This window comes from Ammodytes marinus, assembly GCF_949987685.1.
Source record: "Ammodytes marinus genome assembly, chromosome: 5".
NCBI classification, from domain to species: Eukaryota; Metazoa; Chordata; class Actinopteri; order Uranoscopiformes; family Ammodytidae; genus Ammodytes; species Ammodytes marinus.
The window spans coordinates 32,315,967-32,369,400 of NC_137234.1; the positions used below are offsets into that span (position 1 = coordinate 32,315,967).

General features: G+C 39.6%; 1 protein-coding gene across 1 annotated transcript; it reads left to right on the forward strand.

Annotated features, from left to right (window-relative positions):
* Positions 1-5,639: 5,639 nt before the first annotated feature.
* On the forward strand, positions 5,640-46,625 carry nlrc5 (NLR family, CARD domain containing 5; the record flags this gene model as incomplete). Its single annotated transcript, XM_080027198.1, has 54 exons — positions 5,640-5,967; positions 7,899-7,982; positions 9,114-9,299; positions 9,967-10,121; positions 11,842-11,973; positions 12,459-12,767; positions 13,130-13,560; positions 13,985-14,138; positions 14,541-14,671; positions 23,945-24,176; positions 24,265-24,506; positions 24,935-25,018; positions 25,135-25,218; positions 25,317-25,400; positions 25,581-25,670; positions 25,949-25,999; positions 26,147-26,176; positions 26,414-26,497; positions 26,926-27,009; positions 27,108-27,197; positions 27,586-27,666; positions 29,070-29,153; positions 29,369-29,452; positions 29,883-29,972; positions 30,491-30,538; positions 30,625-30,654; positions 30,766-30,849; positions 30,938-31,021; positions 31,617-31,706; positions 31,835-31,894; positions 33,518-33,601; positions 33,713-33,796; positions 35,323-35,403; positions 35,521-35,586; positions 36,928-37,011; positions 37,812-37,895; positions 38,289-38,375; positions 38,548-38,607; positions 38,705-38,752; positions 39,231-39,314; positions 39,409-39,492; positions 39,586-39,669; positions 40,937-41,011; positions 41,185-41,268; positions 42,273-42,356; positions 43,205-43,303; positions 43,388-43,471; positions 45,012-45,095; positions 45,252-45,335; positions 45,430-45,513; positions 45,616-45,693; positions 45,904-45,987; positions 46,228-46,311; positions 46,457-46,625. 54 exons carry the CDS (start codon positions 5,640-5,642, stop codon positions 46,536-46,538), a joined length of 5,736 nt encoding a protein of 1,911 aa, XP_079883324.1. The 3' UTR covers positions 46,539-46,625.
* Positions 46,626-53,434: the final 6,809 nt, after the last annotated feature.

The following is a 53,434-nucleotide window of genomic DNA, read 5'->3' on the forward strand; positions in this document are numbered from 1 at the left end:
AAGACAATCTGGCAGGGAACTGAGGGAATGAACCGGTATATATACTGTGGGGCTAAAAACTAAATTGTGGCTGAAGTAGTGACACTGTCACTACTTCAGCCACAATTTAGTTTTTTGTCACTTGTCTGTTCCCATATTTACTCTCTTGTCATTTCAGACCCGGCCACTCCCCCCTGCTCTGCACTCCCTGCTGATTACTTCCACCTGGTCTAACCACACTCACCTGCTCCCCATCAGCCATTAGCCCCACAGTATATATACCGGTTCATTCCCTCAGTTCCCTGCCAGATTGTCTTTGTGTTACATTGCTCTCCAGCCATTCTGAATTCCTGCCTGTTTACCTGCCCGCCTATTCGTGTTTTGACCCAGCCTTTTTGGATTTCGGATTATCCCTTTGCCTGCCCCTCTTGGACTTGTTGCCTCGCTACCACCTGGTTTGATTCCTTATTAAACTTTGTTGCAATACCTGAACTGTTTGTTGTCGTGCTATTGGGTTCTGGCCTGCCATTTTGGTACAATCCTGACACATTGTGTATAACTTCAGAGGAAAATAGTCCAACAGTTTAAAAACAACATCCCCTCTACAATCCATTATTTAATCAAAAATACTTGGAGAATCGTAGAAATCTCTGCAAGTAAGGGGCAAGGTCCAACATTTTAATGTAATGCCCATGACCTACGGTGGCACTGCATTAAACAAGAACATGATTTTATAAAGGATATCACTACACAGGCCATGGAACACTGCAGAAAACCATTGCCGCTACAACTACAAATGCAAGATAAACTCCACCATGCAAAGTGAAAGCCATTTATCAACAACATCCACTATTTTTCCGCAGACCTCTCTGGGCCTGGGCTCATCTCAGATGGACTGATGCAAAGTGGAACAGTGTGATGTGGTCTGGCGAGTCTACATTTCTTGGCGTTTTTGTAAATCATGGACTTTTTGTCCCGTGGGCTCCAGAGGAAAATGACCATCCAGATTGTTACCCATGAAAAGTTGAAAAGCCAGCGTTTGTGAGGGTATGGTGGTGGGTTAGTGCCCATGGCATGGGTAACTTGCACATCTATGAAGGAACAATGAATGCTGAAAAGTACAAACAGGTTTTGGAGCAACAAGCTGCCATCCAGAGAACGTCTATTTCAGCGACGTCCCTTCTTATTTCAGCAAGACAATTCAGAGCCACATTCTGCAATTTTTTATACAGCTTGGCTTCATAGGAACAGAGTGAGGGTACTAGACTGGCCTGTCTGCAGTCCATACCTGTCTCCCATTGAAAACATTTATTACACAACATATCACAATGGAGACCCCGGAATGTTGAGCAACTGAAATGTTATTTCAAGTAAGAATGGGAAATAATTTTGCTTTCAAAATGTCAACAATTAATATCCTCAATTCCAAAACGCTTACTCATAGTTAATAAAAGAAAGGGTGATGTGAGCAATGGTAAACATGCCCCTGTCCCAACTCTTTTGGAGTGTGTTGCAGGCACCAAAGTTAAAATTTGATACACATTTACAAAAAACTATATAGTTTATCAGTTTAAACACATAGCTGCTTTTGTTCTGTTATTTATTGAATACACATCGAAAGGGATTAGGAAATGATGACATTCGGTTTTATTCACACTTTATATAACGTCCCAACTTTTTCGGAATTGGGGTTGTATTATAGTCACATATACAGGTGAAACTCGAAAAATTAGAATATCGTGCAAAAGTTCATTTATTTCAGTAACTTTATAGGTGAAAATAATATCTTATACAGACTCATTACATACAAAGTGAGATATGTGAAGCCTTTATTTTTTATAATTGTGATTATTATGGCTTACAGTTTATAAAAACCCCAAATTCAAAATCTCAGAAAATTAGAATATTACATAAAATCAATAAAAAAAGGATTTTAAATACAGAAATGTCGGCCCTCTAGAAAGTATAATCATGCATATGTACTAAGTACTTGGTTTGGGCCCCTTTTGCATGAATTATTGCCTAAATGCGGCGTGGCATGGATGCTATCAGCCTGTGGCACTGCTGAGGTGTTATGGAAGCCCAGGTTGCTTTGATGTGGCCTTCAGCTCGTCTGTATTGTTGGGTCTGGTGTGTATCATCTTCCTCTTGACAATAGTCCATAGTTTCTCTATGGAGTTCAGGTCAGGAGAGTTGTCTGGCCATTCATGCAGAGTAATACCATGGTCAGTCAACCAGTTACCAGTGGTTTATGGTATCGTGGGCAGGTGCCAAGTCTAGCAGGAAATGGAAATTGTCATCTCCATAAAGCTTGTCAACAGACAGAAGCATGAAGTGCTCTAAAATCTTCTGGTAGATGGCTGTGGTGACTTTGGACTTGATAACACAGTGGACCAACAGCAGCAGATGACATGATACCTCAAATCATCACTGATCCAAATTAAATGTTGCATTTCATTTGGAAATCAAGGTTCCACAGTCTAGAGGAAGAGTGGAGGGGCACAAAATCCAAGGGGCTTGAAGACCAGTGTCAAGTTTCAACAGTCAGTGATGATTTGAGGCACCATGTCATCTGATGGTGTTGGTCCACTGTGTTATCAAGTCCAAAGTCACCACAGCTGTCTACCAGGAGATTTTAGAGCACTTCATGCTTCTGTCTGTTGACAAGCTTTATGGAGATGCTGAATTACTTTTTCCAGCAAGACTTGACACCTGTCCACAGTGCCAAAACCACAAGTAACTGGTTGACTGACCATGGTATTACTGTGTTGATTGGCCAGACAACTCTCCTGACCTGAACCCAATAGAGAAACTATGGACTATTGTCAAGAGGAAGATGATACACACCAGACCCAACAATACAGACGAGCTGAAGGCCACTATCAAAGCAACCTGGGCTTCCATAACACCTCAGCAGTGCCACAGACTGATAGCATCCATGCCACACCGCATTTAGGCAATCATTTGTGCAAAAGGGGCCCAAACCAAGTACTTAGTACATATGCATGATTATACTTTCTAGAGGGCCGACATTTCTGTATTTAAAATCATTTTTTTATTGATTTTATGTAATATTCTAATTTTCTGAGATTTTAAATTTGGGGTTTTCATAAGCTGTAAGCCATAATAATCACAATTATAACAAATAAAGGCTTGAAATATCTCACTTTGAATGTAATGAGTCTATATAATATATTAGTTTCACCATTTAGGTTGAATTAGGCTACTGAAATAAATTAACTTTTGCACGATATTCTAATTTTTCGAGTTTCACCTATATCTTACATGTAGGGGGAGTCATAATGGAATATATGGTCAAGATGCTTTGCAATGTGCTCTGTGCGCTTGTTTCATGTGATCAGAGGACATCTGTCTCGTCCTGTTAGCTGGGCTCATCATGTGTGATCTGAACACACTTTTCTGAAGACAAGTTACCTCCCGCCCCAATCCCACATTGTTTCAATGAAAGACAGTTGATTAAACATATGTGCTGCCAATGCACCCGCGGTAGCTGTCTGTCTCCAGGAGTATCTGCACAAAAACGAAACCAAAACTCTCGCCCATACCCATACCCAACTCTCTCCTTCGGTTTCGTTTTAAAATAATAGACTTCATGGCTGCAGACGTGCAGTCTACGACAAAAGTTGTTGGTAAGTGCGTATTTTATATATTTTCAGTTTGAGAGCCTAATTGTTTTACGCATAGAAACTGCAGCGCTTAGTGCAGCCTCCAGTCGGCGTGTAGAACTAACAGACTCATCACAAAGCGATGCTCGTTACCTTAAATAACCTCAGTTGTTTTAGGACATGCTGGATGATATGAAGAGAAGAAGAGCACCCTATTTGCCAGTGTGCATTTTATTTTCCATTGAAGGCATAATAAACCTAAAACAAGTGAAGGCCACAAGACGTGCGCACGAGCCAATGACATGCAAAACCTGCTTTAAAACATTTTGCGCACAAGCCCTCACCGTTCTAGCATATGGGAGATAGGCTTACGTACAGTGGAGGAAATAAGTATTTGATCCCTCACTGATTTTGTAAGTTTGCTCACTTACAATTAAATTAACGGTCTATCATTTTAATGCTAGGTTTATTTTAACAGTGATAGACAGAATATCAAAAAGAAAATCCAGAAAAACATATAAAAAAAGATAGAAATTATTTTTAATTTCATTGAGTGAAATAAGTATTTGATCCCCTATCAAAACATTGCTTAGTACTTGGTGGAGAAACCCTTGTTGGCAAGTACAGAGGTCAGACGTGTCTTGTATATGACCAGGTTTGCACACATCTCAGGAGGATATTTGGACCACTCCTCTTTGCAGATCCTCTCCAGTATTCTTTAAGGTTTCGAGGCTGTAGCTTGAGCTTCAGTTCCCTCCACAGATCTATTGGATTAAGGTCCGGAGAATGGCTATGCCACTCCATGACCTTAATGTGCTTCTTCTTGAGCCACTCCTTTGTTGCCTTTGCTGTATTTTTAGGGTCATTGACGTGCTGGAAGACCCATCCGCGACCTCACACAGTATTTCATGGTACATGGCCCCATCCATAGTTCCCTCGATGCAGTGAAGTCCACCTGTCCCCTTAGAAGAGAAACACCCTCAAAGCATAATGCTTCAACGTCCGTGTTTATCTTTGGGGATGGTGTTCTTGGGGTTATAGTCAGAATTCCTCTTCCTCCAAGCATGGCGAGGCACTATGATACTAAATAACTTGATTTTGTTCTAATTTGACCACATCACCTTCTCCCAAGCATTCTCTGAGTCGTTCAGGTGTTCATTGGCAAACTTCAGACGGTTCTGTACATGTCCCTTCTTGAGCAGGGGGACCTTACAGGCACTATAGGATTTCAATCCATGTACTGTGTGTGAAATATAGGTTCCTTCAAGAAGTTGATGAAGCTGAATTTAGCTTCTGATTCCCAGCATTTGATATGAAAATTCTGGGGAAAGTAAAGGGAAGTTCAGCTAACGGATCTCAGTCTTATCCTCCTTTTTATTTGCACCTTTTAAGTCGATATATGACCACATATTTGTAATTATATTATCTCAGAGAGTCTTAAAATTATTTATAACACAGTATCAGATACTTAACTGGATCTTTGTGAAAATGCAAAAAATTGATTTCACTGTTTTTTTTTCTAGGTTTAGAGACTCTGGAATAATCTAGTCCAAATAAAGTGGATAAATAGGGGCTTAAAAGGAGCAATCACATGGAGTTTCAGTTGATCAAAACTGTATATTAAGTTTCCCCTAAGGTTTCCCCTTAACTGCCAAATCAGAACTTCAGCCAACTGCAGCGTGGTAAGATATTGGCATCTTTGAATGATAAGATAAATCTAGCTCCTGCACATGGAATTGACTTGTCCACTCCCCTGCATTCACAAAATGTAACTTTTTTGTGTGTGTAAGATGATGACTTGAGTGGTCATTAGCCCTCTGAGATGTGAGTGTGGAAAGGGGTTTGCGGTAACACCTTGAAAAAAGGGTATAGTGATTAACTGTTAGTTAATGCTTAGTTAATGGTATAAACTGTGTAAGGTATGATTTCTGTTGCAGATGCTTCAAGTTCATCAGCTGAAGTTGTGAGTCTTTGTGCAGACTTTTACATGTGAGCTTGTGTTCATGATTGCCTACCAGCCGATGGAGTCTGACCATGGATGAGGAGGTTGACCCTGACGAAGAGAACGTGAACTCCATCTTGGCTCAGGAATCCTCAGAACTGTTCCACATCCTGAGAAATCAGTCGCCCACTGTCATAATGAAGCTATGCCAAATGGTTCCCAGTGGTGCTGGGTGGAACCACAACCGTCTGGCCACTTGTGCAGCAACGGGAACCGAACACATCCAAGACTTGTTGGAGTATTTCAAGGAGGCCAATGCTGCAGATTGCCGCTGCTTCCTTGAAAGGGTGTGTCTTTTGTGTGAGAACATCCCGATGCGCCTGGAGTCGAGGCTCCTGTCAGTGGCTGGATATGCAAACAGTGAGTACACAACGATGTTATAAATTCTCACAAGTGATGCTGGTCCTTGGCTTGAAAGCTCATATTGAGGGTTTTGCAGTTTGTTTTGTGACAGCATCCTTATCCCCAACAGTCCAAACTCACTCACAGTAGTCAGGTGCTGTAAAACACAGCAAAAATTGTCATTTCAACAAGTTATTAGTGTTTAGTTTCATACACACATAATGTTGTTTTTATTGCATACACTGATGACTTTTCATCATCTGTGCTACTTGCTTGTTTTGGCGATATGCTTGTATTTCTCCATTGTGCATAGGCTTGCTGTAATTATAAATGTAATGTAATCTATTTATTTTTTAACCAATGTATTTTAGGGTATTAATAACTGGCCGGGGACTACAGCTGGATATTAACCATGTAGCCACTTTTGCTGTACAGTTAATTAAAGGGGACTGTCCACAAAATGATAAACTATCAAACTAATACTAAACTTAAGGGTAATTTAAAAAAAATTGGACAAGGTCTAAACTGTGGCTGTATATGACTTTACGAGTTTTAGTCTGTGTGTGCCTGTGATAACTTATGGAAAGCACCGTCTGTTGCAGCACTAACTGTGGTGTGTTTCTGCAGGAGTTTTCTGTATGAAGTCATTTGGGCTGCCCTAATCAAGGCACCACAATAGAATCAAAAAGAGCCCAGTCAGAATATTCAATGTGACCAATTTGAACACAACAAATAAGCGTTTTTAGTTTACTTTTGCAGCATCTTTTTAGCTTATTTTAGTTAAATAAGGTATTTGGGTGCTGTTTCTCTAAGCAGAATTTTACTGTTTAATGTCTTTCAGAGTTAGTGTGCTCTGTTTTAACATTGCCTTCGACACAGTACTAAACTGTAAATGGTGGAGTGCTTTATTACACACAGCATATGCTGGTTTTACTACTGTCAGAGTCAGTTCGTGGTTCATATTCTCACTGTCAATGTCAATATGATAAATGAAATGATCATTTCTATTAAATGCTAGTGGATGTACTTAGTTGGTTTGTCAGTAAAAAGTCTCAATTTGTTTTTCATTTTGAAGAACTAAAATATATTTGTTCATGTTTAACTTTTGTTGAATCACTGTCAATTATAACCATTCAATGTTTTTGACGACCATAATGTTTTTATTTTTAATTAACTTGTTTGTAAATGTAGATGCTCTAAATATTCTTCAGTTCACTGCACTGAATTATAATTAAGGCGCATAGCCTTCTAGTAAAACAGATCAATTTGTTCAGTAGAGGACATACAGCTGCAGAACCAGTGTCTTTGAGAAACATAAGTTTATGACACTGTGTGTGTGTGTGTGTGTGTGTGTGTGTGTGTGTGTGTGTGTGTGTGTGTGTGTGTGTGTGTGTGTGTGTGTGTGTGTGTGTGTGTGTGAGTGTGAGTGAGAGGGTGTATGAGAGTGTATGTGCAAATGTTAAGAGGACATATAAAATGACTTTGTACCTGGCCGCACTGGCATGCATGAGTTATAATATGTTGAATTAATACAACATTATTATTATTATTATTATTATTATTATTATTATTATTATTATTATTATTATTATTATTATTATTATTATTATTATTATTATTATAATTTGTCTTAGCAGATATAACATGATTGACAGACTGAAGTGGAAAAGTGAAAATGAAAGTCAGCTGACGGGAGAGGCATCAGTTTGTACAGAAACGATCAGATGTACTCAGTAAATCTTGTGACTTTGGTCTTTTGTTTCACTTTGGGAATCCCCAGAATCTCCAAATGATTTAGAAAGTAAAAGCTAAGGCCGAATAGTAACCAAGCAGCATTTGTGAAATTCCTGCAGTGCACTTGATAGCAGTAGACTTGTTTTCTGACATTTTCCAGTATTCTTTATGTAGGCCTACTGTATATTTAGTTTGTGTTTTTTTCTGCATGGTAGATGCTTGTGCCAGTTCCAGTGTAAAGGTTGAAAAGACGCCGCTACCCCCATCAATGCAGCAGCTCAACAAACGCCCACGGATTGGTAGAACAAACACACACACATACATTACCTACACAAACGCACATGCGCATGCACTTTAACTTTGTAATACTGAAGCTAGATTCGCCTGCACAATCTAACCACGTGGCAAATGGCCATTCACTGGTTAAAGTCTATGGCTGTAATTTGATACAGTGTGGCAAAGTCAGCCTTGCTGCCAATTTTTCCAACTGACCACAAAAAAGTCTCCAACAGCTGCCAAAAAAAAACATTTTCCCCAAAGAAAGCATACCTTATTAATGTAGCTGTAAAACTGATAACATGACTTGTCATAAATCTTACATGGCAATAGTTTTTTTTAAATTTATTTTTAACTTTTAAAAACTTTAACATAAAACAATGTAAAAAAAATGTATAAAGCCAAGAAGAACAGTTGTTTCAGAGTTTGACAGAACATTGTAAAGTCTAGGGCCTAGGCGGTGGGGCTGGCAGCCTCTACATCTCACATTTCGTACATTACATGAAAGTGGGGTAAAAACATTTTTGGTGAATGCTCTCGGTGAGGAACTATCATTAAAATGACAGTATTCCATCTGAAAACTCTACTGTCCTGTTCTCATACAATAAGTTCTTATTGCCACAGTGAGAGTAAGATGTAGCCATAACATTCCTTACTGAGTTTGAACACTGTGTAAAGTAACAGATAGTAAAAGCCAAAAGAGGTTTTCATTTCACAGTGGTCATACATCAGTGAGTGATGTATTAACTGTGGGATTAAAGTAGCCATCTTTGATATGTTTCTACGAGTGTAACATTACCGGGTGTAACACCGCGCTCATGTTTAAGGCTCAACCCAAACAAGTGTACTAAATTGAATGTACTATGTGTTAGATGCAAATTAAATAATCATGTTTCTTTTGCTGGAACTTTTGTTTAAAATTAATTCAAATTTAAATTCAGTATTTTAAAATAATTTTCAGTGTGTGTGTGTGTGTGTGTTAATTAGACATGGATATGTAGTTGACTAAGTGCAAAAAGACCACATGGCCTTGTTGGAAGAGGCATGCTAAAAACTTGTGCGTTGAATCTTTGCATCTGACCAAGACAAATTATGTTATGCCACAGATACAGCCTCCTGTATGCAGTTTTTTCTATTATGTATTTCACCCACAGATCACTGGGAGCACTACATAGATGCAGTGAGGAGTTTACTGGAGAAGAGGTGGGAGCGACTCAGTGAGAGCCTGGTAAGGGAGGTCCTACTGGAGAATGTTTGGGTCAGTCTAAGAACCGCGAACCGAGGCCGGGACAGACCTGATCAAACCCCTGGACCATCAGACAGAGGAAGCAGAACACCAGGTTAGTAAGACTTCCTCTTCTTAGTACACCAAATTCAGAAAAAAGAAAGACTGATAAATAATAATTGATAGGTTTTATATAGCGCTTTATTGCCTAGGCACTCAAAGACGCTTTACATTTCCTGGTTCAATTGGTTCACAGTCATACCGGTGGTGGTAAACTACGAGAGTAGCCACAGCTGCCCTGGGGCAGACTGACGGAAGCGTGGCTGCCATTCAGCGCCAACGGCCCCTCCGACCACCACCTCAAACATACAGCAATCATACACATTCACACAGGTGATAATACACTAAACCTGGAAACAATGCATCTATGATCCAGCTTGGACATTACATAAAAGCAATTCTGGGTAATGCTTGTTGTTGTCCAAATCACTTTTTGTCAAAATCAGTGAAAATCTCCCTTTGATCCGTTCCCTGTCCATACTGTGTGCGCTGTGAAAAATGAAATCCAGTGTTGATACACAGGTTCTGTTAAAAGGCATGTTGCTAGATCGGTGGGTCCCCTTTTTTTACATACCCTTTGCTTACATACCTAGGCTGTATATTAGGACCACATATTATTTCTGCACACACACAGTACAGACAGGTTCTTGACAACTAAACAAGCATTCTCCAAAATCGCTGACCTCACCTTTAATGTGTGCTGTACACTTTTTTACTGTCAGAGCTTGATGGGGATTATGTGGCTATGGACTCCAGAGTGACATTAGAGATCTTCCTCCAAGGATGTGCAGGAAAGGTGACAGTTCTCCTTGGCCCGGCTGGATCAGGGAAAACTCTGCTGATGACTTGTTTAGGACAGCAGTGGGCTCATGGACTGGTACGTTGTTTACATTTTCTCATCATTCAATAGTTTGCATTATAGTTGTTGGTGAGGACCAGGTAGGACTGTATTGCTTGTTTTTGATAGGGTTTGTGTTGTGCTTTATTAACAAAAGTGGATGCTGTGTGCTAGTGTGTGGGATTGGTGTTAGGGCTCATTAAATATGTGTTTATGCTTGTTATAAAATAAGAAAAGGCGAGAAGAAACTGTGAAACAATAGAGGGATATTCTAACCTACTCAAAATAATGACTCTATGAAGATGATACATTTAAAAAATAATAATAATCTGGGTCTGTACAGCCAAGACCTTTTCAGGCCTCTGTAGCCTGCTTATCATTTTCCACTTGAGGGGTAGAGACTCAAGGCTACATTAGCTGTTGCTGGCATAACACGTCTGAATTCCCGACCAAACTGTCTGCTGTCTAGCAGGCCTGCCCAGACAAATGACTGGGCCCCTGAAAAGGTCCAGTCATTGGGCCCCCTTTACTCATACTGAACTTGTATCAATGATGCGCTTATTCCTAAATAAACACATACCTGTACACAGGGCCGGTTCTAGCCAGTTAGGTTAGGGTGGGCTACTGAAAGAATAGTGGGCAGAGATACAGACGATGCGAGAGCGCGTGTAGCGCGCGAGCGGACATTTTTTGCCCTTGCAAGATCTCTGTACCTGCTTTTTGGCACATTTACTGTAATGTAAGCTTTTAGACCCACCAATGCTGTAGGGGGGGTCTACCATGATAGCACTGCTACCAGAAGCTTTCCGCATCAGTATAACAACCATCTGCCACCTTCGTTTAAAGGCTAAATATGTAATTTTCTTAGAAAATAATAGATAAAATATACAGAATCATTTGCAGAACACCCTCACAAAGACACCTCAAAACTTGATGAAATATCACAGTATCTCCGAATTGAAAATCCACTTCTGCTGGCAGAAATACTGATATATTAAGGAATTTTCCGGGGGTCTAAAGCCCTTGAAAGTTCCCTCTTTTTTTCCTTTCTTTTCTGGTACCCTGATTTGTGTCCAGGTCCTGGCATCACTGAGCTTGCTAGGTTAGCTTGCTCACCATCAATACATAGCTAACGCTTGTTTGGTTGACCTGCTGCATGCAACAGTTTTGAGGGGGGAAAAACGATCCATGATACTTTTAGTTTTTCAATATAAAATGTGATATATTTTACCCAAGTAACAATGAATAAAATGTTTTCTTTTATTATAGAAAGTTCTCTTGCGAATATAGCGTTCATAATAAAGGTTGGCTAAGTTAGTTCATCTGCATTTTTATTTTTATTTTTTTTTCTCTCTGGTGGCTGGGCCCTAGAAAGCTTTCCCACTTTCTACCCCTTATGGGCGGCCCTGCTGTCTAGTGGCGTCATGGGTAACAGAGCGTTATTGATTGATTTTCCGATTAGCGGATGCCAGTATTGTTTATCCAGTGTGTGTGTGCGTGCGCACACACACTCACACACACACACACACACACACACACACACACACACACACACACACACACACACACACACACACACACACACACACACGCGCTAGCCGTGGGCAGAGATGAGGAGTGAGATTTTTTCTCACATACCTGAAAACAGACTGATGTGCAAAATTGGTTCCCATTCAACATGTTACTTTTGTGCTTGATGCATTCTCATATTTTGTCTCTTTTTTTTCTCTCCCTCACTCTCTGCGGGTTCATCATCTAGGGCCCTATCCCTTCATCTGTACTGTTTGTTCTGCTAGAGTTTCGACAGCTTAACTTGCTGTCCCGCCCTCTCTCCCTGTCTGAGCTGCTGTGCCAACACTACCTCCCTCCGATCTCGAGCCAAGACCAAAAGGTACGAGAAAAATATAGAAGAAGCATTTTTCAAACAGCAGAATACTTCAGCCTGTTCATGTTGACTGGCAGGTCACCAGGGGATTTGTTTAACTTTAAATCAAAATGAAATATACATCTTATAAACCATTAAGAACCATAGAGTCAGTTGAGTAGGGTCGAACATTTGAAGTATAACCAAGAAAAAAAATTAAAGTACTTCATTCTTTTTTTTTTATATACAGTACATACATTCATAACCATCGAGCAAATAATAGGTTGTGATTAAACACGTTATGGTGACATCAATAATAATGGTTTTTCTTGGGAGTTCCTGGAAATATTTATGAAAAAGGCATTGTTCAGTATTACTTAAATGTGTTTAGGTAATTGTAACGGACAAATGTTTGCCACCAGTGAATATCTTTGAGCTCAATAGGTGAACCTTACACATTGCCTTTGTTATTCTAACATTCATCAAATACCTGTATTCTGGGTTCTGAGCAGGAAGCCATTGTGGAGTACCTCCTTTCCAATCCAGAGCAAAGCTGTTGGGTGCTGGATGGCTATGATGAGTTCCACAGCAAACTCACCAGACATAAGGTGCTTCAAGGGCTTTTGGATCCAGAAAAGCCTCTACCTGTTGCGGACCTGGTCTCAGGGTTGTTGAATCGCCAGCTTCTTCCTGGCTGTACTGTGGTGGTCACCTGCCGTGTACGCAGCATCATCGATTTGGAAGGCGTGTCAGATAAGGTGGGACAGCTGCTGGGGTGGGACTGCCATGAGATCAAGGAGTATGTGCACAACTTCTTTGGAGTAAAAGGTGAAAACATGTATGCATATTTACATTGTGATATGTGTGTATATATACACTCATATACTGTATAGACTGCAATTTCTTTGGGTGCAGGTGATAGGCTAATTTGACTGCATGACATGCCATGTTTTATAGTGGATAATTGTAAAGCTATTTTGGAAACAATTGATTTGGGTTGAACTCTATGCTCAATGCTATCTCCTCATGTGCTTTTTGAAATTGACCTTGCATTCCCACAAAAGGGTTTTTAATTACTCCAGCTGACCTCTCCTCAGCTGTGCGCTTTACTCAAAATGAGTGTAAACATCTATGTGCATCTACCTAAAATATATATGGACTTAAAACAAATTTACATCTCAACCGCAAAGGTCACACAGCAAACAGAGCTCTTGGGGTGCAGGCAGCGGATCTCCTTCTCTCCACTCGACACCTCCTTGCCATGTCATCCCTCCCTGCCCTCTGCAACATCTGCTGCATCTGTCTGGAGCATCTACTGCTGAAAGGGAGGGACTGGGAAGGCACTCAGATACCCCAGGAAAGAGGAAGTGAGACAGGGAAGAATGCGAGAGAAATTGAAGAATGCCATTCACAAAGGGGAGATTTTGGAGGAAGAGGTACTGACGACATAATGATGGATGTAACAAATGTTAGAGCACATCTAGCTTCCACACTGCCCCAGATACCGTCAACCCTTACCCAGGTCTACCTCACTGTTATTGAGGCATTTCTGAGCCGTGTTCCCGATTCAAGAGGAGGAAATGACAAGCCAACGACCCCAAAACCCCCACAGAGGTGAAGGCTGAGTACAATTCACACCACTGACATGAGATAACACGCACAAGATAACGTCTTGAATACATTTGATTGACGAGGAAATTCAAAGGAAAGCTAGATTCCTCAATGGTGAAGCCATTTCAGTACACCACACACAGGGAGAAGTGAAGTGACCCACGAAAAGCCTTAGAGAGATACAATCTTTAAAAAAGCTGAAAGAGATTGTATAAAATAGGGCACAGCTAGATATGAACACTATAGCACAAACAGGAAAATGTTACCAAGTAGTTTTCTTGTTTAAAAAAAACTCTGGCAAAATGTCTTGATTTGCAGTTTCCAATTCGGTTTTCACCATCATATAATGTTTCAATGCAGCAAGTTTGATCTTTGTTGAAATATGATCAAATGCAAAATAATAATAATTTCTTGTCTCTCTGTGCAGTGCTGAGTCCATGCTGAGTATGTTTGCTTCTGAGTTGTGTGCGCTGAGTCAGCTGGCTTGGGAAGGCTTAGAGAGCAACAAGATCCTCTTCACGGCACAGGACATTCCTCAGGATGTTTTGGAGTTTTCAATCAGGACAGGGCTCTTCTCCCAGGTCAGCCATGGTTGTACAGTATGTGTGAATGGCCTGTTGGTGTTTAGGTATCTTCTGAAACTTGAGGGCCATATTATTTGCTCAAGGAGGTACTATGGCAATATAATGATACTTGGGTGATGGTATCACTTTATTTTGTAAGTGGTTCGAAGTAATCTGATAGCAAAACACACATGTCTTCACTCTACCAGGCTCATTGAATAAGCTTACCAACTTTTTTCTGTCATTTCCTTCTGAGCAATTTTTACATAACTTCACCGTGACTGCTACAAATCAACACTCTCTCATTATTTCACAATTGCTCTCTGTTTACAATGAGCAAAGGCTCTGTGAGGCTGGAGAATGTTGGTCTCGTTGTTTGTGACATAATAGATGATACGCTAGTTTATATTTTTCTTTCAGGTGGAGCTCAGACGAGAGGATGGCGTGCTTATCAAGTGCTACAGCTTCGTTCATCTGACGGTACAGGAGTTTTTGGCTGCACTGAGAATCATGACCAGTCCGGATGTTAGCGACATGCAGCTCAAGAAGAGGTAAGGAACCAAATTCAGAGGAGCCAAAAGGAACCGGAAAGGAACATGGTTATACTCCTCTGTTCTGTTGGTCCTGTGCTTGATATTTTATTTTACATTATACAACAGTATTACGCTATTATTGTACATTTCCTCTAATCATTATGTCTGTGCCAGTCATGGGTAGATAGATAGAGAGATAGATAGATAGATAGATAGATAGATAGATAGATAGATAGATAGATAGATAGATAGATAGATAGATAGATAGATAGATAGATAGATAGATAGATAGATAGATAGATAGATAGATAGATAGATAGATAGAAAAAAGTTAATTAAAGATTAATTAGAAAATGTGCATGGTCGCAGAAGGGAGTCATTGTGTGGTTATTGCTGTTATAATGACCTTCCGTGCTGTTCCTTATTACAGTGGAGCTATAGGAGTAGGCTGTGTAGGGGGGGGGGTGTAGTGCTGTTCATTCATGTATATTTACATTGTGTCGAGTGGACACATGAGTTGACAATGGCGGCAGGCGCAGGTAGCAGTTCGGCAGGTGCTGCTGGATCTCCTCTCCTTAAACAATGTGGGAGACCGCTAAATGATCTAAATGCGATTGTTGCGAAACATGAACGGCGTTTGGAAAACATCAAAACCACGGAATTATTGCGCTACGTAAACTGGACCGTTTACCTGTTAATTCTCCTGATCATACCAATGTGGGGAAACTGGTCTGCCGCTTGCTGGCGTTCTACACCACGCGTTAACTCACCGGAGAATGTCGCTGCACCTCTCGATTCCTGGAGTCAGTTCATTATCTACTCCAGTGTCCTGGATGGCGGAAAAGCGTCTGCCCGGTGTGGTAGGCAGCATGAACGGCATGGCCGCAGAGCGATCCCCGTGTCAACAAACCGGGGAAATTCCATCTTTCTCTGCACTATCCTCCTGCTATGTGGCGATGTTCACTTAAATCCCGGGCCCATGGACCCTATGCAAATCCAGGCTATCGACTCTGGCGAAACAGCTGTTTTGGGTCTATCAACAGCCTCCCACGGATTTTCCACACCGGAGAAACTCCACCACGCATTTCCCGCAGGAATACAAGGTACATTTGCGTCTGCAAACTCGGAGACTACACTTCACAACATTGGCCACATTCTTCTAAATGCTGGTCCCACTAGTGTGACAAATGTGCCACGGACTATCAATAATAACTCTGTGACGAACAAACAACTGAAAACCAAACTGTTTCAAACTGTCAATCACGCTAGCGTATTGTGGAACCCGAATACAAAACCGAAAGGGATATTCGGCGGACATTTAAACATACGCAGCGTTGTTTCAAAGACGGAACAACTTGAACATTTACTTACAGACTCGAACCTTGATTATCTGTGTCTTACAGAAACTTGGTTAACGCCTACAACTCCTTTAGCTGTTTTTAATGTCCCGGGCTATAAAGTATACAGACGAGACAGAGGAAAAGGCAAAGGGGGCGGGGTTCTTATTTATGTCAAAGACAGCATTCAGAGCAAACAAATAGACATAGATGAAAACAGCCAGGAGTGCGTCGGTGTTACAATTACGCTCTCTCCTCAAATGTAATTTATTGTTTTTGCAGTCTACCGGCCACCTACTGCTACAAATGATTTCTTTGATTTTTTATCTGGCATTTTAAAAAAACATGATGGAAAAGAAATTCTTCTAATGGGAGACTTCAATTTGAACTGGTTGGACAAAGTACGGAGAAAGAAACTTAAGGACATTACCAACACATTTCAGATGACACAAATGATAAATAAACCTACAAGAATAACAAAATCTTCACAAACACTACTGGATCTGATTTTTACAAATAAAGCAGAAAGAATAACAAAAACTTACAACTTAATCACTGGTCTCTCAGATCATAATCTGACACTATCTGCTCGAAAGCTGACAAGGACAAGATATAGAAATAAAAATGAAATGGAAAAGAATTCTAAAATCCCTTTCATCCCTAAGAAAGATCTAATGATAATTGAAAATGAGATAAAGCAAACTAATTGGAACAACACTGTTGCAGATAAATCCTGTGAACAGGCATGTGATGATCTAATGTCAGCTTTCGGACAGATAATTGGGAAGTATACCAAGACAAAGACCCAGAAGCCTAATGCTAAATGGTGTTTACCTTGGTTTAATAGTACTCTGTGGGACTTAATGAAAAAAAGAGATGCCTCTCTGAAAAAAGCTTTAAAATCTGGACTAGATACTGATCGGTTAACCTACAAAGGTCTGAGAAATAAAGTCATAATGCAACTTAGAAAGGCTAAAGCACATTTTTTTCTTCAAATCATTATAGAAGCAAAAGGGAACAGTAAATTGTTGTGGGAAAGCATTGATAAACTTCTTGGGAAGGGAAAACCCAAGAGTGGTAGCATACAGTTGAAAGTTAATGGTATTATGGTAAATGACAATTCTGCTGTGGCAACTCATTTTAACAATTATTTTTTAGATTCTGTTGTAGACTTGGGACAACATTTTATAAAAAACCATCTCCCTCAAGTCCCACCTAATGATCTATCTGCTTTTACTCTGACACAGACAAATGACACAAAGGTTGATAAATGTATCACTACCCTATCGAACAGTAAAGCCAAGGACATATATGGACTTGACACAGCGCTAATAAAAAAATATAAAGAAACAATAACTTCTCCTCTAACTCAACTAATAAATAAGTGTATAGATGAGAGCACTTTCCCCAGTGCCTTAAAACTGGCTATAATAACCCCTGTGTACAAATCTGGAGGAAAAGAGGAGGTAAGCAATTACAGACCAATAAGCATACTCCCTGCCATTTCAAAAGTAATTGAAAAGGTTGTAGCAGAACAATTAATTGCACACCTTGATTCCAAGGCTCTGTTACACCCCATGCAATTTGGCTTCAGGAAAAAACATTCTACTGAAACTGCCTGCTGCTACTTCCTTGAAGTATTGAAAGTCAATCTTGATAGGGGAGGAGTAGTAGGAGCAGTCTTCCTTGATCTACGAAAGGCATTCGACACAGTAAACCATACTATATTACTCAATAAATTGGCCAACTATAACGTTTCTATCTCTACACAGAACTGGATTAAATCATACCTAGCTAGCCGACAACAATGTGTTCGAATAAATAACAAATTATCACCTCTGAAAAACTGCACCATGGGAGTGCCACAAGGCTCGATTTTAGGACCGCTGCTCTTCAGTATATACATAAATGACCTTCCATCCGTTTGTAATGATGTTGAGCTTATGATGTATGCTGATGATACTGTGTTGTACACCCATGGGAAAAACACCTCAGAAGTTGCTTCTAAATTGACTAAGGAAATGGAAAATGTTGCTAAATGGCTTACTGACTCAAATCTTACACTTAATGTTGGGAAGACTGTTACAATGTACTTTTCAAATAGGTGCAAATGTAAAGATTGTCCTGACATTTATGTTAATGGACAAAAAATAAAAAATGTGGAAGAATTTAAGTACTTAGGTGTCACTCTTGATCCAACACTAAATTTCAAAAAGCATATAAAAAGGTTGAGTAACACAATCAAATTTAATCTGGCAAACTATCGATTCATAAGAAACTCTCTTACAGTTGAGGCATCAAACACCTATCTGAATGCTATGATTCTTTCCCATTTTTCTTACTGTATGACAAGTTGGTCTCAAGCAGGTAAAACAACCTTGAGACCACTTGAATCTTTATATAAAAATGCTCTTAAAATTCATGATAAAAAAACTCGTCAATATCACCACTGCAAAATCTTGGATAAACACAATCTGCTTAATTTTGAAAATCGCATTGTGTATGCTAATGTGCGCTTAATTTTCAAAATCCTACACAATGCTGCACCCCCTCCTTTAAGGAACTTTGTGACACTGGGCTCAGAAATGTCAGCACGAGCAACCAGGTCAACAATTAGGGGAGAATGCAGAATCCCACAACGCAGAACTACATTTGGAAAGTCGTCCTTCTCCGCTGTAGGCATTAAACAATGGAACAGACTCCCAACAGATCTTATAACCAATGGTGATTTCCGGGCTTTCTCCCGTCTGACAAAGGTTTGGTTGCTCACGCAGCAGACCTGCACACACCTATAGAATGTTGTAGTGCTAATAGGATAGGGGTATTTTTTTTTTTTTTTATTAATTAAGTAATGTAGTGCTTTTCATAAACTTTTTTTATTTTTATTTTGTATCCTATGTATTTATATCATTGTACCTTGTTATCCTTTTAATGTTTAATCCCATGTCTAGATATTATTGTGTCTTGTTTAGTTTAGCAGTATTTATTGTTACCTGCCCAGGGACTACAGGTGGAAAATAGCAGTTTGCTAAAACCTGGTACAATGCATCTCTCCTCTTGTTCCAAACAAGGTTAATGTTTCTTTTGTACATTGTCCCTGTTCAAATAAAGTCATAATAATAATAATTTACAGTGCAGAATTTATTGCTTTTTCTAAATGTAAACACCTAGCTTTGCACTCATTTGAATAAAACTCCATCTGTTTGCACCTGTGCGCCCACAGTTGTGCTCTACTTCCTGTACTGGGCACCAAGGGTTAGGGTTAGGGTTAAGGTACGTACACAAAGAAAGCGAAGCCCGCCATGGTTGTCGCGCGTCACGCTTCTGTGGCACGAAGATTTCCTCCAGCAATTTTATTTCAATTAATCAACAATAGCTGAGATCAGACCTGGCACAACTGTGCACTGTGTGCCTGGCGGCACATGGCCAAGCTGTGCCAAAAGACAGATGTAGCTGGCACAACTTCCAACAACACACACAAATAAACATCAACTGAAATTACAAAACAGATATGCATCGGTGCACTGTGTAACCCGCGGCTGTCCCGGCACAAATAGCATTAAAACAGCATGGAGAAGATCCCCGCTCGTAAATACACACACATTTACAGCAAGTCAGCAACATACTGGCTGGTGTCATAAATAGGGTCGGGTATCGGTTGGGTTTTTTCCGATACCGGTTACTACTCTTAAACGTTACTTGAAACGGTACTTTAAAGACCAGAAATGCACACACTTTGTCAAATAAGAATTCACTTTTATATACAGTGCCAAATTGAACACAATTAACTTCTTTTTTTTAAAGATATTTTTTCGGCAATTTTATGCTTTATTGATAGGGCAGAGAGACAGAGGTGAAATGGGGCAGAGAGGGGAGTAACATCGGGAATCGAACCCAGGTCTGCTGCTGGGCCCGGCCCAATGGGCCTCGGCCAGCAGCGGACCCGGGTTTCGATTCCGGCCCGCGGTCGTTCTCTGCATGTCGCTCCCCTTTCTGCCCCATTTCGGCATTTCATCAATAAAGCGTAAAAATGCCCCAAAAAATATCTTTAAAAAATAAATAAAATTAAATGCAGTATTGGATTTACAGTACTTTGATGGAATAAGTACACTCAATGAGAACCACAGACTGGCAACAGTCAAGGAAGAGCCTGTGCCTTTTGGAGTATTAACAGTGCTCATTTGCATTTAACTTGAAAGAAAATTCAACTTACATAAAAAATACAAAGAAGTCTTCTGTAAAGATAAGACCACAACTATTAACGTTGTCAAATTAACAATTTTTGTGCAGAAAAATTATCATGTTTGCCCTCTCAGGAAGGATAGGCTACTAGATATTTAATGTACATAAGCAGTCATGTAGTCTCACACGAGTTAGAAGAAAACATAAACGGAGTAGTTTATAAACACTCCTTCAACTCAGAGCCGGCCCAAGCCTTCATGGGGCCCTAAGCGAAATATGATTAGGGGGCCCCTCTCCAATGTTAGCGCTGCTGAAACTATAGACCTTTGTTAAATATCATTCACACACCCAGTGTTTTCCGCTAGTGCGTCCACTGTGCAGCTGTGCGAAAGTATTAGACAGCCGAGATTCAGACCCTCCTAGGGGTGTCCGGGGGTATGTCCCCCCGGGAGATTTTTTTAACCTTTTTAAAGTGAAATGCATGAATCTGGTGCACTTTGAGAGGAAAATTAAGAGGCTAAATCTGAGAAATGTTGTGTTAACAAATAATTTGGAGACACTGGGTCAGATGAATTAGAACCTATTGAAGAAGGACACATGGATTTTCCATAAAAATATAAATATAAAATAAAATATTATGGAGGGTCCTCTGGGTTGGGCTTGGAGCTCTTTTTCTTTTACGGGACATATTTCTCTGTAATATAATGAATGTATTTAAATGCAGTGAGAGGAACGAAGCAGAAGAACTCTGTTGTCCAGCTACTGTATCTTTTTTTCCACAGACGAGGCTGAAATAGGCTATAGACAGGGCAGCCCCATTTCCAATTGTTTTTAAATAAACTCAATACACGTTATCTGATATTATCTGATCATGTCACGTTCATCGATGTGAACGTGACATGATCAGATAATATCGGATTACCTCCCAGATGAACTGATTACATTTTTAGGCTATTAATTATCTAGACTAAAACATTTTATTCCTTTTTTTGTATGATAACTTACATTTGCATAATATGATGATATCAAACACACAAACTTAAAAAGTTAGTTCGCTTATGGCTTGGGCCGGCTCTGCTCCAACTAATTGTAGTTTTGCTGCTCAGTGTCTAAGCCGCACTATTGCATTGATCAGTGGAGACCATAGTTCGAGACGGATTGTTAACATGCGCCCAATTGCACCAAAAGGGCTATTAACTACAATGGGTCTGATGGCCAGCACTGTGTGTGTGTGTGTGTGTGTGTGTGGTGTGTGTGTGTGTGTGTGTGTGTGTGTGTGTGTGTGTGTGGTGTGGAGCATGGACCTATTAAGAAAGTGTAGTGACCATAGTGACTAACTATGATTGACGGATGTTAACTCCTATCATATGAGCTTTGACTGTCATTTGGCCAATCAGAAACCGTATTTGTCATTGAGGGGCGGTGACATCAGTAAGTCAGAGCGACTGCAGGGAAGTTTACAGTCATCGGAGCGTTCTTGTAGCCGCAGCCGCAGTACTATTATTTTACCGTGTTAATGTGCCTACTTGGTTTATGTGAATCACTTTTTAAATAAATTAACAGAGTTTGCCTACCGTTGTTTTACTGCCGTTTGCATTGCTTTATGCGCACGCTGATTAACGGCCGCGGTTGGCGGATTGTCACTGCAAATTAACGTGTCACCTCAAGTTAATAATGTGCTTTTGTCTATTGCTGTTTTCACGGTTTTTGAATGGTGCGTGGTGTTCTGGCCTACACACCTGAGGTGAATGTAGTGATTTTAGCAGACCAGCGCCGAAACAACACACTCACCTGTTTCCTCCACTATTGTCCCATTTTGCACCATTATGTTCCTGCGCACGACTGATGTGTGTATGTGTGTGTGTGTGTGTGTGCGTGTGTGAACACGAGATTAACTATGGTGACAGTATTCTTATGTGTTTGATTGATGGTTGTGTAGCAAAGATAAGGCAAATCCTGTTTGCCACAATATAAATAGTTAGTTTATTGTAAGGGAATTTAGTGTGATTGATTTGAGGCTCTATGTTATTATCTGTCTTATTTAAAGCTGGTTTTGCCAGCATTTTTAACCGTTTTTCTAAGCTGTTTTTAATGTTTTTCTTGGTAAATAGGCTACCTACACACTTTGTATTGTAAAAGTCAAGAAGGTTGGCTGACTAACTTGTTTTGCTCATTTTACTATTCATCTGATAAAGTTTTCTTTGTCCTTAATTCTCTTCACCAGAATACACCAAATTGCTTCTCTTAAAGCTCACATATTATGCACTTTGCTGTCAATTTTATATGGTCTAAGTAGTCCCTAATACTTATTTTTTTAAATGTTTGCTGAAAAACCTGTTCAGATCAGTTATTGTAGCAAGCCTCTATACCCTGATGTTCCTCTGGTCTCCGGATGACCTATATTGGTGTCTGCAGCCTGCGATCTGGCTGGCCCCTCCCACCTCTCTGCCGGGCCCTCCCACCGTCTCTGCCGTGCTATCGTGATACTAGAGAGACACTGCGTGACTGCGAACACAGTGTTTACCCGGAGCGAAGCCATACTTTGAACAGTTTGACATGACCTGACATGATTAAAACCAGTGAAAACAGTAGCTTCAAAGTTTGATTTCTACAGGAATAACTTCCCACCCTTTGTGGTGTTAAAAACGAGGCATTATTAAACTGCAGTGGGAAAGCTAAGTTAGTGTAATAGAAGCAAACGTTGGGTGCTACATCCGAAGCTACATGTGCGCTAACGGCTAAAAATAACACTCAGACTATTTAAAACCAGTGAAAACAGTAGCCTCACAGTTTGATTTCTACAGGAATAACTTCCCACCCTTTGTGGTGTTAAAAACGAGGCATTATTAAACTGCAATGGGAAAGCTAAGTTAGTGTAATAGAAGCAAACGTTGGGTGCTACTCCCGAAGCTACATGCTACACTAGGTAAATAACAGGCAAACAACCATTGAGGAGATTCCTTTTAGTTTCACCGATGGAATGACTACACAAGTAGTTCCCTAAGCCTTGTCTCGTTATAAACGCGGCATTATTAAGACTGCTGTGATTAAGATAAATTAGTGGATTATGAGCAGAATGCTTCTGTGTTGGTTTATGCAACACTCTGCATGGTTTGCTGCACTACGGGCATCTTGTCGCTTAGCGGGGAAAACAACATGGCTGTCGCTCGGAAAATTTTCCAGAGGATCTCGGGGCCGTGGACCAATAAGAAATGGGGGGGAGGGGAGTTATCATAGAACACGGCACGGTGGAAGTTTCTGGTTACTAATGAGGGGGGAAGCATGGACATATAAAGAAAATATGGGGATGTGGCTGTGCCGACTGACGTTATAGTCGGCGAGAATTCTGACTGGAGTATATTGGGGGGAGAGGTGGGGGTTTCAGAAAGGGGGAGAGTGAGAAAAGGAGAGATTGTTATTTTTTAAAATATTTTGGCAGTCTCTAGGCACACCGTGGACCCATGGATATGTTAGAACACATTTAAAAAGTGCATTTAGCATAATATGTGACCTTTAAATGATCAAATCACAAAAAAATGCCCCCAGAATCCCCTGCCGGGGTTTGTTTTCGGACTGCTCACCTTTTTCATGGCTTATGAGTTTGCATGCCTGCTTGAAGCCTGAAGATCCTTACTATTAATTAGCTGGTGAGGATAGGAACTCCCCTCTACACAGCAATATAATATATACTGTAGTATAGTATGTGTGCTCCTTAATTTGGATCCCATATAATACTGACTTTGCTTTATCCTCTTCCTTACTGCTCTCTCAGATTCAGTCTGAAAACCCGCTGGACGACCAAGTCAGACCAAAGGACAGTCTTTACTGATTCCCTACACCTCTTTGTATGCGGTCTGGCTTCTCCCAACTGCACTCAAGCCTTAGTTCAATTAGCCAGGACCTGTGGGGGAACAGGAGGCCAGAGTTGGGTCCAAAAACGTCAAGCCCTTGTTCTGAAACTGCTAGAAAAGCTGTGTAACAACAACACTCTGACTGGACCAAAGGTAGATTCTGACCCAAAGTCAATGCTGATAAATGGATGTATTTGACTAATATTCTCTGTTTCTTTAATTTTTCGCTACATTTCCCCAGATACTGGAGCTTTGCAACTGTGTCCAAGAGAGCCAAGACCACAAACTGGCCAAGCAGGTTGTGGGTACGAGACCCACCCTGGAGCTGCGCAACATTCGGCTCTTGCCTAATGATATTGATGCTCTGGCCTTTGTGGCCAACTCAGTGGGAGATAAAGGCATTGGTTTGGATTTTGGAGCATGCTCAATGGAGTTGGAGTGTTTAGACGTTCTGCCCAGTTGTCGGTACATTCACTTTCTCTGGTAGGTCTACACAAATACTCGCACATTAAAACAAAACACAGCATCAACAGACACAACATTTAAAAAAATAAAAGGGTAAAATAGAAATTCTGTGCCATTTCCTTTTGTGAAAGGCATTGCCTCTCAACTCCCAGTTCAACATTAAACGTGGAGTTGTCAAAATCATTCAAATAGTGAATATCCCGTCATGATCAGCGCTACCTGTCCGTGCAGTATGTGCCCTGAAAAAAAAGTCTGGTGCGTATGCTCTGTAAACGAGTATGTTAACAAAGGGTATGTAAACAAAGCAGGCCCACCGTAGCTAGCAACATGCCCATTCACAGGGCAGGCAGCGGATATTCACTAATTTCCAGAATTGCATGGCAACCTTTAAGGCCTGTTTCATTGTGAATGACACATGTTGTTTTCCACTATCTGTGTGCCTTCAGTTTTCGCAGCCGCAAGTACGGTGACAAGTTTGCTGAGAAGTTGTCCTCCATTCTGCCACAATTCACAATCCTGAAAAAGCTTGAGTAAGATTTCCAATACTTGCATTTCAATCTGTTTTAATTCAAACCGAGAACTTGTAGAGTGCTCCATATCACATCAGTGATTGCCTGATTTTGTCTTGTCTGTTTAAAAAAAAAAGATTTTGCGGTGCCAGTCTGACTGCCACAGGAGCCGCAATTTTGGTCTCAGCTCTACAGAAATGTCCAGACATCACTGAAATCAAGTATATTTGCTTCAACATTATTTTACTCTCATGTTTCAGACTAAAAAGAGCTGCTATTTTCAGATGAAATTTGACACTGTGCTTTTGTTATGTTGCAGTCTGAACGACAACAATCTGAAAGATGAGGGGATCGAACACATAGCTGATGCTTTTGACAAACTTCCAAAACTGGTTTTGATAATGTAATTACATTCTGCTACTGAGATATTTCTAAAACCACAAAACATTCTCTTTAACTTCAATAACTCAAAGCTTTGTGGATTTTAAGCTGGTGTGTGTGTGTGTGTGTGTGTGTGTGTGTGTGTGTGTGTGTGTGTGTGTGTGTGTGTGTGTGTGTGTGTGTGTGTGTGTGTGTGTTGCAGGCTGGGTCGAAACAACACCTCTTTGAAAGCATTGGACTACCTCATCAGGAAAATGTCTTCATGTTTGAACATCAAGCACCTTCACTCAGAGTACGACTGCACATATAACAGGCACACATACACATTACCAGCATGTTGTTTTTGCATGATTTAACACAAAGGCCATCCACACAGTAAGTTTCGTTGTTCAACACTTCAACACGGCAGGCTATTGACTGCCCGCCTCATGCTATCAGTTTGGTAAGGTCTGCATTTATGAAGCCAACGTCACGTGACTTACTCAATAGACCTTAAAGATATTAAATGAATCTAAACTTGGGCAAGTAAACATTGTTATATACATCATAGATTTACGTTTCTTTTTGCAGTGGAATGAAGGATGTGACGGTAACCTTCTCCAAAGAATCTGATATAAGCAGGTGAGTTTAGTGGTCAGATCAAAATATTGAGTTAAGACTAGTCAATCAATCACCATATTGTATGTCTGTGAATAACAATTTCGTCAAATTGATACTGCATATACCGAAATGCTGTCTTATTTATGTTTCCCCTCCTCCCCTCTGAAGCCATAAAACTAATCCTGAACCAACTGTCAGGTAAGAAGTTAGACAATAGCTCACTTATCAACTGTTGACCACTTTCATAATGTTTACTATCAGAGACAGTTTCCTTAAAGAACTTTGCTCCTCCTTTGAAGTAAACGTTTTTTTTTTTTAACAAACAAACAATCCTTCAGATAAGGCCTTCTGTTTCTATCATACAGAAATACTGCTGGACTAATAAAGTCAGTTTTGTACATGTGCCAACTGATTTGAATCTGTTTTGTTCTGCAGCTTGCTGAACCAGAAATGGAGCAGGTCTGAGATGCAAATAGTTGCAGAGTCATTGGCACGTTGCCCTGCCTTGTCTGTTCTGGAGTAAGTAAGCCCAACTTCTCCTCTTCAAATGAAGGAAACCCCGCACAATAATACAAGTACCGTAGTGGTCAATAAATACATTCACTGAAAAGTTTATTTAAGTACACATTTAAGGTACTTTTACCTTACTTTTAATAGTATTAACCAGTTATGTCACCTTACACATTTGCATTTGTCTGCCAGCTATAGTTAGTATGTACTTTTAAGCTTGCAATTTTTATTCTTACTGTCCATTGAAACTCATGTTTCTCCAAATTTGGTGACTTTCAAAGTGTGTTTCACTTGTAACATATTGTTTCACTTGTAATACATATAATATATTAACAATCTAATGCTAGTGGTGTGTGTGTGTGTGTGTGTGTGTGTGTGTGTGTGTGTGTGTGTGTGTGTGTGTGTGTGTGTGTGTGTGTGTGTGTGTGTGTGTGTAGTCTGTCTGGAGGCCAGTGGGATACGAAAACTCTGCGGTCGCTCACTCGTTTTTTGCCAAAGTTCAGCGTCACCGAAAAGATAGTGTAAGACTCTCAAAGCACATGGTATTAGTCACATAAAGCTACATGTGCTCTGTTTTTACTATGCTACCTTTGCTGTAAAATGAGCCATTTCTTCATAGTGTGAATGACAGCTGCTCTTCAGTAGCGGGTTTGGTGATTCTGACTGCACTGCTGTCTGATTGTCCTGCTGTGATGGAGCTTCACATCAGGTATAAACACCACATAACATACTGTAAACCTTTAAACATACCGTACTAAAAATTGTATAGTTGGGGTTCACTGGGTAGATTGCAAACCATTTAGGACAAGTCCTGGTCACAGCTGGCGGGGTTCAACTTCGGACCAGGCCTTTTGCTGCATATCTTCCCCCTCTCTCTCCCCATTTACACCAACAAAAAAATCTATGTTAAAAACAATGCATAGATATCCTCACACACTGCAATTTTCCATTATCCTACTGCATTCTGCTTTTGTTGGGAGAAATCAAAAAATACTCACGCAATCGTTAGTAATAATTATCCATGTAGAATGTTATTTTCATTCCTAAAAAGTGTTGTCACCTATGTTATGTGACTATATCTTATCTTGACATTTCAGACTACAGAGTCCTGTCCAGGTGTCTATAGTGTCCTCTGGCGGGAGAGAAAAACCTCCAAATGAGAAATCTAAAAGACTATGGTATGTAGTAAGTTATTTTCTTAGTATCACCATCACACTTGATAAAGGAACAGCATTATTTTTTAAATCCTGTTGCAACTGGATATTTGGGCTGAGATTTAAAGAAGAAAGAGAGAGACAGAGACAGAGGGATCATTCAAAAGTGTAAACCAATGCAGTATCAGAAAGAGAGAAAGCTCTTGTTTCTGATTGTTCAGGTTTGTTTGCAATTGATATCAAGTTGAGATACGTCATTGATATATGGAATATTAACGCAATGTGAAGACATTGAAATATTCTGCTCGGTTGCTCATATTGTGGGTCCACAGTAGAGCCCCTTTCACACTGCCCAAAAACCTGTTTAATCCCGCTAACATCCGGAAATTGTCTGTGTTGGAAAAATGTATTAATACCTGCTCCACCATAAATCAGACAGACCCCCGTTAGTTAAAGGCCTACTTCACCGGTTTGAATATGAAGGTGTATTGAATTCTGAGATCCTATGTAGTATAAATGTGCAAAAAAAATTGAAATTGGTTCATCCTAGCCTGAGAAAAGGCAGAAAGAGTGTTTTTTTAACCCTATATTAATCTTACTGTGACATCACAGTAAGATAAATATAGGGTTAAAAAAAAAACCTTACTTTGTAAATATTACTGTGATTTCTCCTACTGTGACATCACAGTAATATTTACAAAGTAATTTTTTTTTAACCCTATATTTATCTTACTGTGATGTCACAGTAAGATTAATATAGGGTTAAAAAAAACACTCTTTCTGCCTTTTCTCAGGCTAGGATGAACCGATTTTTTTTTTTTTTGCACATTTATACTACATGGGATCTCAGAATTCAATACACCTTCATATTCCCACCGGTGAAGTAGGCCTTTAACTTTCATTTTCACTTCAGGTCATGTTGCAGTGAGACACAGCTCACAGAGCCGGTGAGACAGCTGCATAGAAAAAAGTGAGAGCGTTTCTGTTGGTGAGACGCACATGTTAAAAAACGTCTGAGACAATTGCAGTCTAGACAGTGGGTGTGATAAAGTCAGCTTGATAAAGTCAGTGATGATCACTATTAAGTTAAAAAAGCGAAACTATAAAATAAAGCGCTCTCTCGCTTTCTGTCTGTCTGTTTCTCTGTCTTGACTTCACTGCACTGCTGGCAATCAGACCCGGGTCTACCGGCAGTGTGAAAGGTGGCAATCGTCTATTTTTTGTAATTTAAAAACCTGCGTCGACCCGTTAAGTTTGGGTAATCAGTATAGGTATGGGGAGAAAAAGCAAAACAAGGATGAGTTAAAAATACTACATTTTCCTCATTGAAAAATTCAGAAGAATCTTTTATCTTGTTATTTTAAATGACCAAATATGGGTTAGAGTTGAGATGATGATGATGATGATGAGGTCGTTGCCTCTCTCAGTCTCAGCTGCTGTGGTCTGTTACCTGCTGATCTGGACAGAGTGTTGAGGAGCTTGGGAACCTCATCTGATGTCACTTTCCTAGAGTAAGACACACACAAACATAAACACAAACCAAGCATTCACCGGTCAGTAGTTCTATACAGTGATGTAAATGTACACTATGTTGAAATTAATTTCAAGTTTATAGTCACTCTTAATGATATTGAATTGTATTTTTTCTAATTGAATGCACCATCAACCCGCTTATTTTATTTTGGAAGCTTCAAATGTGGAACCCTTTTTTTATTTCTTCTGCCAGTCTGTCCAGTAACTCCTTGGGCAACAAAGGTCTGAGCAAGCTGTTGCATGTCCTGCCTGGTTTCAGCAGCATCCAGGAGATCAAGTGAGACTCACACACAAGATGATGACAAAAAGATAAAAACATACTGTACATAAATTCAAAACAATAAGATAAACAAATCTGAAACTTAACTAGTGATCCTATTTACAAACCCCCAATATATGGTTGTGCATTTGATAAGAATGAGTGACCCTGGCAGCAGACATTGATGCCATGGCTACTTTATAAAGATACAAGGAAGTGTTTTAAAGGAAATATGAGACTCTGTTTTGAGTAAAACAGAGCTGGTCTAACATTGGTCGTCTACCCAAAGCAGGACTTATCTTTCCCATCAGACAGGTTCCTCACAAAGTATGTCAACACTGGCAGCTACTAGGTTTAGCCCCAGGGCGTTATTCGGTATAACTGGCTTGTTCAAAACTAAATGATCTCCTAACCTTGCTTATTGTTGTTCTATGTGTGTGTTTTTCAGTGCCAGTAACAATGGCGTCAACATGGAGGGACTAGGGATGCTGGCTGGTGCTTTGTGCACCCATCATAACTTAACACAAATTCACATCAGGTTCTCTTTGTTTTGCATTTCAGGCTTTTCATTATAGAAGCAACAGAGCACATGTTTCCGCCAGCATGGCTATCTGCCAGCAGGACCTGCATATCAACATTAAAAAAATATATATAAAAAATGCCACATGCCACCAAATATATGCCACTGAGTTTATTGCAGAAACTAATTAGTGCCAATTTCTTCTTCACTCGTCATACATAAACCATAAACCAGACCTGGGGTATAAACATGTCCTAAATAAAACAGTCCCATCTGGACTTTCCACGAGGACTACATTACAAGGAATGTCACATTTGTATTGTAAACAAATCTGGATTTTCAAAAGGCTACAACAATTTGAATCTCTATGTGCGCAAATATAAATGTAGTTGAACTACCGGAAAGCTTTTTCAAAATGAAGTTTAACTTCTAGTTTAATAACATGGATTTGACTACTCTACAACACTATTGTTTACTATAAACACATGCTTAACTGTGCAGGTTGTTAATCTGATCATGTCCTGCTTGTTTTACAGTGATGGAGGCAGAGATCGGGTGACCCTGAAGTTTTTCCCTCACCAAAGGTAGAAAAGTGCCTGTGAACCTTCACCAACCACACTGTCGCATTTTCATTTGTCGGTAAATGAGCTAATTCTCTTTTTTTGTTTAGTGATGGCAAACAGCAGCTGAAGGTGTTCAGGTACAAGCTGATAAATATGTTTTTTTACCTCAGTTCTCTTTAACATGGGCTACACACATTTAACCACAAGTCATTACTTCAAACTCATAATGATCCTCTTTTATGCTGTAGGATAAACAACACCCTCCTGCTGCCGTCTGAAATAAGCACACTTTGCAGAAGACTAGCCAAGTGTCGCTCCCCTTTGGAGTTAGAGTAAGTTTATCTATTATATTTACACACATTAATAGGTAATGATTATGACCAAACAGATGAACAGTAAGATACTGTTATGCTGTGTCAGTTTGTCTCACAGCCCACTGCAGGAAGAGACCATCGATAGCCTGCTTAAGGTTCTGCCAAAGATGACGTCACTGCAGAGACTCAAGTAAGATGTTCACACAGGCATTAGTGAAATAGTGTGGATGGGTTTGTGTGTGACACTGAGAAGGTTTTTACAGTTGTACCTAATTAATTAACTTTTTTTATTTGAAACATAATAATCTCTGTTTGGGAGTATAAACAGATACATTGATGGAGAAGTTAAGTGCATAAATGGTTAAAATATGGGTACTGTACATGAATATTTGAAATTGTCATGGCATGTATTTAACTTTTAGTTGTTTCCTAGGGAAAGTATATAAATGACAGCAGCATCCAGAAATGAGGACAGTTTCCCTTCACAAAATCAATGACACCAGTATCAAATGGCAAACATGTTTTTTTTAGATAATATAAAATAAAATAAAAATACACCTTTAGTTTTGGGATGGCCCAGTTTGAACTAGTGCCTCCTGGGTGTTAATCCTGAGGCACCAAGCAGAAGCAGTCTGTCATGCTTAGCAGACAATCATTTGCTCCTTACGTATATGTAGAACCCCGAGCCATGACTCATCATTAATTTATTTATTTTTCAAGAAAACAATTAGATTTTATTCCAGTCTCATTTAATATGAATCAACCCCTATCCTCCTCTTCCTCAGTGTCAGCCATAGCATCACTTCCACCACGGGAGCCCTGAAGTTGGTCAGTTGTTTGACTGTCAGTCAGCGAGCCAAATCAGCTGAGCTCAGGTACATGTGTTCGTGTTGCAGTAATTAAGTTAAACATGTCCTTGCAATAATGTAGGTTTTTCTGTCATTCATTAATATTGGTCCCTGCTAATGCTTTTGCTTTGTTTGCTGATTAAACTCTTCTTCAGGATGCAGGCTGAATCCTTCATCCATTTTGACAGTGTCAAAGCAGAACAAGCCAGCTGCAGGTCTGTGATCAGACAATTTACATTTTTTAGGTGCAATGTCTACTGTGCGTTGACTATGGTGTTTTATATATTTCAGACTGCTTCGTTTTTCACCGTGTCACTTGGTCACTGTTTATCAAATCTGGATCCTTATAGTTTCTCTTTGGGGCTGCACTAACACTATTTACTGTGCCCAAGCCACCTTGATGCCTAAATTCTAGTTCGACCAGTGTGAGCGCTTCATCCTAATGTGAGTGCTCCTTAAGTCAGGCTGCCAGTGTCTGTGGTTTAGTGTTGACTTGGCATGTAGGTTTCAGGGGGTTTAATTGGCCTCATCTTACATGCTTTAACTGATAGTTTGTGAGGTTCAAAAGGCTTTAACAGTATGTAGCCTACCCTTTAATTAGGTCACCCTTTGAAGTTACCCTTATTCTCACAGGGAAGTGTCTGAAAGGAAACAAATCATGACAGAAGTAGCGGTTTATGATCACTCACAGAAGAGTGGGACATTGCCAGGAGAGTAGGCTGGAAGTGACTGATAATCTTATCATCACTGCTCAGTTGGAAGCTCACAAGTTGCTTTGAGAGCTGTTTACTCTATTTGTGGTATGCACAGTTTTCAGTTATCTGCATAAGATACAAAAGGCAAGGCAAGTTCATTTATATAGCACATTTAAAGCTCCCATATTATACACTTTTCGGTACTATTATACACCATATTATATGGTCCCTAATACGTTTTTCTTTAATTGTTTGCTGAAAAAAACTTTCAGATAATTTATTGTACTATGCTGATGTTCAGCTAATCTCACAATGGCCTATTTTTTAAAAAGAGCTGCAGCTCCCCTCGTAAATATACAATCTTTGAGCTGCCCCCGCCCCCTGTCCGGAAGCGAAGCCAGATACGCCTCGCCCTCTGTCTGTCAGGGCCGTGGACCAATAAGAAATAGGGGTGTGGGCTGCACAGTGGAAGCTTCTGGCTTTCCAGTTTGTGAGGTCAGAAAAGGGGAAAATTCTGACTGGAGTATATTGGGGGGGAGGGGTGGGGGTTTCAGAAAGGGGGAGAGTGAGAACAGGAGAGATTGTTATTTTTTTAAATATTTTGGCAGTCTCTAGGCACACCGTGGACCCATGGATATGTTAGAACACATTTAAAAAGTGCATTTAGCATAATATGTGACCTTTAATACAGACGTACACAGGGGCAATTCAAAGTGCTTCACATCAAATGTCTAAAAGAGAAAGGAAAAGACAATAATTAAAAAACATGGATGTACATGAAGAATAAAATGAGCATACAAGTCACAACGCATAGAGAAAGAAAATATATAAAATCACTTTGTAACCAAAATGTTGTAAAGTTGTGGAGCCATAAACTAAAGTCTCTCTTAAAGCTTTATCAATTCAATTGCTTAATTCAATTAAAAGGTGAAAATTAAGGTCTTCAGTTTAGTTTTAAAGGTTCAGTTTTAGTTTTGCATATCTTCAGGAAGTGTATTCAATGTTAGGGAAGCATTATAAATAACTTTTCTAGCTTAAAAAACAACATATTAACTAACTGGCTATGTGAATTGACTTCCCAACTTTACGACCAAATGTAGTCTGCCTGTTTCTCCCACTGATTGATTGACTGTGTGCTCACAGGTTAACTCATTTCAGCCTCCGCAGTCACAACTTGGAAATACTACTCCAGATCCTACAGCGGGGTCCCCAACTGTCAGACCTAGAGTATGCATTACACACAATCCTCACTCTTACTTTAGCACACACACATGCACACCGCATGCCTACAAATTACTGTTGGTATGGATGCTGAATAATACTTTCCCTTGAATGCAGTTTATCAAATAACCAACTGAGAGATGAAGGAGTGAAGCGCTTTTTGGATTATCTGCCTGAGCTCAAAATCACCAGCTATGTCAAGTAAGAAAAACGCTTTTTTTTATTGAATGTTCAAGTTAAAAAAGAAAAGATTGGAAAATTCTGACATGTTTTTAAGAAAATAGTAGGTTGTTAACTTTAAAGAGGTGTTTGAGAGTGAACACTGAAGCAGCAGGTCATGGGTCAACGATCTGCATGTGTTTCTGGACATGGAGTTAACCTATTTTATTATTGTACCTTTTTTGTTTATGAAAACACAAAATGCATTTGTATGTATCCATGCATACAACTTTTTTTTTTCTAAATTCTACACATAATTTTAAAAAAAAGTTTGTTTGAGATTTTTGCAATTGTATTAAAAAATAAAAAACGAAAATATAATATGTACATAAGTATACACAGCCTTTGCTCAATACTTTGTTGTGGCACCTTTGGCAGCAATTCCAGCCTCAAGTCTTTTCTCTCAAGGAATATGAAACCACAAGCTTGGTACACCTGTCTTTACAGAACCTCTCAAGATCAGGTTGGATGGGGAGCATTGGTGCGCAGCCTTTTTGAGATCCCTCTAGAGATGTCCAATGGGACCACACTAGGAGTTGACCTGAAGCCATTCCTTCAATATGCTTAGGGTCGTTGTGCTGTTGAAAGATGAACCGTCGCCACAGTCTGAGGTCATGAGCGCCCCGGAGAAGGTTTTTTCTTCCAGGATTTCTCTGTACATTGCTGCATTCATCTTTCCCTCAATCCTGACTAGTCTCCCAGTTCCTGCTGCTGAAAGACATCCCCACAGCATGATGCTGCCACCAGCATGCTTCACTGTAGGGATGGTATTGGCCAGGTGATGAGCGGTGCCTGGTATCCTCAAAACATAATGCTTGACAGTCACACCAAAGAGTTCGATCTTTGTCTCATCAAACCAGAGCATTTTGTTTCTCATGGTCTGAGAGTCTTTCAGGTGCCTTTTGGCAAACTCCAGGCTGGCTGTGGCTTCCGTCTGGCCTCTCTACCATACAGGCCTGATTGGTGGAATGCTGCAGTGATGCTCATCCTTCTGGAAGGTTCTCCTCTCTCCACAGAGGGAACCTAGAGTTATGTCAGAGTGACCATCGGGTTATTGGCCTCCTCCCTAACTAAAGCCCTTCTCCCCCGATCACTCAGTTTAGAGGGACGGCCAGCTCTAGGAAGAGTCCTGGTGGTTCCAAACTTCTTCCATTTACGGATGATGGAGGCCACTTCGCTCATTGGGACCTTTAAGCAGACATTTGTCTCTACCCTTTCCTGGATCTGTGCCTCGAGACAATCCTGTCTGGGAGATCAATACAGACAATTCCTTCGACTTCATGCTTGTTTTGTGGTGTGACATGCACTGTGAACTGTGGGACCTACAAGTGATTTTTTTTAATTTTATTAATTTTTTTAAATTTAGCAAAAATCTCAAACAAACTTTTTTTAAGTTGTCATTACAGTTATTCCAGGCTGTAACATAACGAAATGTGGAAAAAGTAAAGCGCAGTGAACACTTTCCGTATGCACTGTACAGTGACACTTTTACGCGTCTCCATCCTCAGTTTGAGCAACAACTGCCTGACACAGCAGGGGCTGCTGGACGTGGCCAGCACACTGTGTGACGTCTCCAGTGTAGAAATCACGTGAGTCTGTGCATTGTGGAAGTGAGTGAAAAAAAGTCAAAGAAAGAAAGAAATAGTTGGATTACTTCCTGTCTTTCTCTTTGTCCATGGACTCAATTTCCTGCTGTTGGCTGGTAGTCTGGGAGCAGGAGAGCGGTGTCTCATCTGGTTCACGCAAGATGAAGGTTGTGGAAAAACTCTCAGGTAGGGCAACAATTACAAATTACAAAATGATATGTAAAAAGCATGCTGTTGTTTCGAGGCTTTCCGTTTTTGATGACTTAATCAAAGGTCAGACAATCACCTTAGAAATATGGAGCTAGGAAATATTTGACTTTTTACTCTTTACTACATTAATCTGAATTTAAAGGCACACTATGCAACATTCTAATGAAAAAATAAATGATATAGGGCCGGTTTCGCAGACATGGATTAAGCATAGTTCTGGACTAAATTGTACCTTCAATGGACAATCTCCATTCAAAATTCCATTTAGTCCAGGACTAGGCTTAATCCATGTCTGTGAAACTGGCCCATAGTCACACAAAAATAATCCCTCTCAATGATAAATTCTGCCCCACTACAATGAGTGGCGGTGTGTTTAACCCACCCCCTGGCTGTATTTTACATACATTTGTTGGTTGTGTTTTGTAAACAGACCTAGGTCTATCTATATTTCGCACTTTCGCAGTCAACCTTTAAGTTACTAGTTAATTTAACAATTAACACATGAAGAGTTTATAAAATATTGTATTCTACCCAACAGTGTGTAGACTTACAAGCATAGATGAAACAATAGTTGATGAATCGATAAGTTGATTGACAAATAACATTTTTACATTAATGCATGAGTATTAATAATTGAAGATTCAATAGTATATCAGTCATATCTACATTGAGGAATTTTACTTCACCTTCAATACATTTTCCTGATTATATGTACATACGTTTACTTAGGTAATGTTTTCAATGCAGGAATTTCACTTGTAGCAGAGTATTTTTACAGGTTGGTATTTAATATTTTACTTAAGGGCTGACTGTGCAACATTTGGGGGCTGTGCAGATAAACACACCACACATTCTAATGGGGCATAAGTATTAGCCTTTGAACATTTAAATTAAATTATCTTTATACTTCCTCCACAACTGATGAGGGTTTCCAGATGTAGGACATCATTTACATAACAATTTTTCTGTGATGGTATAAGAAATCCCTACACTGTTCCAACCTTAGTATATTTCAGCATAAGATTGATTAGAGGTATCAGGTTTCTCAAATTGAGCTGCCCTCAAATCACCTATCCTGCCCTTACAGCAGAAAGATTCAAAGAAACTAGCTAAACATTTCACTATAGGTCAGTGCAAGACCAGTGTTTGTTTTACCGACTGAGACAGGCTCCCTTTTTGTGGTCTGATAAGGTAGTTTAAAGGTTGCAGTGCACATTAGGTGCAGTTAGGTGCTATCTAACCTAACTGAAACATCCTCATGTGTTGGCTTATTCTTCTTTTTTTTCTCTCCCTTCTCATCTTTTCTGCCTCTGCCAGTGTCAGAGACAGTAGTTTGGAACGTGGCCATCTGATCAGATTAGCAGAGATTGTGTCTGTCTGTCCTAATCTGACCAAACTGGAGTAAGTACACCTCCATCTATCTTCAGACCATTCTACTGTATACTGTAGCTCTCATCATATCAAACATTTCTCTACAACTTTAGCTCTTGAAGAATATAGGAAAACATGTTATTATTATTTTTTTTTTAATTATAATGTTTTAAGCTTTTAGAACAAACAGAGAAAAACAAAGACACATGACAACAATCTCATATACAGGTTGACATATTTAATGGAAAAGAAAAAAGAAAAGAAAATAATTTTTTTTTTAAATAAAATCACTTTTTACATGGACATATTACTGCAAAAGACAATGCACACATCCCTCCTTAACTAGTGTTCCATAAAAAAAAAGGAAATTTACTGACATAGTATAGCTCTGTGAGCTGGTAAAGCGGCATCTGCTGGTTGAATTTGCTTATGACACCCTCTCAAAGACTAGTGGAATTAATTTTTATTTGGATCAGAGTTCATATGGAAAAAAAGCTATATTTCTTACTTGTTTCCAGTGTTCCTAAATAATTACTCTTATAAGCAGAGTTAGCAATTGACTTAAGGTAGTGTTTATTTTGCTAAAGGGGAGATGAAAGGGTTTTTATGCATTGATGATTCCTCTCTTTTCACATTTAATGTAAGCCGATAAGATAATGGAGCTGATAGAAATTGATCAGAAGGGCATCTACAGACAAAACTTACTGACTTGTTCTCTCAAGTGTCTCAGCTTGTCCAGTGTGTGTGTGTGTGTGTGTGTGTATATATATATATTATATATATATATTTGTTTTTCCTTCAATAATGATTCATTTGTGGTTGGTCCATAGGTTAAAGAACAATTTTCTGCAGTTGGATTGGATTGAAGACTTTGTCAAACTGTTGGACATCAGTCAAAGACGGCTCAGTGTCAGGTGAGGAGGATTACTGCAGCCTGTGCTGTTTGCTCCTGAAGGGAAGTTTCAAACCAGTTCTTGTCTTAACAGAAGTGGCACTTGAACAAGTTACAAGATTCAGAAGTACAAATACCAAACTTTAAAAATACTCTGGCACAGGTGAAAGTCCTGCATATACGTAACCTTAGTCGAAGTATGTAAGTAGCTATAAAATCAGGAAAATGTACCTAAAGTATTACAAGTAAAAGTGACTGTAAGTAGTCCTGGCTTAAATCCTCTGTGTTTCTGTTAAAAAATAAAATTATATAGAATTATAACTATTAGTAGCAATGATAATTGCAACTAGTGTTGAACAGCTAAATAATAATATTGTTGATCACTGAACTGTATCACACGTTCTCTCCTCGTCAGTATTGAGGAGAGTTGGATCAGATCCCAGGAAGCTGTTGGTTTGGTGTGTCGCTGTCTGGACCTCCGCAACAACATACACACTATCAGGTGAGATATGCAAACGCATGCAAGTAAACAAACATTCAAACACACACACACACATGGGAAGACTATGCACTCTTTTTAATGAAACACATTTCGAAATTCACTGTAGAATGTCACATATTAAACCATATGTCTGTTGTTATGTATGACAGTGCTGTACAAACTTACTTTGCAGGGTTCACCAAACGACCCTTCACCTGTGTCTGACGAAGGCCACAGAAGTGACTTCAGCCAGGTAAAACAGTGAAGTTTGACATTCATCTGCTGAAGGGGGAAATTCTCAGTTTAACGTGCAAGGCTTTTTTTTTGCTCATCTTTTTCTGTGTTTTCAGTGACGACTGTGCAGATCCAACTTGCTCCGTGGCCACAGAGAAAATATGGTACGTTTTTCCTTACCGAAAGCAATGCAAAATACATGATAGGTGATGCACTACTTAATCACAGTCACACTTGTGCACTGGCATAATATCAACATCATTCTAACTTAAATATAAACATAACATTGGCCATGTATCACAACAGAACTACTCTGCTATGCTCTACTCTGCTCTGCTCTGCTCTACTGTACTCTGCTCTGCTCTGCTCTGCTCTACTCTACTCTACTCTGCTCTGCTCTACTCTACTCTACTCTACTCTACTCTGCTCTGCTCTACTCTACTCTACTCTACTCTACTCTACTCTACTCTGCTCTGCTCTACTCTACTCTACTCTACTCTACTCTGCCCTGCCCTGCCCTGCCCTGCTCTGCTCTGCTCTGCTCTGCCCTGCCCTGCCCTGCCCTGCCCTGCCCTGCCCTGCTCTGCTCTGCTCTGCTCTACTCTACTCTACTCTACTCTACTCTACTCTACTCTACTCCAGCCTTGTGGACTGTGCAGTGGAGGGGTACCAGTTGGCATCTTTGAGGAGGACCATCCAGAAGTGTCCTTTTCTGACAGAGATGGAGTGAGTCATTTTGTGTATGAGTAAAAAATGAGAAAAAAAGAGGGAGAAACAAGGAAAGAGATGAATAAATCACGTTTGTTCTTGTTGTTCACAGTTTTTCCCACAACAACCTGGGTGTAGAGGGAGCTGAGTTTCTCTGTTCTGTTCTGCCTACGCTGCCAAAACTCTCTTCTCTCAGGTGAAAAGCTTTTCGCACATTTCGCAATTTACTAATATCTGTTTTACCGTTTTAGCATGACAAGCATTTACCTTTTTTTAATGTATTTTACAGTGTTGGTTCCAAAGAGGCTTGTGTGACTGTGGTGGAGAAGCTCTCACAGGCCTTGCTGCAGGCTGCAGACATTCAGCACCTAAAGTGAGCAACAACAACACAGTACACAAGTACACACAACACACACATGCACGCATGCATGCACGCACGCACACACACACACACACACACACACACACACACACACACACACACACACACACACACACACACACATACACACAAACACACATCTTATTACTTGTCTGGAGCCTGTTCCTTTTTTACCCTTTATTCCCAGTTTAATTTAACTAGGGGGCGCCTTTAGCTCAGTTGGTAAGGCGTCCCCCTCCCGGGCCGGGCCCAGCAGCAGACCCGGGTTCGATTCCCACCCGCGGTCGTTCTCTGCATGTCACTCCCCTCTCTGCCCCATTTCACCTCTGTCTCTCTGCGCTATCAAATAAAGCATAAAAATGCCCAAAAAATATATATATACGTAACTAGGAAAGTGTTAATGTGTGTTAATATATATATATATATATATACAGTACAGGCCAAAAGTTTGGACACGCTCAATGCGTTTCCTTTATTTTTATGACTAGTTACAATGTAGATTCTCACTGAAGGCATCAAAACTTTGAATGAACACATGTGGAATTCTTTGCTAAACCATTTCAGGTGACTCCCTAATGAAGTTAATTGAGAGAGCACAAAGGGTTTGTAGGCGCTGTCAAAAAAGCAAAGGGTGCCTACTTTGAGGAATCTAAAATATAAGACCTATTTAAGAGTCATTTCACACTTTTTTGTTAAGTATATAATTCCATATGTCCCTTCAAAGTGTTGATGCCTTCAGTGAGAATCTACAACGTAAATATTCGTGAAAATAAAGAAAACGCATTGAATGAAAAGGTGTGTCCAAACTTTTGGCCTGTACTGTATATATGTGTGTATATATATATATATATATATATATATATATATATATATATATATATATATATAATGTGCTCAGCCATATTTGCAAATAGACAAGTCTGCACACAGAGCAATAATCCTGGGGACATACAAAGAGATCTTTAATTTCTCTCTACATTCTTTTGATATGAATACAATTGACAATTTTTTTATTTGCAAAACCGATGAACTACCGTAAAGGAACAAATGCTGTTGTCTCAATGTATTCATTTCGGAGAGTCGACTCACTGTCAACTCTCCAAATTATTGCTTAAATCATTTTAATATTTGCAGATTCTTAAACTAAAAAAACTAAACAACAGCACTTTAACTTACATTTGATATAGCGGGCACAAATGTAACATTTTTGCAATGCGTCAATGAATTGAGGTGAAATGTTATTTTTTCTCTCCCTCAGTTTGTCAGGACATGTGATTAGTGACACAGCAGCTCAGATCATGGCCAGAGTGTTTCCACGTCTACGATCGCTCAAGTAAGTAGTTAGTAGTATTTATGTACGAGTGTAAATTATTTAGGTGCTTCAATACATTAGCAATCCCCTGGCTGTAAAGGGCTTGCAATGTAGAACTGTATAAAATGTTCAAATCATCTTGTATAGTATGTAAACATCAGACAATTTTACCATTTTGTGTCGTCTTTTTCTAGTCTGTCTCATTGTATGTGGACAGAGGCTGGAGGACTGCACCTCTTCAAAGCAATGGGAGAGTGTGTCGCTCTGGAAGGCCTTCGGTAAGACACAAGCACACACACAGAGCCGGCCCAAGCCTTCATGGGGCCCTAAGCGAAATATGATTAGGGGGCCCCTCTCCCATAGCTAGCTCTGCTGAAACTATAGATCTTTGTTAAATATCATTCATACACCCAGTGTTTTCCGCTAGTGCCTCCACTGTGCGGCTGTGCAAAAATATTAGACAGCCGAGATTCAGACCCTCCTAGGGGGGTCCGGGGGTATGACCCCCCGGGAGATTTTTTTTAACCTTTTTAAAGTGAAATGCATGAATCTGGTGCACTTTGAGAGGAAAATTAAGAGGCTAAATCTGAGAAATTTTGTGTGAACAAATAATTTGGAGACACTGAATTAGAAGCTATTGAAGAAGGACACATGGATTTTCCATAAAAATATTAATATAAACTAAAATATTATGGAGGGTCCTCTGGGTTGGGCTTGGAGCTCTTTTTCTTTTACGGGACATATTTCTCTGTAATATAGTGAATGCATTTAAATGCAGTGTGAGGAACTAAGCAGAAGAACTAGGCTATAGACTATACACAGTGCATGGGCAACTAAGGGCAGCCCCATTTCCAATTGTTTTTAAATAAACTCAATACACACTGTGCATGGATGTGAACGTGACATGATCAGATAATTTCGGATTTCCTCCCAGATGAACTGATTAAATTTTTAGGCTATTAATTATCTAGACCAAAACATTTTATTCCTTTTTTTGTATGATAACTCACATTTGCATAATATGATGTTAATATCAAACACACAAACTAAAAAAAAATATATATATTTTTTTTTGGAGGGGGCCCCCCAGGCAGTCGGGGGCCCTAAGCGGCCGCTTAGTTCGCTTATGCCTCGGGCCGGCTCTGCACACACATACGCACATGAAGGAACATGTGTGTAAACTTCTATAGCTCCTACAATGTCTTACATTTCTATGTCAGCCCATATTTCTCATTGTGTATGTTTCTGTATTTATGATTTGTGTTTATTTGTGCAACCCAAGTCTGGACTCTTTGCGGCTGAATGAGGGGGGCCGGTTGTGTTTGGCACAGGCACTAAGAAATGTCAACTCTATATGCAGTCTCAAGTAAGAAACACAATCTGGTCTGGTCTGGACTGCAGCAGTCTCATTAGAATTCTGTAATGTTGCCATAAATTCTAATAGTGGTCTATGTTAAAAAAAATAAAAAATCCGTCGTGGGGACATTCATTTGTCATAAAACTTCACTTTACAAATCTTGGCCTTTCCTAGTGACTCTATAAGCTACTCAGCTACAATGTGGTCTGTTTATAGCTAATCATTATGTTTGTTATTGTTATCTATTTATTTAATGTAATGCTATGCTGCAATGCTATTTCAGGGAAGCAGGTCTTTACATTTATCACTACCACCATGTTGACACTCTTAACCACAAGTATCCAACACCACTCTAATAATCCAGGCTATTTATGATGCTGCCACAGCTCGTCATTCAAGCCTGTCATCGGCTCCCAAAGAGCTCTTCATAAATGAGTAGCCCCTGATTTAATTTCCTGCTGGAAGACACATCTAAATATGCTTTATCTCATAGTGCAAAGCTGTAAAGTGTTGAAGTCTGATGAGCCTCAAGGTCGGAACAAAAGTTGGCAAATGGCAAAGCTGTTTATTCAGGATATAAATACGTATCATATTTACGTGGAAAATAATTATCCACACATTAGTTGTCGATTTTATTTTCACCTCTAGGATATCTTAATGTAGTTTGGAATCAGTGCAATACATTTCACAGGCTCTGATTGCTTGGTTGAATTATTTGGCTCTTTGTACAATGTAAAATGTATTGAGTTTGTGTCAATCAATTAATCAATCAAGTAATCAATCAATCAATCAATCAATCAATCAATCAATCGAACATTGTGTGTGTGTGTGTGCGTGTGCGTGTGTGCGTGGGCCAGGCTGAATAAGATTGCCACAGCAATGGGACAATCAGGTGCAAACGGAATGCTAGATCTCCTCAATGCTATGGAGGGTCTCACACGAATGGAGGAGATAGAGTGAGTTATTTTTCACATACACGCATAAAGTGTTCTGTTACCTAGGAAGGGTTGTCATTGGTGACGTTTCCTGTGTTTTTTCAGGTTGGAGGGCTGGAGGATAGCTGATACAGGAGTAGATCAGCTGACCAGACTCTTGGCCAGCTGGACTGAGCTCAGGAAGATTAGGTAGGCAGGAAGGTCCCACTGGTTAATATTACCAGTTTGTGTGCTCTCTCCACTTCATTTTTCCACGCATACATACAACATGTTATTACATTTTACATTTTGTTTATGTTCCTGATGAAAGCAGAGCCTTGCTCCAGTTATATAAATAGTTTTCTAGATTATGTGATCAATCACCATATTGTATTGGTGCCAAACCTCAAAGTATTGCATTCGCGTATTAAACTAACTAATTGACCCTTTCATTTCTAAACGCTTCAAATACTAGTCTGAATAGTTGAGTGAAGTTTGGCCACTGCTATATATAAGTCACTCGTAACATGACAGCCTTTATTACACTTTCATCGCCCTTTTTATGAGGACAAGCTGATACTATTTGGCAGCAACGTGTTCCTTTTGACATGCATACAATTATTTTGGCTCAGGACTCAGGAGTATCATTGGGTGATCATGTGGGTGTGTATTCGTTCATCTTAAATGTCTTCATGTCTCCTTTGTGCCACACAGTGACACTTTGGCAGACGGCTATGCTGCTTCAGACTACTGTAATTTAATTCACAACATGGGTAAAAAGTTACCCGGCTGTGTTTATATTTTTTAAATATCTTTGCGATAAATTTATTTTATCATCCAGTATTTCAGGTATTCCCTATTTAATTTGTTTTCGATCATTACAACTTTTATTTTTTACTTTTTGAATAAAATGTTTTGCTTCACTACCCCTCTAATACACAACACTTATAAAAAATTACCAGCATTCATTTTTCTGTCTGTTTCTTTGCTTTATCTTTGAAACAATTGTATTGTGTCATTTGTAATTCCGCAGATTCATTAAATGTTTTTGTTTGTTATCACCACAATTATTTATCATTATGACCTAAATTAGTTTCCATAATGGTAAATGATGTGCTCAGCAGCATTGTTACATTATCGACCAGTTATTACATTATGATTTTTTGTTTTTTTAATGTATTACATTATGGTCTCTTACATCAGGGTCTTCAGCCTTTTTCAGCCCAGGGACCCCTTGAAAACAGATGGAATTTAAAAAGTGTTTAACCTCTCTTTAATTTATACTGAGTGATTGTGTTTATGGTTGATAGAACATGTATACATAATTATTATTGGTCTTTATTATTGTCATTGAGAAGGTTAGTTGTTGCATTTCAAGCTTGAGGCTCAGTGATTTTATACAAAGCGATCCATTCTTATAAAAGCCTAACGTTAGTGGTCGAGTCAATTATTTGCTTTTCAGCTTTCTATTCAATGGTGGCTATCGTTTAACACATCATGTTGTTGGGCTCTGCAGCATTACCCATGGCCCGCCTGTGGGGTCATGGGAATCACTCATTTTGTAAATATTTTTTTGCAAAAAGTAACTTATTATTGCCTGCTAGAAGTGTACTTAAAATAATTTTTCTAAAATGTATTTTGGGGGACCCCCTGCAGTACCTCCATGGTACCTTCGTTGAAGACCACGGTCTTACATGGCTTATTTATACTTGTGTGTGTGTGTGTGTGTGTGTGTGTGTCCTTCTTCCAGTCTATCAAAGAACCTTATCAGTGACCAATCAGGAGACAAGCTTCTGGAGGCTTTAACCCACTGTAGTCACCTGGAAGAGCTCTAGTAAGGACATAATGAGATTCCTGTAAATGTTGTCAATCAATTAAAAACAAAAACTCAAAAATGTGAAGTGTAAAAAATCACATTTTGGCCTAGTATATTTGTTGTATTGGTTTATTATTGGATTATATAAATATACAAATGAAACATCTTTTACAGCCTGTCTAGTAACAGTCTGGGTGATCTTACTGCTGCCAGGATGGCCCTAGTTCTGCCGTCACTGACACACATCACTGTGTTGGAGTAAGTCACACACACACATTCAATTTACTCATTAAAATGTATTGAGTTTGTCAGGCGTGTCCGCAGGTTTAATGCCTATGTGCTTCTTTTCTAGTATTTCAGAAAACCACATTGGACATGAAGGGTCATTGAGTCTGTCCAAAGCAATAACGTGCATGAAGAACCTCACCAAGATCCAGTAAGGCTCTTAAACTCCTCTTGCTGCTGACGGATGACTACATTTGGAGATGATTGCTATAATGTGAATTAAAATGTTTGTGATTCTTGTATGGTCTGTCAGTCTGACCTCTGTAGGGACCTCAGAGCTGTGTGCTGTAGCTGCGAGTCTGGCCCACTGTCCCTTCATAAAAGATGTGGGGTAAGATTGAAAAAGTATCATATAATAAAACATTGTAAGTAAATAATGCTTACAACAAATATCACAAGCATTATTGTGTAGGAGTCTTTTTAAATCTCCTCCTCAAGTTGTTGTTAACATGAGTGAGCTATGTGCTGCAGGTCATAATTCTGATTTCTCAAGGGAGCTCTGTCAGCTCTGTTCTGAATGAGTCTCTGTTTCTGTCTCTAGTCTGGGATGGAATAATTGTGGTGATGAAGTGGCAGTGGAGTTGTCCAGGGTTCTGCCTCTGTGTCAGAAGCTGACCAGCATAGAGTGAGTTGAGCACTTTGAAAAACAATCATCAATTGAACCTGTTAATTTGAAAATATTCTTTAGATGAATCCATAATGAAAGTTACTTGCTGTTGCAGTCCGATACAATAAGTACTTTTACCTGCTTACACTTACACACTAACTCAAGTAACATTCTCATTGCAGGACTTCTATCTTGTACCTCTTGTATCTTGTGTATGTTTACAGTGTATGTATATTTGTATGTTTTTCTTTCTACCAGCCTGGAGTCAAACAGTGTGAGTGATTTTGGAGCAGACGCCCTGGCTAGAGCCTTACAGTCCTGTCCTGCTCTGCAGCTCATAAGGTGAACCTGTTTTCATAGTCTCTCTGGAATAGTGCACTAATGCACTTTTAATACTTGGTATATGTTTCAAATCCGCGATTTTTTTCAAATGTTGCGTATATTAACACATTGACAATATAACATTCCCCACCACTGTGCTTTTCAGGCTGTGGAGGAACAAGGTGTCTCCTATGGAAGCCAATCGGCTCAGTCTGAGGGACAGGAGGTTGAATTTCTCGTCCACCTAATATGATGTGTCAAGAAGTGTGGAGAAGTGAACATATCTTGATCACTGTCAGAGTTCAGGAGCAGAAAAAGTTCCCATGTGTCGTCGTCTCCCCCCCCCCCCCCCCCCCCTCCCTACTTCCCAGTGTTAGTGAGGGAATCTCACAGTTGTCGTCTCAAATGGTTGGAATGTTTAAAAGACCACCATGTGGAGAACTGTGAGAGAGATTTGGATTTTGAAACATATTTTTTATTTATACATTGTCTATACAGTATACATAATATGTAAGACTTCTCAAACATTTGGCATTTTCTTTAAATGTCTGGATTGAATGAATGATGAACAGTGTTATTAAGTACAGATCAGTTGTACAGTTGAATGTGTATTTGAATGCACTTATTGGCATCTAGTTTCACTGAGGAAAAGGGTGTAATCAGCTGACGATGTGTTAGTTCACTCTTGACTGACAAAATGTCTCTTTGTTGATGCTCCACTCGGAGTGGATTGAGCCTTAACTTGTGAAAGAGAGTTGGCTTGCAGTAGGTTTTCCTATGAGAAAATAATTCCAATGTGTATTGCGAACTCTGATACACTGAAAAACTTTGCACTATATTGTGTTTACAATAATTAGAGGCCACATGAATGACAACACAACAGATCACAACCTCACAGTAAAACATAGAGTTTGGCAGTGGGGTTCCTGCCCCCTCTGCTGTTTGCTCTTATGCTCATTTTATGTTGTGGTCTCTATCCAATTCGCGTATTTATTCCTGCTTTTATTGTGAAATTAAATCATCTTTTTTTTTTAAGTTATTTATTCAGCTGTTATTCTACTCGATATTCTTATTTTCAAAGGTAAGCTGCAGATAATAATTTTAAGTTCTTTGTAACGGGGGAAACACCACACACTGGTGGTGTAATGTTGTAACGATGCACTCATTCTGATACAAATGCTACTTACTTCTCTTCCCATTCCTCTATGTATTGTGTTCTACTTTTATAATTGTCTCAGCACATACTGGATTTTGATCAGCACATACTTGTGTTTATTTGGTATTGCTTTTTAAGGTTTATGTTGAGGGTAAGGTTTGAGTTGCCAAATAGGTTTTTATAACCCTTTGACATTTCTTCACTGACTTGCTTGTTTCTGCCTCCTCTGATAGTACAGATGAATAGTAGTTGGAATAAAGTCACATAAACTAAAACTCTGCTCAAAATCTATTGAAATACTTAAAGAGATCCTATTATACTACTTTTCTGGTCTTAATTTCTTGTTAAAAACTGCTATAGAGCAACCTGACACGAATCACATCACAAAAAACTATGTAGATTTTCGGGACACTCTTCCTCTTACCCTAGCGAGCACAGCAGTCTCTCTCTACACACTGCTTTGAGCTTCTCCGCCCCTCCCCCCCTGCTGCAAACCCCACTCCGTTGTGATTAGTTACCTTCCTTCCAGCAGCGGGAGATTTTCAGGAAGGTGGGGGCATGCAGCCGGAGCTTGCCTGAGCAGCATTAACATACATAGAAACATGACAGAAACTACCCGAGCGTGACAGAAACTACCCGGAAATTTGAACAAGTTCGGCTCGACCGGCTGCCATAGTGTTTAGTGCTCTGCATAGCCACCCCAGACGGTCAGCAGGGAATACATTGAAATGCATGTACGTAATTATTTGATACTCTAGTATGGTTAAACATGACTATAAATCATTTTATCAACGTTTATAGGTCATAAAAGTCGAAAAGTATCATCGGTCCTCTTTAAATATACCGCATTGTATACATTTAACCAGGTTTAAAGATAAATATTGCTTGCTATCCAAAGTCAAAGATGTAACATGTTTGTGTTGCACATCATCATAACATAACTAAGAGGTGATTGTTATATGCATGCTTTACATACTTACATTGTGTGGGTATATAGTGAGTGTGAAGTGTTAATATGACCTTGGGCATGAGCCAACTCCTTTCCAAAACTTTGCACAAAATAAGTTGTATTAGCCACCCTATCCCTACCCCATTACTTTATGAGGAATGAAAGCAGCTGAAATTACAACTTGCAGGGTGCCCTGAATAGCCCTAATTTAGGACCCCCCTTCATTTATGCTCCTCTGGCACTCTCTTGTGGTAGTGCAAATGTGAACCACTTTCTGCTCCTTTCCTCTATCAAAGATTCACATTAGCACATTAACAAGACACAAAAGTTAGTTTCTGTTTTCATTGAGCCAAACAACAGATAAATAAGGCCTGCTATCCCAAGTTAAACATGTTTGTGTTGCGTATCATCATGAACTAAGAGTTGATTATACATTGTTACATATTTGGCTGTTTCTTTAGAGAAACATAAAACATAACTCAACTATTTTCCAAAACCTTGCTCAAAGTTTGTTTAACCCTACCGACTGGGTAGCCTGGTTCTACCAGACCATCGTACTTCATTTCATTTGTACAGAAGGTCTGGAATCGCTCAATTGACAAACGTTAATTCACTTGGAGGCGGGTGTCTGTTGAAGTTTAAAACTATTGGATCTGCCCAGTGCCACTCTGGATCTGCCAACCAACCATGTCATGCGCCGGCTTCTGAGCCACTCCTTGTATTCGCTGATTGGACTCTGTCCGGAGAAAACCGAAGAATATACTGCACACCCAGACTGAGGCTGTGTTCGGAAAGCCACACTAACGTCCTACTCATACTCATTTTGACTTAAATTTGAGTATGTGACGGTTGGGTATGCGAGTTTGGGTATGCGAGAAATTCCCGGATGAGTACTAACTTCCGGGAAGATTTTGGGTATGGATCAATTGGATACTTTTCCTACTCAACCGCCCCACAATGCATCGCGTCTTTTCAAACGACAAGGAAGTTTTTTTTAAATTCTTTATTTACAAATTCTGCATTTCCTGCACAACACAGGACTGTATGTACAAATCTAGTTCTATATCTAACCTGTGGAGGGCGGCAATACACTAAACATCGTCTAAATGGCCGGAATCTTATAAGAAGAAGAAATTATTTATTGCTTGAGTATACTTCAGTGTGAATGTTTCGACGCACCTTGCATACACAATCGATCTTTGAGTAAACAGTATGTAGTATATAGATGTTGAGTATGTAGGACGTTAGTATGGCTTTCCGAACACAGCCCATCTACTGAAGGGAAATTAAAATTGAGCAGAAGTAGTAGGCGGGCGGTGCCAGGCTACCGACTGGGGTCATTATGACCCGTATCTCACTGGTAATTTATTCTATCATTCACATTTTTCATGACTTTGTCACTCAATTGTTCTCCATAATTTAACATTATTGTTTTCTGATTATATTCTAATTCCTGATTTTTGAAATACAAATGTATCAGGTTCATTTTGACCCCAGTCAATTCCGCCTATGCAAAAACCATCAGAGAGAGGGGATCTGTCTCAGTTATTTGAAGTTGACAGACAATAGTCTTTTAATGTAACTCAAAAACACTGACATTTCCATGAAACACAGATGTTCCCCTTAAACACCTCCATTCCATTCCATAATAATACACAATAATGCTCCATTTTTTTTAAAGGTTTTTTTTGGGCATTGTTATGCTTTATTGACAGTTCAGAGAGACAGAGGTGAAATGGGGCAGAGAGGGGAGTGACATGCAGAGGACGACCGCGGGCAGGAATCGAACCCGGGTCTGCTGCTGAGCCCGGCCCGGCCCTGTTTAAAGGCCTACTTCACCGGTTTGAATATGAAGGTGTATTGAATTCTGAGATCCTATGTAGTATAAATGTGCGAAAAAAATTAAAATCGGTTCATCCTAGCCTGAGAAAAGGCAGAAAGAGTGTTTTTTTTAACCCTATATTTCTCTTTCTCGTGACATCACAGAAAGAGAAATATAGGGTTAAAAAAAAACGTACTTTGTAAATATTACTGTGATGTCTTTTACTGTGACATCACAGTAATATTTACAAAGTAAGTTTTTTTTAACCCTATGTTTCTCTTTCTGTGATGTCACGAGAAAGAGAAATATAGGGTTAAAAAAACCACTCTTTCTGCCTTTTCTCAGGCTAGGATGAACCGATTTCAATTTTTTTCGCACATTTATACTACATAGGATCTCAGAATTCAATACACCTTCATATTCAAACCGGTGAAGTAGGTCTTTAAGTGATTGCTGTAAGCATAGAGTGATTTTACACATATATTAACAAAAAAATCACTTACTTCTCCTTTAACTATCCTAAAATGATAATAACATGTTGTTTTTCTCTCAGATGGCATTATTAACGTAAATAATAATGTTTATAGAAGACAAATCACGTATTATTTTTCCTTGATGGTGGTTTCTTTCAGTAGGCTATTTATGCCTGGGGGTCTATATTAGCCCGGTCGGTAGTCCATGTATGCAAAATACGTCAGTAGGATGAGGTGTTAATACCCACCATCACACTATTTACATTCCTATGAAATGTCAGCTGGCTGGATGCCCTGAAGCACAATCCAAGGACTGCCGTTCATTTGTGCTCCTCTGGCTCTCTCTTGTGGTAGTGCAAATGTGATGCACTTTCTGCTCCTTTCTTCAATCCAGGATTCACAGATGGCGATGCACATTACTAGCCTGGTGCTACCAGACCATCATACTTCATTTCATTTGTACAGAAGGGAAAATGAAATTTGGGCGGAAGTAGGTAGGCCGCGGAGCCAGGCTAGCACATTACTGTAACAGGACACAACAGACAGACACACACCACCCACAGTCACTCAAGTTACTTTTTTCCTTTTTGATTACTATTGTTCTTTACTCAACAGCCATAACCATATGAATAATGTTTAGCTACTTTTACACTTGTTGAGTATTTCCATTTTATCTTTCATGCACTACATTAATTCAACAGCTATAGTAAGGCCTGTATAAGGGTTAATATATTACACACGGCATATGTGATCAGCTTATGATCCATTGTTTTGGACAGGGTGGCCCATAAGGCGAAGAACGTGGGAAATCTTTCCAGGGCCCAGTCACTAGAGGGGGGCCCAAGGTCTTGAGTCAAATATATCATATTACATCTTGAAAACCTCAAAAAGGTATGAATCCTTTTTTTCCCTTGTAACTTTGCCCAGGCCATCAGACTGTTAAACCACACCGACAGTGTCACTTAGCCCACCACCCAGTGACCGCCCAATCATTATTACAATCGAATCTTGCACCTTATATAGTTGAATGACAGCCGGACTCATACACAAGAATTTCACTATGTATTGCCTTGTGCAATTGCATATGTGACAAATGATAAAAACAAACAAACAAACAATTTTGGCTGTCAAAAGGTCAACCAAACAAGGGTCCTATTGCTGTGTGCATGGTGCCTTGCTTTAACGTGTAAAGCTTGTGTTAATGATTGAATGCCATTTAAATTTGTCATCTTTCATGTAGACATTGTGTTCGTCATTTTTCCGTAGACTTAATAATTGACAAGAGTCGGACTATTTAGAGTCATAGTAGCCTAGTTAATGATAATAATATAATGCAATACCACTGAAAGGGGTCATTCTTCATGATTTTTAATGAGCACACTATTTGCTACTTATGTTGTGTGATTTTATTTGGCCTATAATTTTATTTACTACAGTAAAATATCTTAATATTCTTCCACCATGTGAAATGTAACTGTTATCCACAGAACAAACTTGGGTTGTGATACCTATATTAACCACGAGAGAGTGCCAGGGAACAATAGCCTACATTTCCACATTAGATCTTCAATAGGTATAAGCTATATTGATAGCCTATGACATAGCCTACACGAAAGGCTACTGTTATTTAAAACATGGGTAAGGGCATTTATGGGCATTAAGAAACATTAAAATATACTAATTTGAGTGTCAACTGTACAACAAATTATTTATTGTTTTCAATAGACGGAAGCGCTTTGCAGGTGCTTGACGGTGACGCTTTTATTTTGTACGAAGACTTGCAATATCCGGTCGTACGTTAGACCTGTGAGCTTGACTCAGCTCCATCCATCAGTGGTGCGGGGCACACAAGAGCATTGTGCGTGAGGGCGCGTGGATAATTACCCATCACACACTGTTGCGCCTCTCAGGACCACACTGGATAAAAATGGCAGAAGCAAGTTCAATTTTAACTCTTTGGTAGAAAAGAAAGAAAGAAAAATAACTAACAGAAAGCTTTGAGGAATTGTCATTATCATCACTGTGCGCAGTTATCAAAGAAATTGTCAAGTGAAAAGCAGTTCAGAAGTTGGACGTCGTTTCTCGAGGTGAGTGTGACATCTTCACTCCTCTTTTGATACTCGTCTGTGGGGATTTAACGGTTCGCTGTTTAGTGGTGTGTGCCGCCAAGACGCGCTCAGTTGTCATTCAGATGGAGGGAGGGTATTGGAAGGATGTGGCATTTTACTAAAACACCTTGAACGCAGGGTGAATATCATAAGAAAAATAGCCTCAGAGAGAGTTTTTAAAAATCAGTTTTCGTCTCTTTCTTTAATCTTCAAGGACATGTTACTTAATTAGACTTAATGACTGCATGAAGAGCTCACTCCTCTATAAACACGTGTGGCAGCCTTCTGATTGCATGCTTTCTTGCTTGTCGGTCACTCTCACTTTGCCTGTCTTCTCCGCATGGGCTGTGCTCTGCTCAGACCTCCTGCAAACAGTTGACTCATTTGAGGATGTTCTTTGTGACTTTAGAATGGACAGTACAACCAGACACCTGGGCAAGGCTTCTTGTTCGATCATCCTGCAAGCTGCAACACATGCGTAGGCCTACCTGTAAAGTGCTCAAGCATGCAGTCAAGGGCACACTCAGTTCAAATGGTCTTTATCTACAGTTACCAAAAGGCTTTTGTAAAATGCGTTTTTCCCATGCATGCAGTCTTGAAAGTTGCATTGTCCTTTGTTTGTCTTCATAGCTGATC